Source organism: Phalangium opilio, unplaced genomic scaffold, assembly GCF_054372755.1.
Source record: "Phalangium opilio isolate 3A_F unplaced genomic scaffold, DU_Popi_V2 ptg000105l_1, whole genome shotgun sequence".
NCBI lineage: Eukaryota > Metazoa > Arthropoda > Arachnida > Opiliones > Phalangiidae > Phalangium > Phalangium opilio.
In genome coordinates, this window is record NW_028324207.1 from 9,994,572 (window position 1) to 10,066,660 (window position 72,089).

The 72,089-nt window shown below is 37.4% G+C and overlaps 1 long non-coding RNA gene and 1 other non-coding gene across 2 annotated transcripts; one reads left to right on the top strand and one right to left on the bottom strand.

Annotated features, from left to right (window-relative positions):
• Window positions 1–3,401: 3,401 nt before the first annotated feature.
• Window positions 3,402–3,474, bottom strand: TRNAV-CAC (transfer RNA valine (anticodon CAC)). The gene has a single exon. It is a non-coding gene; the product is annotated as a tRNA-Val (tRNA).
• Window positions 3,475–28,904: 25,430 nt separating this feature from the next.
• LOC149629902 (uncharacterized) lies at window positions 28,905–34,532 on the top strand. The gene is made up of 4 exons (XR_016374380.1): window positions 28,905–29,680; window positions 29,747–29,787; window positions 31,780–31,865; window positions 32,062–34,532. It is a non-coding gene; the product is annotated as an uncharacterized LOC149629902 (long non-coding RNA).
• The last annotated feature ends 37,557 nt before the right edge of the window (window positions 34,533–72,089 follow it).

Sequence of the window (72,089 nt, forward strand, 5' to 3'; positions counted from 1 at the left end):
GCTATAAAGCTCTGTTTCATCTTAATATTCCAAGAACATCTTTAGATATTAACATTTCAAATTTGGTGTTTACTTTTTAATTCAGCTTTACTACATTTATATATAGTGTAATCGCATTTTTTTACATTCGTTAGATAATATGGATGTTAATTCTTCATCTATCCAAAAGTGTTGAAACGATTGGGTCTGTGAAATAAGATACCCGAGATTTAAACTAGAATTGACCTTGTTTCGCCTCCTCTTATAGGAGGTGTTAACGGTTCAGAGTGAGCCGAAAGTTAAATACACCCTTCAGTGATACAATTTAGGTCCTCATTAGAATTATTGAGGATACAAAGGAAATTGTTAAACGCTTAAGCCTTTGCTAAAGAGCTTGGCAATATTTCGCCAATTTGAACTATGTATTTCCGGTTTTTCTCATTGGCTGGTGGACCTGTGTTTAGAAAGTAAATTCGTCTCGGCTCGGAGAGGTTCATTTTGGTTTCCCAACTTGTTTTATTTTAACACGGATAGTGTTAGGACTAACTGAAGTTGCCAATGTGGGGACAAAATTTGTTGTTGGTTTCTATGATTACTAGGCTTAGTGTGTGTTTAAGAACGACTGACTGACTGTGAAATTCAAATTCAAATTTTGCCCGTTCAACAAATATTAATATTTATTTGCGTGACGTGTTATTTTATGCATGCATAATGGAACACTTTTTTTTCAGTGGCGACATCTAACCATAAGTTTATAAGTGATATGTTCCTTCCATAAGTATGACCAAGAAGTGATATCTAGTGTTATTAGGGAGAAGGTATGGGATGCCTAAGTATTCGCCGGGCGCCATAGTCCCAGTCCCCGTTTCAAAATACAAGGGGGGACGTAAAAGGAGGCCCAGGGCTATTTCGTCGCCTCTCCTTAGTCGGACAAATATGACTGTAATTTTCGTACTCATTCGCGTCGCGCTGACGTGAGTTTCCAAGAACCAATGAGATGATGCTGGTTGTAATTTAGAGGCGGGGATTAACTCCGGACCTACGTTTGGACTGGAGATAAAGAGTTGGAAATGTGGAGGCGAATTTATACCTTCTCCCTAATAAACTAGATATCACCTCTTCGTATGACACAACGTTTACTTCGTAATGCTATAGCATAGAGACTTACAGCTCGAGATAACTAGTTCGAGAACGACTGAAGCGAGTCCTAACTACACTCGGTGGTGGTTAATTAATTTTGCAGCTAGGACCAAGTTCCATCTAGGTCCTCCTATTTAGTCCGTGCATTACTAATTAGGCTTTTGCCAGCAGCGCCTGACCAGGCCTCCCTCGCTTTACCTCCTCGAATCTATGACCTACCCCACTCACTCACTTCGAAATGACAAGCTCCAGTTTCTAAGTTACCAGAGATTAACAAACTTATCGTATGAACTTATGATCTAACTAAACCAACCGATACCTTTTACAGTGTGCGTGTTTTTGGATGACTGACTGTGATGAAATTTTATCTATGAAATATTAATGTTTGTTTACAGAAGGTATTTTGTTTGAATATAAAGTATTAATAAAAGGCGCTTCTCAGGTATAATGGAACGAGTTCCATAGTGAAAATTGTTATACATGAAGAAATGCTAATTTTTATTTGAACGTCGTCTTAATTTGAATATTTTGAATATGAAGCATTTCTAAAATTTACATAAAGATAGGTTTTGGCTGTATTTGAAATTTAAAAACAGCAAATACTTACTCGAAATTAAGGTAATTAAGAGCAGAAAATAATAATTATAGTTGCAACTACGTATTGCAATTTTACTTATCTTAATTCATTTGTTTTTAACCAATATGCAAATGAAGATTAAGTGATTAAGACAGTATTTTTAATCATCCAAATATCTCTCCGTTTATATGTGGGTTTTCAATTAAACCTTTAAGTAAGACTATTTTAATTAAATTTTAATTTTAAAGAATCTGTATAGCCATTTTTGCCCCCAAATGCTTTTGCCTAGTTTCAGCTGCAATTTTCTTAGCTGCATCGATGCATTTATTAATTTGAACCGTGATGAGGGTCCTGGGTTCGAATCCGGCTGGTGTAACCGGTTGAAAAAACCCATGAACCAATCATTCCATTCTGCTGGTTAGAGTTTGCAAAAGTTCGGCTTAGATTAACGGTAATAGTTAGTGATAGGACTTTGTCAGTCAGCTGTGGCATAGAGTTAAGTCACCAACCCTCTATGCATTGTAAAAGGACCCATGGTGGGCTTCGTAAATATAACCAACATTATCCGTTGAGTTTTTATTAGTAATAGCTTTGCGTTGATGTTTAAACGATAAATGTTTCAAGTCAAACCATAAAATATAAAAACGTCTTGGTTTGGACCAAGGCCGAAAAAACAAACGATATGTGTGAGGTTTATCAATTGACTGAAGTTCCAGATATTGAAATTTTTTTCTAGTTATTTTTATCCACTCAATCCTTAATCAATATTTAATCCAATCAACTGATTTTACTGTTAATCGATCTAGTCCCTCTAAATTAATTGAAAAAATTACATATCTACGCTTTTTCAAGAACAATTACATTTTCCGAAAACATTTTATCATGAAATTAATTGTTCTTGAAAAAACGTAGATATGTAATTTTTTCAATTAATTTAGAGGGACTAGATCGATTAACAGTAAAATCAGTTGATTGAATTAAATATTGATTAAGGATTGAGTGGATAAAAATAACTAGAAAAAAATTTCAATATCTGAAACTTCAGTCAATTGATAAACCTCACACATATCGTTTGTTTTTTCGGCCTTGGTCCAAACCAAGACGTTTTTATATAATATCTGTCACTTCAGTCTTAATGTAATTAAATTTTGAATAATTATGTTTGCTTTACCGTCATACATTTGCACTCTAAAATATAATGGTGCATTCAAACACCATATATATGCTGTTTTTTCCAGTGCCAAAAAAAGACATCATTTAGGGTGTACTTTAACCCCATTTCTATGATCAATTCACGCCATTTACTAATATTATTTGGAAGTATTAAGGAAGAATTTAAGCACCATTTACAGTGGCTTTTAACATCTTTTTTTGACAATCTGTTGAACTTCTAATATTACTTAGTTTAATGGTTTTAAAAGTAGGGAAAAAGTATGCTACCTATGTCACATTATTAAACCAAGTGAAGTGAAATAATTGTTAAATATTTATTATAACCACTACACCACAGACACGTGGTAAGTCTAAGTTTTCCAAGAGATCTAACTAATTATTATGTCCAATCACGATGGTTAAAACATGTATCTACCTGGGACTTTCCGTGTGTGAAGCGGACGTGATAACCACTACACCATAGATACGTGGTAGCACTGAGTTTTCCAAGAGATCTAGCTAATTCTTATGTCCAATCACGATGGTCAAAACATGTATCTACCAGGGCTTGAACCTGGGACCTTCCGCGTGTGAAGCGGACGTGATAACCACTGCATCATAGATGCGTGGTAGCACTGAGTTTTCCAAGAGATCTAGCTAATTCTTATGTCCAATCACGATGGTCAAAGCCGTACTTCTGTAATTAACTAAAATTAACATACTTAGACTTAATTGTTTGGATCAAACTGGCTGATAGCACACCCTGAATACTTAATTGTTAATTTAAGATAATTCCGAAAAGTATCTTCGCTGTAGTTTTTAAGTTATCAGTGGGGAAAAATCACGAAAAACCCATGTTAATCTCCATAGGAAATAAGCAAAAGCGGGTGAATATTACTTTAACGTTACAAAACGGTATCAAGTCATATCTACAAGGGCCTACCGGCCCTGTAGAATATTGTACATCAGATTTCAAATGAATTCATGATTCATTGAACATGCAATTAAGGTTATGAACTCGGCTAAGATAAGATCATATGACGGTTAATGAGAGCTTGTCATGAAGTGAGTGAAGTAGGTCATAGATTCAGGGTAAAGCGACATACGCCTGGTGAGGCGCTGCTGTCAAAGGCTTAGTAATGCAGAGTGACTAAATAGTAAGATGGACTAAAAAACCGTATGCAGTCTATTCTTCTCTAACTAGCTCTAAGTAAATCTCTAGCATTACGAAGTACAGTTAGTGTCATACCTATGAAACATATTTTATTTCAAACTTTCACATAAAAATCACTTTCGAAGCGTGCTTATACAGATAGGTTTCTAACAATAACATTATTTGAAATGCACCTATGCCTATAATGTAAAATGGCGCGAACAAACTTTGCTACAAAATTTCCCGCCGTGTTCATACAAAACATCCTGCATGCGAAGAGGTAGCCGGGAAATAAACCGTGCATATCGAAGCAAGCAAATGTAGTTCTCGCGTTACCAATGATCGTAAAAATAGAAAAGAATGTGACGTCATTGTATTAGTTTAAAAGTAAAATATCATCCTTGATGGTTTTAGGACGTTAACTAAATTAATACGTTGTTACACTCCTCGCGCATTCTTTCGTCTCCCACCAATCACCGACGAGCACGGAACAAAATACAAATCCATTAAGACGTACGCTGAAACTTGTGTCTTGTGTGTTGATAGAGCCCGTACGATAAGAGTGTTCAGATTAACGCCGAAGTTTTCAGATGATTTAACGTAACTTCGACCAAGAATGCATTTTATCCAAATTCGCAGTCTTTTCTGTATTTGTTCTTGCCTACCTTTACGACGAGACAAAGCTAATCTAACAAGTTAATTTTTTAACATATACATATATATATATTATACAATATATAATCTATAATCTATAATATATAATATATTATTATAGATATTTGTGAAAAAATGAATTACCGCTTTGTCAGTAATATTTGGTAATTAGGTTTTGAGCGCCAAAAGCGCAAGAATCCTTCAACAAAATTAGGGTTCATTTATCACATGTAAATTACCCGCCTGATAAAATTACGGTATGTTATAGATCAGTAACTTACAGTCGTATATCTTAAATTACCGGGTAATTTATGGGAAATACACAAATAATATACCTATTTTCTTTTATTCGTAATTACTGTTATACATATTATAGATTTTCGTATGATGAATATTTGTGGTTTTCTCGTGAATTTAAAATATGCCAAATTTAATAATATCATTTGATAAACAACTATTTGATTAATTTTGTGCAATTAGGTACATTATGTTAAAATACTAGGCCTACAAATGATTATTTTGAAAAAAATAATTAGCAACAAAAAATCCTGGTGGGTTTTTCTATACGGATAAATTAGGATATTAAACATGAGTGTAAAAATTTTAAAATATGCAAAGCGAAGTTTTTCGTTGACCTTGTAGAATATTTTTCACTTTATTTGTCAAAAAATTAATTAAATTTAAAGTTGCTCTAAAAAATATATACGAAAAACTTAAATTTATGATTATCAATTTATGATATTTTTTAAAAGAAAAAAATTAGTTTTTTCTCTCAAATTTATACTAACGGTTGGTTAAAAAACATAGTGATAGAAAATAGTTCACTCTCGAATTTTATGCGGACCCAAATGATCACAAGTTTTTAGTTCTCTACAAATTAGAGTATATGCAACTTAGATAGCTCCAATAGTGCCAAGTATAGGCTACAAATTAGCCAATAATTTGTCTTAAACCAGACTTAAAATCGTAGTCTTTATTTAATTTCAACTGTAATTAGGGAATTTTTCAGCCGTTCTCAACGCTAGCTCTCCCAATGTGCACGACGGGCTTTACGAGATAAATAGTAACTCACCACACACACCTAGAAAATCAGAGTAGAAGGCGGACCGAAATGGTGATGAGCTGAGATGGTCCAAAAACTGGAGGTAAGAAAATTAAAATTCCGATTAAGAGAGTATTTCCGTTGTGATTCATTAGATTTATATCCTCTCATATTTTCTAATCACTGCTTAAAAACAGTGACTGATAATTTCTCGCTAGATATTTAGACGTTTTGAGAGGTTCAAAATGATGCATATCAATAACCACGAGAAACCTGAAATTAAGGACCTCGGAACTCAATCTGCGCATATGCATATCCCATTTTATGATGGGAATTGTTCAGTAGCGTTGCTAGGGTTTGAAATTTGGGGGAGGGGCTTAATCTGGGCAAACTATTTTAAAGTTGTTATAAGAAATTAATAACTAAATTTTGCATAATTGGCCCCCCAAAAAGGCCTAACGATGCCACTGGAATTGTTTTTAAGCAAATTGTGCGATCTCATATTTGAGACGTAAGACCGCCCTTATGAGATCTGTTCTGTTCCCTCTGCTATGATAACTTCAAGTTACTCTACTCGTGAATTGGTAGTAGTTGTGTGGACTAAAAATAAAGAACAATGAGTAATTTGGTAGATACATAAGGGATATATAATAATAATAATGTACATGCATAATAGTATACGGAGTACCGCCCACTGAGGTTTAATCGAGAGGGATGGTCATCAACGTTTCCGGTTTACCCAAGCCCTGCGCTGCGCTGCTGCATCTCGCTCGCACTCAAGCAACTGCATGCTAATAAATATTAGATTTACAAGGGGCTCCCCAACACTGTTTTATTTGTCTTGCTTTGTGGCTTCTGCATGGTGAATTAATTCCTTCAGAAGTCTATAATGAACTCACTTATGGGGGAAGTTTATTGTTAAATTTCTCAAACGTTTTGTTATCAGCACATGTAATGAAGACGAGACTCTAGTATCGTCTTGTACCTAAAAGGAAAGTTCAGTTCTGTTCACTAAACGCTGGGTTTCTATACAATCAGTTGGAGTTAATCAGTCGGTACATTAGGAAGGAAAAGTTAAAATGGCGCACCAAAAACCCTTTCAATATCAAGGTAGTTTTCACGTGAGTGATATAAGAAATAAGTATGTGAAAAACCACAGTTACCACCAAAGTTTCAAGCAATTGTGCTAATTCTTACCATTTATTGTGAATACCCTAAATTTCCAAAAATTGTTAAAGAGGCGTACGCTTGAATTCAAAGGTCAACAATAGCTATGTTTAAAATGATTTAGGAATAACGTTTCTGAAAACGACTTAACTAGAATTAATGCAAATTACTGACGATAAAAATAATTAATATCAATTATATTTATTTAATTATTTAAGAAAAACCTCTTTATTGGGTAGATAGCCATCGTCTCGAGTCGGAGAGGCCTTGATTTTGCTTTCCCAACTTGTTAAGCATGTTGGGTGGGAACTTCCTCTTGAAGGTAGTTTATCATAGACTTCAGATCGTACATGTATATTGTAATAAGTAACTAGCCGGTCGTTTAAATCATGGTTTATTGACTCGTCATAAGAATATCCCAACAAGAAGTGATAAGAGTTTTGTTGTCGTCGCGGTTATATACTTTACATAATGTTTTTTAATTTAACATGTATTGCTTTTTATTAGATATGTTTTACGCTTATCTATATCTAATCTAACATCTTCCTTTTTCCGGCTTTTGGAACTGTTCACCATTCGTTCGGATATCTTGCCGGTGGTTTTATGTTCCTTCTTGAGCGTGTCGTTTGGGTTGGTATTCCGTATACTGTCACGTTCGGATGGGTATTGGCTGGACGTGACTTGGGAGGGTTTGCGCTGGGGGTCCTTTGTTCTATTCCGTCTGGAGACTCCTCGGTTGCTTTTAGACTTCCGCTGTCTTCTCTGTTCGAATATGTGCTGGTTGGACGTACATTTGGTGGGTTTGAGTCGGCCGTGTTTTCCTCCCTTCCGCCTTGTACCTCCTCTGTTGCTTGTCGATCTGCTGCTCTTCGACTCCCGCTAGCTTCTCTGCCTTGCCTGCCTCTGAAGATTCTGGTTTTGTGCCGATGTGTTATCGCTGCCGGCAAGGTTTCTTTGTGTCGGTTGCTAGGGAGGTTTTCCATGTGGATTTGTTCCGGCGGAGTTTTGGCGCGTGATTGTTTATTGAAGTTTATCCTGAGGTGTCGCCTGTTCCGTCGTAGTACTTGTCCTTGTTCCGTCCTTATGTGATAAGAGTGTGGTGTTTGGTCAAGTGCTATTATCGTGGCTCTCTCCCATTGTCGAGGGCCCCTTTCGTGCCAGACTTCTGTACCGGTCTCGAGTATCGGTTGCTTCATCATCCTGGTGTGTCTCTGCCTTTGTATCATCGTTTCCTGTCTTTTCTGTAGCGATGTTTTTATCTCTTGCGTCGGAAAGGTTGGATTCAGGGTCTTTGTGGATGTTGTTAGTGGTGTTCGTATCCGCCGACCCATCAGCATCTCCGTGGGTGAGGGTAGTTCACCGATCGGCGTTGTCCGGTATTCCATCAATACGCGTTGTAGGTCCACTCCTTCTGCCTGCGCCTTGATTAGCATGTTTTTGATCGTTTGAATCGTGCGCTCAGCCATTCCATTCGATTGGGGGTGGTACGGACTCGACGTTACGTGATTAGTTCCCCACTGAATCAAGAATTTCCTGAATTCTGTTGAATTGTAAGGTGGACCGTTGTCCGATACCAGCTTTGTTGGGGCTCCATGTCGGGCAAAGTGTGGGTGCATGAACCTTGTAACGGCTTCCGCATTGGTTGTCTGCAGTTCCGCGGCTTCCACGAATTTTGAAAAGTAGTCGACAAGGATGATCATTGTTTTATTGCCGACGTGGAAGATGTCCGTTCCAACGACTTCCCATGGCCGTTGTGGTATCTGATGCGGATGCAGCGGCATAGATGTGTTTGCTCTTGCCCTTTGTTGGCATGTATCGCACTTCCTCACGTACTCCGTGATGTCACCGGTCATTTGTGGCCAATATACGTGAATTTTAGCCCTTGCAATGCATGCAGAGATCCCTTGATGCGCTACGTGTATTTGTTGAAGGATTTCTCTTCGTAATGTTGGCGGGACGTAAAGGCGTTCCCCCCGGTATATTAGGTCTTCCTTCATATGGAGTTCCTCTTGGACCGGCCAGAAGGGTTTCAATGCCGCGTGCACTTTGTTGATAGCTGTTGGCCATCCTTCTGTTATATAGCGTCGGAGCATTTGACTTGTTTCGTCCTGCCGTGTATGAGTCTTGAAGATATCGTATTTTTCTGCTGGTAGTGCTGTCGTTGCATGTATCACCATGGACTTGCCTTCCAGTTCCCTTGTGTCGATGTCCTGTGCTTGTTGCGGTGCCCTTGACAGGGTATCGGCTACGTATAGTTTCGCTCCTGGCACGTAGACCACCTTCAGGTCATATCTGGTCAGTTTCAGTACCAAACGTTGGAGCCTGGGTGATAACATGTGGAGTGGTTTGCGGACTATGCTGATTAGTGGTCGATGGTCGGTTTCTACTGTGAAGGTTGTCCCTGTCACGTAGTACTGGAAATGGTCGCAGGCGTATACGATTCCCAGGAGCTCTCGTTCTATTGGAGCGTAGTTCCTTTGAGTTGGTGTAAATGAAGTGGATGCATATTCGACGGGGTGACCTTCTTGCATGAGTACTGCGCCCACTCCATTGGCGCTGCTGTCTACTGAGATTGTGGAGGCACGTTGCGGGTCAAAGAATGTGAGAACTGGAGCTGTCGTTATTAATCGTTTCAGGTCGAGGAATGTGCGCTCGGTGTTGGCGTCCCAGCTGAATGTGGCGTCTTTTTTTAATAGTGCTCGGAGGGGTGCGGCTTCTGTGGAGTGTTTTGGGAGGAATTTCGCCACAAAATTAACCATACCCAGAAAGCGTTGTAATGCTGCCCGATCCCTCGGTGCTGGAATTGCTTGAATTGCCGTTGCTCGTGCTGGGTCAATCTCTATTCCCCTTGGTGTAATGATTGTTCCCAGGTACGTGATTCTCTCGACTGCAAGTTGCATTTTTTTCGTGCTGAATGTGAGCCCCGTTTGTCGTGCCCGCTCGAGTACTGCTACAAGCCTCCTGTTGTGGGATTGTTTGGTGGTCGAGATGAGAAAATCGTCCGTAGATATCTTCGTATACGGGAATTCCTCTGGCGGGTATATTTGATGCATCGTTCGTTGGAAGACTGCTGATGATGTACAGATTCCTAGTGCCAGACGTAGGAATCTGAATCGCCCGTACGGTGTCGCAAAGGTACAGAGGTATGAGCTTGGTTCGTCCAACTCTACCTGCCAAAATGCGCTCTGCGCGTCGAGTACCGTAAATACTTCGGCTCCATGTAGGCTTGAAAAGATCTCCTGAGCCGTCGGTGTCGGATAAGGTTCCCTTTTAATCGCTTTGTTTAGGTTTCTTGGGTCCAAGCATATTCTAGTGCCGCCCTCTGCTGCGTTGTCTTCTTTCGCTACCGCCACCATTGGGTGGACCCAGTCGGTTGGTTCTGTTACTGGTGTGATTATTCCCAGGTCTTGTAGCCTTTTCAATTCTTTGATGACGCCTGCTTGTAGAGCCTGAGGTATTTGCCGTGGTGCTGAGATTGTTGGTGTCGCGTTTGGCTTGAGTTTGATCGAGTATTTTCCCGGTAATTTGCCGATTCGGTTAAAGACATCACTATATCGGTGGATGATGTCTGCCGGTGTCATCCTATCGATCTCGTCTAGTGTCGGCCGGTGTCGGTCGTGCTGGGCAACTGGCTGTCGTCTCGCATCTGGCGCTCTTTGCTGTGTGTGGCTTACGGTATCTTCCTGGCCGCCCCTGCTTAGCATGTGTATATCCCGATCTCGTCGTCTATTCATCAGTTGTCTTGGAAGGTGTCGTGTTATGAGGCCTAATTCGACGGATGCCCTTGCTCCCAGTATCGGCATTGTGTTCCGTGGAGTGATGTAGAAATTTTGCACTGTTGATGCGGCGAATGAAGCGCAGACGATCTCAGCCGTGCCAATAATGTCAATGGGGTGACCGGAGTATGCTCGGACCGTGAATGGTGGTCGGTGTATTGTTGGCTTCGCTGGTAGCATGTCAAATATGTCCTGCGAGATGATATTTACTTGTGATCCCGTGTCCAGTTTCATTGTAATCGGGAAGTTGGCAAAGTAAATTGTTTCCAGCCATTCGTCATCTTCCCTGGTCAGTGGCGCTCGCATATCGTGGCAGTGCAGGGTTATTTGATTGCAGTATAGATAACCGTAATCGTGTGCTTGTCCATCATCTTCGTACGTATAACTTGGATCCCGGCCTCTTTGCTCCGAGAGATGTGGGGAAGGCCATTGGTCGCCTCTCTGCTCCCACGTCAGTGCGTGCGTTTGCCTTGATCGGCAACACGCTATCCAGTGGCCGGACCTCTGGCATCCATGGCATGTATCATTTCTGGCGGGGCATTGGCCTTGGATTTTATGATGGGTACCGCAATTACTGCATCTTGGCTGCTGACCTTGATCTCGTGCCCTGCCATCGTTCTGATACCGGTGATTGTGGAACCTAACTGGTGCCCGCACCGGTTGTCTCTGTCTCGGCTGTCTCGTGTGTTCATATGACGAGCGGCGGTCTCTCTTCCGTATCGCGTCTAAATTGACTGTGTTTGCGTCCTCTTTATCCGTTGTCGTGGCAATAGCGTTTGCGTGATTGCTGGAAGATTCATCGGCTTGACATTTGGCAATGGCGTTGTCCAGGGTGAGGTTGCGGATGGACAGAAGTTCTTTTCGCAGCGAGTCTTTCCGGGTTCCGCAAACTATTTGTGTGCAGATGAGCGAAGAGTTGAGTTGACCAAATTCGCAATTACGGGCCTTCGTCTTCAAGTCTGTGATGAATTCGTCGAACGGTTGGTGTGCGCCTTGGTGCGTTGTGAAGAAGGTGTAGCGGAATGCAACGAGGTTTTTGTGCGGCTCATAGTATTGGTCGAAAGCGCTGTAGACCATATCAAGCGTAAGCGTATCTTCGGCAGGGACGTCGATGGTGAATGTGTTGTATATTCTTCTAGCGGCGGGTCCAATAATATGTAGAAAGGTGGCGATTTGAACGGCTGGTGTTTCGTCCGAAAGTTTGGCTGCCAGTGCGTAAATCTTAAAGCTGTCCCGGTATTCCGCCCACAAGGCCGCAGGGTTGTTGCTCCCTGGGTGGAATGGGTCCGGACTCTTGAAGGAGGTTGACGTCATCGTGGATCGAGCTAGGACGACGTTGGGTACGTAATGGAGGTCCGCAGGTTCCGATGTTCTGACACCATGTAATAAGTAACTAGCCGGTCGTTTAAATCATGGTTTATTGACTCGTCATAAGAATATCCCAACAAGAAGTGATAAGAGTTTTGTTGTCGTCGCGGTTATATACTTTACATAATGTTTTTTAATTTAACATGTATTGCTTTTTATTAGATATGTTTTACATATATTTTAAGAGTTCTTTGAATGTTTCCTTGGATTTGTATTCATATGATTTAATTATACATCATATACACATTTCTTAAAAATGTAGGATTAAGTATGAAACAGAAAACAGAGCTAGAATGTTTACAAATCCCCAGAATAAACGCAAACACTGTAAACATAATCTTTAGTCGGAAATTTATAGTCAAATATTTAGTCAGATCAATGAATACGAATTTAAACGGTTTAACGAAAAGCCGTTTGTGAGTGAAACGAATGTCAAACGTTCCCACGTCGTGGGCGAATCTATATAGCTTATTTTTACACGAGAAAAATAAAAGAAATCCAATAAGCATACAGCTTGTCTGTTTGCAAACTTTGCTGAAATATTGCTGTCAAAACTCGACAATTACAAAGCTGCATGGTAAGAAAAACCAAGAAAGGATATATAAGTACAAAGGAAAGTAACGTGGCTACGATAAGTCTGAAAGGTACCAAATGAGTTAAGTTATCGAAGATGCGTTTACCACGCTTAAACTATAATGGAAAAGGACAGTTAAAGCCTTTTCAGACGATTAAACTTTTGACTAAACTAGCTTGGCCAAAAAATTGAGTCAGTGATCAATTTTTAATTAGGTGACTCTGATTCTACTTGTCCAACTTCTGTTCACACACGACCCAACTAGTTTACTCAACTCAAGATGACTCATATAAATGAGTCAAAAAGTTGTATTGTCTCAAAAGGCCTTTGTTAGTTTTAAAAATGTCGACTACTGTGCCACCATGGTTTAGTGGCGTCTGCTAAATCGAACCACTTACCGCTACGAGATTGGTTGAAGTCTCACAGGCTGAGAGAGGCAAGTGACAAGAGATTCGATTTAGCAGACGCCACTAAACCAATGGCGGTACAGTAGGCTCGGTTTTTAAGACTAATTACATGCGAATTAATTTGTAATAAGATATCATTCATTTATTTATTTGTTTAATATTTTTCGTTTATATTTAGAAAAAGGACGTTCTTTTAAGGTGTAATGTTATGTTACCTGAACTTTACCTGCAAACTATTGTGATTTGATTGATTAGACCTATTTTGTATCGTGACTAACATAAGAATAAGAATTTTTATAAGAACTCAATGAGATGCGTTACAGAAAGTGTGTTAGTTTACGAACCGAACTTGTTGTACAATTTTCTTGCCAATGAAAACTGGCAAAAGAACCAATAGGTATAAACACCACACCATAAATGGACAATATTTAATACATTACGGTGTTCACGCAATTGCGGCTTTTCTTGCCATGCCATTTACTGTGAATAAATCGCCTTATATACCCTAAATATTCAAGAATGAAAGAGGCATACGCTGGAATTCAAACGTCAACAATAGCTAAGTTTAAAACGATTTTATTAATAGCATTTCTTAAAACGGCTTAACTAGAATTAAGGTAAATTACTGACGATTAAAATAAATAACATCAATTATATTTATTTAATTATTTAGAAAAAAACCTCTTAATTAAGTAGATAGCCCTCGTCTCTTCTCGACTCGGAGAGGTCTTAATTTTGATATCCCAACATGTTACAGTTGCACCTCAATCCCTATCATGGGATAAAGCCTCAATTTATCAAGAAATTGTATTACATCAATAGGAAGTAAATATCATACTTATGGTTATAACGTTTCTTATTATGGTACAAATGAAAATCGATCGAGCTCCGATACATATATATATATATATATATACATAAATAAAATCGAATGTTAATGGGCGTCCCCATTATGGGAGAAATGCCAACGTGCCACACACTAGACCGACTTCAACAATGAACCCCCGGCGCTAGCAAGGGATAAACCACTATACCCAAATATGTACATTTTCTGAGGATTAGCGACAAATATTTCAATATATTTATATCTAAAAGGCGCAAAACCCTTCAAAAATTGTTATACTTCGATGGATTGTGTTTGCTATGAGAATTATAATCAAGGGGTATGCATATAAGAGGAGACTCCTTCAAAGGGTGAGGTAAAAAAACCCAGGCAGGTACCACATACAGTGGTGCGCATCTACGACGCGCAGGCCGTTGCTAAACATGGATATTCAAAATTATGAACAAGCTCGTGAGGTTAGAGCAAGGAGGCTTGAACAAACGCATGCGCGAGAATGTACGCTCGCTCTCTTGCCTTGAGGGGGGGTAGCGGTAACCATGGTAACCGGGGGACGGCACAGTCCCGTTTTAGGAACGGGGAACTACCTCGTGCATTTGGTCTGACTCGTCTCCGAGTCTCCCCTCTTTTACTTTCTCCTTGGAATTAGCAACCTTCAATGATCTTCTTTTAAAGAACGATATCAGACTAGTACAATTAAATGGGTAGGAGTGTCCGTACTAAGCTAACTACTCTACATGTGTGGCCAATCAATGTTGGTAGCCCATCTCTTCGTAGACCCCAACAATCTCTTACACTTTCCGCTCAGGGAACCCAAAGGAAGCTGTAGCACCCCTAAAATTGCAACAGATGTAACTCTATACTCTGTATAGACTGGTTGTTGGAAATGAATGTTTCCAGTGTTCCACCCTGCATGGAAGCAGTTGACACATACAAGGCTTCTTTCTCCCCCTCGAGGCTTAGTTCTCCAATAATATCAATATTTACCTTTTTAAGGGGGCGACTTAGAAAGAAAGAACGAAAATTCCTGCAAGCCGCTACTCTACTAATAAAAATGAGGGCTTCGACAAATAGGTGTGTTCACGATGGAAATTCTATCCAAAGTAGTCGGTCGGTTTTAACGAAACGTGACAAGCTTACTGACGATAAAACTCGATAAAATTCGATATCGGTTCCGTGTTCGTTCTACAATGTACAAGGAGAATAAACCAAGTGGAGTGGATAGTTAAGCCTTTGTCAATGTGCCTTCCAGCGGATGGTTTCTGGTTAACATTTTATTCGGTACACACAGGGATAGATTTAATTTTAGAAGTAGGAATGGATGACAGAGTAATGTCGGCGTGCGTCAAAGTCCCTGACCCCCTTCCACGGGACGGGACGGAGAGGGGGGGTGTTATGAAAGAAGTTAGGCGGAAGGGTCATAGCAACAGAGGTAAAAAAGGAATGAAGTATTTTTCGCCGTCCCCGTCAGCAACGTCATCAAAACGTAGCTGTTTAAGTGAGCAGCCAATAAGATAATTTAAACTTTTCGTTACGTGTTGCATGGAGGGAGGGGCTCTATACTGGGTGGGGTATAAGTCTGACTGAAGTAAATATTAACCGTTCTCCATTCCTGCTTCTTAAATTAAATGTATCCCTGTTATAATTCAAAGGTCAAGCTGAATATCATAAAGACGTTGCAAATCACTTGATTCCAGCCTGGGAAATAAGGCGGTGGCACAGTGAAAATGACCAGTTTAAAAGTTGCCTGGTCCAGTTTAAAAATTAAATCGGAGACCACCAAGAAAATTTTTCAAATATTTTCTTGATTCTTGAATTTTTGGAACTTGACATTTTGAAGTACGAATTAGTAACCGTATTCCAGATATCAACTTAAAATATTTTAATTATCCACTTATTTAGCTTAGCAGACGACGTGCATTGGTCAATGGTCATGGACCAGTTTATTTATCCAAGCCCGAGGGGTCGCAGTTCAAAAAATTCTTATTTACCCAGCTTTATTAACCGACAGTAACACAGGGAAAATAAATAGCGTTTAATCTGCTACTCCTCATGATAAGTTCTCTTTGGTATTGTGATTGACGTAGGGCATACAACGATCGCTATTGAGCTACAATCGAGAGTAACTATAGCGTGTATTGATTGGGTATACTGTACATACATTGGAAAGCTGCTGGGTTATATTTGTGTGTACTGTTGCAATGGTATGCCTAGGTATATGAACGGGAAACGGTAAAGGAACTCCTATACCAACACTTGTTTCAATGATACGAATATAAACGGGGTTCGTGACCTAGCTGCGATTACATTTTAACTATATATCGTTTCATTTGATTAAAATTGGGCAGCGTTATTAAAATTTAGGCTGAATATTAAAACGTTAATTCAATATGATTCGATTACTAAACCATACTAAGCTTAAATCTATGAAGGGGTGTTGACACTAAGCCAAATGTTTTAAGAAATTTTACTTACTGCAGAAGTAGGATAAGGGACTAGAAGCATTGAGGTAACCAAATTCTTCACTTGGCGAAAGTGAATATTCTTGATAAGACACCAACGGTTGGCCCTCTGGTAGCGGTCTCTGAATTTACCCTCCAAAACGTGAGACGCTCTCGGGTGGCGGTAGACGGGGGCCGAACTAGTTTCAAGCAGCACCCGCTTCGTCTGTGTACACCCCCGGCTAAGGTTGAGGGGAAGGGGGTAGGAAATATTTTTGGAACTCGACCAATTTTTCTCTCTCTAGTGTAGACACTCGCGATTGAAGCGGCGAATAAAATCCTCAAATTTGTTCACTAGTGCCAGGATCTAGTACCAATGCTAGAGCACTTTACTTCTAGTCTCATCTTACTTCTGCCTAAATATAAAACCCATAAAAATAAATAGAAATACAAATAATGTTTCTCAATGAGTTTATTGTACTTTTCGACCTATGAATCCAGATTATCAGGAGTAAAACGTCTAGCTCATTAGCCTGAGACTATAAAAAATATTCCCCATTTGTAGTCCTACCTACATTAGCTCAATTTAACTTACTATAAACTTCTTAATAACCGTTTTTGAAAACTACGCTAATTCTACATCAACGTTTAATTATTTGTTTTCAAGGATACTAATACTAAAAAAATGTAAATATATCATAAGTATTCGCCGCTCGTCAAATAATGGTATCCCCCCTTGTATTTCAAAGCGATTCCCTCGCTGTGATTATTGGCAGTTACTCACAGATTGAGTTATCGATTAACAAGAATACGGAGTACAATAGCGAATGTATTTTGTCGCTTTTGTGTAGTAGATATCTTCTTTGGTAAGGCGTTACGGACGGTGTCCATGAAGAAACCGCAGGAAAACCATTCAATTCTTTCGTTTACAATTGTGTGTTTCATATCTTCCCTTTGCGTATTTCGACAAATTATATTTCATTGCCGAAGACAACAAAATACATCTGAGGACCATTTATAATTTTTACTTAGCTACAAATAACTACATTTATACTATGATGAGTTTGAAATGTAGTTAACATTTTTTTAATCTTAAGTTTTGGGAGAATCTATTCAAAACGCCAGAATTAGTGCGTTTACCTAGCTTTAGATGGACATCTTTTCCATCAACAAATACTAGCATTGGACATGACGTATATTAGATCAAAGGTTTGAATTATACTAGAAAAAGCACTTAAAGCCAAATTTTAATTAACATTTGATATGCAACTATAATTTCAATTCAAAAGTAGCATGCAGCTGCATTGTTTTTATATCAATTTTCCACGCTGATTTCCCATTTCAGCTCTTTTCCCGAATACTCAATATCTATATACAATATCATAAATTAATAATCTACCATTAAGTTTATATGTCTGAAAGAAACTATTCTGTCCCCCTGCATGCAGGCTAAAATCAGTCTCACCCCAATCTGGTATTAAATTGAATGAGACACTAGCGCCGTGAAAGCCTTCCCTTTAGTGCACTTTTAGTGTGGTAAAAAACCTCTTTGATTGCCGGCGAGGTTTTCATTCAGTAATTTTCTCCCCAAAAATTACTACACAAAAGCGTGGTCGTTTAGAAAACCATGGTTAATTTTTGGCTCTAGTTTTCATTTTCTTTTCAAATCGTAAAAACATCAGTGGCGTAAAGGGTGTAAAAGAAACACTTGATTCGTTTGGAGTTAGCTGGAGAAAGAGCCATGAAAAAAAGAGAGACCTTAAACTTAAAATTCCACACAGTAATTCATCCTCGTATATACTTTTCTTAGCCACGAGCGGCACTACCAGGGAAAGAAAATCTCTCTTGTATTTTTGACTGAAGACCTTCCACCGATGTACACTTAAAGAGGATTATTTGCTTATGTCAATATCTAAAGTGCAATAATGAATTATCCCAATGAGATTTTATTTGTCTATTTTCCTGGATAAGAAAAATTGCACGAGTTTCCAGCAATATAGGGGGAGGGAGGGTGGTAGTGATATCACAATGAACAGGAAGCTACGCAAGGCAGAAATAGTCTATAAAAATGTCAGAAGCTAGGCGGAGTAGCCGACCGTGAAGGGGAACCGATCATGTTATAGGAGCGTTAGGAAGGCGGGCTTAATATTAGACTAAAAGTTATCACCATAATGTATCCGTTCAATTCACCCTGTGGTCACGCTTTCGCTGCATGGCCCTCTCACAAATTGCATTACGGACAACCGTGCCCTAATCGTACTCATTCAACAACAGAACGTGCCAGTAATCAAGGTTTCTGATTTCAAATAAGCTTCTGTATGATTTCTGGAAGGTGCAACATGGAGTTTCGTTCATTTCTTTACAAATATTTGGCAATAGTTTAATATTATTGCCATCATAGTACGAGTCAATTTAGGATTTCCAACTCATTTAATAGTATAGTTTTTGGGAGAATTAGACGCAATTGAATGGTAATTTAAATAAAACTTCAACGAAATTTGTTCATAATTTCGAAAACGATCAGTAAATATTTTAATATTTATTTCCAGAAAAATTATAAAAAAATTGCTTCTTAATTTCAAAAACGTTTGAAAGAAACTTTCAAAAAATTGCAGAGAAATTTCACTATACTTATTTCAAATACAGATGTGGGAGCCATCTATTATTAAATCATATTTTAAAACAGCTCCATGAAGTAGTGGTGCTTCAAAATTCTAAACATTTAAATTTAAACGCAAACTTTTGTTGAATTTGTGAAAAAATTACTATTAGACCACTGACTACCCTTTACATACAAATTATCCCTGCATAACTCCTTGACGCCCTTGAACAAGTTCCTAAATTTGTCACCAGAAAAGGACTCCAAAGATGGCAGTGGCCGGTTTGTGAAAATTATTTTAAATACGTCACAGGCACCACGTGACACCTAGACCCAAAGACTCCTCCGTATGCAGTAGTCCTTGTTTTCACGAGATTGCAGCGTTAATTCCTTGAAGTGTTTTTCGAAATGAAACGAACTGCAAGTTTCTTTGAACCACGCCTCTCCTCGGTCACGTGTCTTTTACGTATTTACAATAACTTTAACCTACACGGCGCTCCCTTCTTTGGAGTCAATTTAAGATTTCCACCCTGTACAACTAACAACTGTAGGCATACTTTCATTAATCTACACCACTAAGGGAAAGCGAATAAAAAATCCATAATATATCAGTATCGACCAATTTTCAATTCAGTTCGAGAGCGTGTTATTTGTTTATGGAAAATGGGAAAACCCTAACATGGGCGAAAGAGGGGAGGAGTCTAACATGAATATTTTAACAGCCCTATACCGTACAAGTCTATTTCAGCTACCCTGCACCCTGCAGGTATGGTCATACCTGGGAGTACTTATTATACAGGAGACGTACGTTTTAAGAAAGTTTTGAATTTTCTCTTGGGTTCACGGGTCATACACAAGAACAGTCTACCAGGTTTAACGCGCATGCGCATTGCTTCGTGTGGTGTTTGCCACTGTTCTCATACTCAGGCTAGGGTTGCCTCAACTCTCCAGTACGCAAGGAAATTAGTCACAGCACAGGACAGTGGACATTGTCCATTAAAATTTAATTTAAAAATGTCCCATAACATAACGTTTTTAATATCTATGGGGAGGGGGGGGGGTTACTGGACATTTTGACCAATAAATTTTCAAATAAGTTTTGATATTTTGATTATGGAGATGTGATACTATTTTTGGACACACTCCAATGGACAACGTCCTATAAATTTTCCAGTCAAACCGGGGGTACCACTGGACACATGTCCTATTAGAATTTTATCTTATTTCTGGCCCTGGTCACAGCCAAGGAGGATTTATACCATTTGCACAAGGAGACCACGACGCAACTTAGAGCTTAAAATAGCAGACGATTTTACGCCTGGTCTCCTTATGTTAATGGTAGGAATTCTCCATGCCTGTAAACTATGTGTAGGATTCGAAAAAAACAAAGTTGAAAATGTTAAATTTTCTTTAAAATATTGCTGATAGCTGAAGAGAGTATTTTTGTCCAGTTACACAGCTTTAGTTATAGGTACCCCAAGTTTCGAGAAGAGACCATTTCGATGTAACTAAGAGGGAAGGACACGGGGTCAAAAACGCTGCCTTCTATATCGCTTTATTGGCGCCTGCGCTGTAGTAATTTTTTATCATGAGAATACGCAGAGAAGGCCATGTGTTAGCCCCCTTGTATGTCCCTACCCTCTTTTTTGCTCTGAAAAGGTTTGAGTTCCTTGCGTCTTACATGTGTCAGAGGTCAAGTACAATGGTAACTTCTAACCCTTACCAAGACTAATTCCATTGGCAACTAGCACGGTGCGCCGCCAAGATGCGCAGTAGAGATTTTACTAGTACACCTCAAATTCTTCAATAGGTCCTAAAATTGTTAATCCTCAACATACTGATTGCGACTCCTACTGTAGTTTCTCCCAGGTCATTCTGAGTAGGCATAAACAGTCTTATAGAAACAATGTAAATACAGTATAAAGAAACCGCCGCGTTTGCGTAAGAAGCAACTTTCCAGAAGAGTAGTATTGTGTACAAATGTACTTGATATAATGGGGGAACGCTAAGGCGTAGTAATACACAGTGCTGCAGACACATTAGTAAGAAAGTAGTATACAATTGATGAAGTGTTCTGTTTAGTTTGTAGAAATAAGGCGTGCATATTGAAGCGAAACCCCGTAGTGAGCTCTCTCGAGGTGCTCATAAAATATTAACAACAACCAAATAGAGTATTCTCAATTTGGAATTACTGCATTTTTATGAATTAAAAACAAATTTTTGGGAAAAATAAATTAATGTTTTGTTAATAATAAAATGTTGTTTGCTTTGTTCTGACGAAGGACAGGTCACTATTGCTTAGGGTGCAATATAAATAAAAAGTTATTGAATTAATAGACAATTTAATCCCAATTTAATCAGTTTAAACTAGATTCAAAAATCCAATGAAGTTCTGATTTATTCAGTTTAAATTAGATATAAAAATTTAATAAAGTCAAGATTTAAGATATAAACAGTCAAAACGAGTTTTAATCAATCTAATCGGAATTTTATCAATTTAATTGAGATTTAATCAATTTAATCGAGATTTTAATCATCTATTCAGTATCTAATCGATTTAATCGAGATTTTAATCATCAAAACAGCATCTAATCGATTTAATCGAGATTTATTTATCATCTAAACAGCATCTAATCAATTTAATCGAGATTTCTTTATCATCTAAACAGCATCTAATCAATTTAATCGAGATTTTAATCATCTAAACAGTATCTAATCGATTTAATCGAGATTTTAATCATCTAAACAGCATCTAATCGATTTAATCGAGATTTTAATCATCTAAACAGCATCTAATCGATTTAATCGAGATTTTATTCATCTAAACAGCATCTAATCGATTTAATCGAGATTACAATCATCTAAAGGGCATCTAATCAATTGCAATACAAACAAAACAATCTTAACACTGCAAACAGTCTATCCAAAACTAAAAAATGCAAACAAACAATCTAACCGAAACCAAACCGGCAATTCTAAACTAAGCAAAATTATCAAATTGCCTGAACAAACGTTAACCAATTTTGCAAACATTCTAAACATTCTAAATATTGTAAATAATCTAATCCGGTTAACCGAATCGAAGCAAAATCTGAACTTCTCAAAGGTGATTTAATGCATCTAATCATGATTTATTCAATCATATTTCGATTAAATTAGCTGAGATAATTGAGAAAAATTACCTACCCTACGGGTTCAGTGCTTCAAAAACTAAAATCACTGATCAAAATTATTGATTGGTGATACATAAATTGGTAAATTACTATGGTATTTTTACATTATGCTAATTAATGCGTTAATTACCTCTAGTGCACATCAGAGCAGCTTATCAATTTCCTTTCAATCACAACACCCTGTATACATAATTAATGCAAAGGCATTTAATCCGATTCTCTGATATCGATATTTGAAAGAATAGCTTGTGCACCTGCGCCATCAGGAACTTCATATAAAAATATGAAATTGATACATTAGCACTTGGGGGGTGAGGAAGTAGGAGTGTTTTACAATAACGTCTTAATAAGGCAGTGAATAAATATTAGTGCGCATCGCACTAGGACTAGATCAACACTACTTTCTTTCTTACGAGGTTTAATACTAGGTATCAATACGCCATACATCATTTTTTGATTATAGGCGAGGTTAAGGTAGATATAAAATTACGGAAAAATTAAAAACACCGGTGCTTAGTCGTTGGTTCGCCTTGTCAAATCTTAATTAAGAAATTTTGAGAATTAAAAACATACATTAATCAGTATCACCTGACAATTTATGTATTAAAAATTAACGACCCTGGAATTATTTATTATGTGACATTCTTATTAATTTTTGACACCTTAGATAAAATCTAATTTTTTGTCTTAAGCTAAGGGCCACTTAAAATATTTAATGACTTACTAGATTTAAGGACGCATGAGGCGCAGATAACATATGCGCGGTTGTGTCTTCGCGTATTTTCTCTCTAACACTGCAGTTTTGAATTAGGACATGTGGTGCATGGTTCTATTTGTTTGAATCTACGTGTTTTTGTTCTGACAAATATTTGAGGTCTGAGGATTGTTTCTTATAACTTTAATAGAGATATTCAAAGGAGAATAATTGGCGCTCGGAGAAAAACTTTGTTACTATACATATTGCAGAAGTAAGGTGAGACTAGAAGTAAAGAGCTCTAGCATTGGTAATAGATCCTGCAGGCACTAGTGAACAAATTTGAGGATTTTATTCGCAGCTTCAATCGCGAGTGTCTACACTAGAGAGAGAGAGAGAGAGAAAAATTTGGTCGAGTTCCAAAAACATTTCCTACCCCCTTTCCCTCAACCTAAAGCCGCGGAACACGGACGAAGCGGGTGCTTGGATCTAGTTCGGCCCCCGTCTACCGCCACGAGCGTCTCACGTTTTGGAGAGAGGGAAAATTGAGAAACCGCTACCAGAGAGCCAACCGTTGGCGTCTTATCAAGAATATTTAATCACTTTCGCCAAGTGAAGAATTTGGTTACCTCAATACTTCTAGTCTCATCTTACTTCTGCATATTGTTGTTGCAGAAGGTCAAATTCACATTTATTCCATTCATGTAATTGCTCCTTTATTAAGATATTATACGATATATATTTTTATACTTTAATTTCTATGCTATGAAACAATTAGCTATGTGTGGCTAAAAGAAATATTATTTCAATAATCACGATTGAATTATTAAAAAGATAAACACGGTCTTATCGGCATCTCTGAATCCGAATAATTAAATTGAATTTGAACAATAACAAACTGATGTCTCAACATCGACTAAATTGTGACAACTAACTAATTTGATTTCAAGTTTTAAATTATAGACAGAGTAGGATTTTTTTATTTTAGTTTATTGTCTATTTTATCTGCTAAAACATTATCTAATTTTAATATAATTTTATTCAAAATTAAGTAAAATTTTTAGTTTAGTTTTAATCTATCTTTTAACAGTTATTTAATTTAAGTGTTGTTAGCTAGAAGAAAATTTTCTTCGATAAAACAAGATCATATTTTTATTTCCGATTTTAAATAAAAAATTGTTATTTTATAAATTATCGGTATTTATTTTTAAAATCTTCTATTTTTTTTGACTGAATTTAAATCAAGAGAAAAACTTGACGCTATCACATTTTAATTATCAAGGAGAGATCATATTTCACTTTTTATTTTTAAAATTTTTTGAAAATTTTTTCAATTATTTTCCAATAATTTATCTCTACGCATAAACATGATATGAACGCTTTGCAGACTTCTGTCTTGAACAAAAGCCTTCACATTTCTGACATTTATGTATTAACTGTAATTATTTTTAAAATCTTTTAATGTTTTGACTGAATTTCAACCAAGAAAAACTTGACACTGTCTCAGGTTAATTATCATTGAGAGATCATATTTCACTTTTAAGTTTTTTGAATATTTTTTCGAATAATTTATCTCTACCCACAAACATGATATGAACGCTTCTTAAACAAAAGCCTTCACATCTCTGACGAAGCACTAACACGTTTACTAAGTCTTACACTCCAGTTCAGTTTCAAACTCCGCAATGATTCAGAACTAACCTTATAGCTTTCTTCCTCTGACGATGTAAGGGAAATGGACAAAAGAGAAATAGTAACTTATGCATTATACTTCCTCGAGTCAGATCAGACTTGATAGGTTTCGATTTATTTTTCTTTTCATATTTTAAAGTTGTCGGTGTTTTGAAGAAGCCAGGTGTCGCGGTTAACCGTTCCTTTAAAGTTATTAAGTCTAAAGTTACTTTACAAATTCGTCTTATCAGAAAAAAAAGGTGTATGAAGTTGTGTTTGTTATCTACGTGTGACGTAGATTGTAGGATTGAGATTCGGGTGGCCTTGAAAGTGTCGTTTGTCGTTCGTGGAAAATTTAAAACGCGAAAAACAAGAAGGGTAGTATGGGTAATAAGTGGTTCAGAGAAGGTCGGTTACCAGGTCATATTGCGGAAAACTTCCAACTACCATAGAGGGACCATTTTCACTTTCTTATATAGTGCTACATTATTATCTTAAACGTCTTACACAAGAAGTAACTTAATATTGAATAATTGTTGGACTTCACTGGCTTTAACGATGTAAACCACGTCCAAGTAGGTACAAGTTTTCATCTTTTTGTCTAGCATTTTGTGTACTTGTAATTTGAATAACAATTTCTCAAATCAGTTATGTGGCATTGAAATTCCGTATTTGAGATTTGAACCAACAATTTCCTTGTTATTAGTTTATTTTAGTGAAGGTAGTAAAATAGATGAATCTTCAGTTTAAAACTTGATCGAGTTAAAGAGAGACTTAAATCAACGAACACCATATAGAAAAACCTCACACGTAGATTTTTCGAAAGTATTTTCGTGACTTGTTAAATTTCTATAAAAAAAAATAAATTTCGGTAACGAAACACCAAGATATCTTTTCCTTTCTCGCTTGAAATAATGCCCGGGGCGACAATACGGCCAATCCAATCAAAGCTGTCAGTTAAGATTATACTTGAGGGAATATCGGTTTAATAAAGAACGAACTGCCAACTCTGATTGACCTTCTTAATAAAAAAATAAAAAATGAAAAAAAAAAAATCCGCGACACGCTCTCCGTTTCTATAGAATTCATCGTTTAGTTTTTAAGGCTAGAAAAATACAGATATACTAAACTTAATAATAGTTAAGGTCGATTTTCTGAGCAAATGTTTGCCACAAGAACTCTCCAATAAAGACAGCCGGGGAACTCACACAAGTTTGTTTCTTCACTTCAATCTGCAATATTCCTGTTTTCAAAGGGAGACTAAAATGCAAATAAATACTAAAGTTGACGGGTAATTTCATACTTGCAAAAGGGAATAATAAGTATAAGAAGGAACCATAAGTATAAGAAGGAACCATAAGTTGAGTCCGAGCAACAACCTGAAGAATTACACAAAAAGTAGTCCACTTTAACTTTCAACTTGCTAGAGTGTGAATAGCTTGATTCCATTTAACAACACAAAGATTTATCAAATTTCACTTATTATTTATGTTACAAGCAAGAATAATTGACCACACTCGATTTTGTAGTTCATCTTCCAATTAGTATCTGCATTACTAAGCCTTTGACAGCAGCGCCTCACCAGGCCTCCCTTGCTTTACCTCTCGCCTACGTCACTTCATGACAAGCTCCAGTTTGTAACCAGAGACAATTTTACAGAACATACTTATGAACTTATGCTTTAAGTTACCTTAGTTCAAAATTCTAACCTGTTTTTACTACAAGTTTTATTTTTTAAACACATTTCATTATGGTAAGCATTCAGTGCAACGAAACGTTAAAATTGGACATAAGCAGTTGTAAGCATGGTACCGTTACCAGTTTCGGAATGGTCGAGACATTGTAAAATACAGTCCTATTGATACAAACCATAATTAGAACCTATTTATCCTTACCACCGAAAGACCGTATTAACAAACCACGTGACAATTCCTCTAGACACATGACACAACAGTTAACGCACGAGAAATTCAAAAATTGAAACCAAGGCTTAACGAAAAATTTGTGTGTTCTAAATTCTAAAGAATAAAGACTGTTGCAAACTTACAACGAACTTTTTCTAAGTTAAATCGTAATAGTTCATCTGAAATATGATTGTAAAAAGATTTTCCCGAATTCGTGGTCCCCCTCCAGGCGTTAGGCCTACATATTCATCATCTCAAATACATGTACAAGGCCTCTTCCCTTATATACCCCTCCATTTCCGCAAATTAATGTCATTCGATAGCCGATAGATTTTATCATTAAATATTATTCCATTTCTGCCTCGCCTCTTAGCGTGTTATTTTTCTATGACAATAATGACGTACAAAACCTTTTCTGATTTTTATTATCAATTAATATTTTACGGTTTAAAACTATAATTGCAGTCACATCTGTTTCATTAATAAATCTTTTGCTTATAATGAACCAAAATGAACTCCAATGTAAATGTAAGACAAGGTTTAAAATGTGACGGATCTTTGCGTTTTGTCATGGATTTTATAAACCCCAATCATCCATTCTTTATACAGGGTGTTAAGAAAGTGTGGTAGTGTGATTACAAGGGGAATTTTGAGTAGAAAATGTTTCATGATATATTGGCAATAGAAACACACTAAACAAGTCATGAGAAGATCCCTTCAAATCAAGTTAGAAACTGAACACACAGTTGTAATTTAAATAATGAAAAGTTAAGGTAACGTAACATTATACATTAAAATAACAGTCTTTTTCTAAATATAAAAGAAACTAAATATATAATAAAAATAAATTAACCCTTTGTTACAAAATAATTAGATTTAAATTAGCCTTAAAACCGAGGACTACAGCGCCATCTGCCATTGGTTTAGTTGCGTCTGCTAAACAGAACCTCTTACGCTCGTGAACGTGATGGAGTGGGCTTGCAGTCTGTGAGAATTCAACCAATCTCTTTAGGGCGTTCGATTTAGCAGACGCCACTAAAGCAATGGCGTCTGCTAAATCGAACGTCTTACGCTCGTGATCAAGTGGGCTCTCAGCGTGTGAGAATTCAACCAATCCCATTAGGTGGTTCTATTTAGCAGACGCCACTAAAGCAATGGCGTCTGCTAAATCGAACGTCTTACGCTCCTGACCAAGTAGGCTCTCAGTCTGTGAGAATTCAACCAATCCCTTTAAGTGGTTCGATTTAGCAGACGTCACTAAAGCAATGGCGTCTGCAAAATCGAACTTCTTACGCTCGTGATCGAGTGGGCTCTCAGCCTGTGAGAATTCAATCAATCTCTTTAGGGGGTTAGATTTAGCAGACGCCACTAAAGCAATGGCGGGGCATGCAGTTGTCCTCGGTTTTAAGGCTAATTAAACTCTAATTATATTGCAATAAGAGATCATTGATTTCTTTAAGATGTAGTGTTATGTTAGCTGAACTTTTCCTTCAAAGGTCATCAAAGGTCATCAGTAAAACACACCAATGATTGTAACTTCTGGGGGTGGTTCTTAGTTCAAAATCATAGAGTACATTTTAGGCTCAAAATTCCACTGTATTTTGGTCCTACCAGCTTTTTCGGAACACTCTCTATCGCCACGTATTTCCACTCCTCAATAATTAATCCTCTTTTTATGATAAATACATATTTAACCATCAATCATTGTTTCTAACACTAATTTATTACAACACTCAATCACAACTTGGAAACATATTTTCAAATTGGTTGCTTGAAAATACTTAATTTGATGACGATAACGCGATAGAGTGTGTGGGGCCATCTATCGGCAACTAACAGATCAAACGTTACTAACAGACAGACAAAGGTAGGTATTTTTTTATAAATTTATATCTTAAGTGTATTTTAGAAAGGTGTATGTTTGGTCTTTAGTACATCATATTATATTTTATTTTAATTAAATCTTATAATGTTTAAATTTAAAATTAAATTATGTATTAAAATAATAATAAAACAAAAAATAGGAATTGGAATGAAAATAATTTAAAATACAAATTGAAATAAAGCTTAATTTAAAATACAAATTGAAATAAAGCTTAATTTAAAATACAAATTGAAATAAAGCTTAATTTAAAATACAAATTGAAAAAAAGCTTAATTTAAAATACAAATTGAAATTAAGCTTAATAATTTAAAATAAAAATTGAAATTAAGCTTAATAATTTAAAATATAAATTGAAATAAAGCTTAATAATTTAAAATACAAATTGAAATAAAGCTTAATAATTTAAAATACAAATTGAAATAAAGCTTAATAATTTAAAATACAAATTGAAATAAAGCTTAATAATTTAAAATACAAATTGAAATAAAGCTTAATAATTTAAAATACAAATTGAAATAAAGCTTAATAATTTAAAATACAAATTGAAATAAAGCTTAATAATTTAAAATATAACTATAAATAAAAGTGAAATAACTTAAAATACAAATAAAAATAAAAGCGAAATAATTTAAAATACAAATAAAAGTGAAGTAATTTAAAATACAAATAAAAATAAAAGTGAAATAATTTAAAATACAAATAAAAATAAAAGTGAAATAATTTAAAATACAAATAAAAATAAAAGCGAAATAATTTAAAATACAAATAAAAATAAAAGCGAAAGAGTTTAAAATACAAATAGAAATAAAATAAATAATTTAAATTACGAATTGGAATAAAAATATATATAAAAAAAATTTAAACCGATACAAGAATAATAATAACAAACAAACAGCAATACTATTAGTCCATCTGTCGCCGAACATTTAATTCCCATTAAAGTAATTTTTCACAGGTAATAGCCAAAAATCGTCCCTGGTAAATCTACCAAACTATATATACCGTATTTTACCGTAACGTTACCTTCCCTTTAAATACAAGGGGCATAGAGGTGGGGGGCATTTACAAATGGCGTAAGTGCGATCCCCCTCCTGAAGTTTGTAGATTGGGAAACCAGTCATTAGAGACGGGACGGTTTCGTCGGCAATGAGTAGCTAGCATCGGCTCAAGGTGTAAAAATATACCTACCCCCTTCCACTCCCCCCCAGACGTTTTACCTTAAATCTTTATGAACCCCCCCCCCTCGTCCCCCCTTTGCCGGTTCGGTTTTACCTGGCGGTATATTTTACAGGGATTATAAAAAAAATTATCTCTTATGAAAAAGGTGTTTGAAATGGGGGCCCGAGGTGCCGCCGCCAAATGCTCCTGCATGCCAACGAGAAGATCATGTCGGTACTTTTATTCTTTATGCTGTAAAAGGGGTCGGACAATACACAAATTTCATACCGTCCTTCTTTTCAAAATTTTGCCATTTGATGAAGAAGTAAATGGCTTGAGATATCTATAAGTTTATTATTTTCAATATTTAGCAGGATATTTTTTATATTAGACACAAATGACTGATGCTACACTTTTTCATGGGTATTTCAGGTAAATATTTAGGTTATTTAACTTTTCTGAGTATTTAATGTCTACTTTTAAGATTTATAATTCTTCTCTGGACTTTTATGTCTATTTTTTAAGATTTATAACTCTTTTCTGAACATTTATGTCTACTTTTGAGATTTATAATTATTTTCTGAACTTTTATGTCTACTTTTAAGATTTATAATTATTTTCTGGACTTTTAACGTCTACTTCTAAGATTTATAATTATTTTCTGGACTTTTAACGTCTACTTTTAAGATTTATAACTATTTTCTGAACTTTTATGTCTACTTTTGAGATTTATAATTATTTTCTGAACTTTTATGTCTACTTTTGAGATTTATAATTATTTTCTGAACTTTTATGTCTACTTTTGAGATTTATAATTATTTTCTGAACTTTTATGTCTACTTTTGAGATTTATAATTATTTTCTGAACTTTTATGTCTACTTTTGAGATTTATAACTCTTTTCTGAACTTTTATGTCTACTTTTGAGATTTATAACTCTTTTCTGAACTTTTATGTCTACTTTTGAGATTTATAACTCTTTTCTGAACTTTTATGTCTACTTTTGAGATTTATAACTCTTTTCTGAACTTTTATGTCTACTTTTGAGATTTATAACTCTTTTAACTTTTATGTCTATTTTTAAGATTTCCAACTCTTTTCTGAATCATAAATGTCTACTTTTAAGGTTTATAATTATTTTCTGAACTTTTAACGTCTACTTCTAAAATTTATAACTCTACTCTGAACTTTTAATGCCTATTTTTAAAATTTATAACTGTTTACTGAACTTTTAATGTCTATTTTTAAAATTTATAACTCCTCTCGTCTAATTTTAAGATTTATAACTCCTCTCTGGACTTTTAATGTCTATTTTTAAGATTTATAACTCCTATCGGGACTTTTAAGGTAAATTTTTAAAATTTTTAATTCTTGCCTGGAAATTTAACCTCATTTTAATTAAGATTTACTACTCTCTGTGGACTTTTCAGGTCTATTTAAGTTTTATAGGCTTGAATATTTTATCTTTCCCCGAACGTTTGAGGTATATTCTTAATCTAATTAGTTGTAAAACATTTTCTGCATTTCCTAGGTCTATTTCAGTTCAGGAACTTTTCCCTGCATTTTTAGGGCCCATTTTTTGTTTTTGAATTATATTCTGCAACTTAAAAGGTTATTGTAAACTTTCAAAGTATTCTCTAAGCTGTAGGAGTCTACTACTTAAAAATTTTCCAACCTTCCCCACTTTTTCAAACTATAAAATACTTGAACCTAACCTTTTAGGCATAATGTTATATCTGTTTATGTGTGTTTAATTCAAAATTTCCAAACGTTGTAAATATTTAACTTAATAAGTCTATTAATTATTAAATTTACTGCAGCAATTAACGAATTTATTCGTACTATTTTTTGGACATTTTTTCAAGGTCTACAAATCATTTCACCGGGGATAGATTTAATTTTAGAAGTAAGAATGGAAAACGGTTAGTATTTACTTCAGTTATTCCGACTCATAGACCACCCAGTATGGAGCCCCTCCCTCCAACGCATAACGAAAAGTTTAAATTATCTTATTGGCTCACTTAAACAGCTACGTTTTGATGACGTTGCGGACGGGAACGGCGAGAAATAGTGACGTAATTCCTTTTTACCTCTGTCACTATGACCCTCCCGCCTTTTCTTTCATACCCCCCTCTCCGTCTCGTGGAAGGAAGGTGGTCCGGGACTTTGACGTGCGCCCAGATTACTCTGTTCTCCATTCCTACTTCTAAAATTAAATCTATCCCTGGTTTAAAGGAACTACTCGTGTTATTTTACCCTGAAAAACGTACTGCATTAACACTAACTGCCATTATATTAAAATCGAAATATTTTACAGGCTAATTTAAAATTGAAAGGATCAGATCACGTGATTAGCTTATTACACGGTCTCCATTCCTACTTCTAAAATTAAACATATTCCTGATTTCACCTCTCCCCATTTTAGCCTTCCTCGAGTTAAGACGAACAAATTTCAGTATGCGATCTACCTCTCGCTGTAAGGAACGGAATTTACGGGTACGTATATTAAAGGTAAGTGCGCGACCCCTCTGTATTTTGGCCCGGGGCATAAGTGGGTAGGAAAACCATTATTTGTCTACAGGCGCGAGAAAAATTAGTTCTCCTTTTATATATATGAAACGTCGATTATGAAAATGAAAGGAGCGGAAGATAAATATCCTAAAACAATCTCAAGCAAAATATTTATTTATTTATTCCTCCGCTATAGTTGACCCCGCTAAAGCGGTCAATCTGGGTTATGGCCGCCGTTCACACGTTCGCCCCAACTATGTGGATTTTATACTGACCTAGGCTGCTATTAGGAAAAATACCTAGTTACTTAGCAACTTGGAATAAATAAAAATGCGTTAAAAGAGCTTTTTAGCTCTCCGATCAGTGACGATGATGGCTTGGAGAGGTATTATTTTGGACGTGTCTGTGTGTCTGTTACCGCGTTCGCAGTTGGCAAATCGGAGAAAACTTTCGCCCCAACTCTGTGGATTTTATACTGACCTAGGCTGCTATTAGGAAAAATGCCTAGTTACTTAGCAACTTGGAATAAATTAAAATGCGTTAAAATGGGCTTTTAAGCTCTCCGTGTGACGATGACGTCGTGGAGAGGTATCATTTTGGACGTGTCTGTGTGTCTGTCACCGTGATCGCAGTTCACAGAAAGCAATATTGGCTTCTACTCCGTTATCATCGTTAGGGTTAAGATGTACGCGGCGATCGACTAGGGTTACAATGGCGGGGCTTCCACAAAAGATTCACGCAATTGCACTATTTGTTAAATAGGCATACGCTAGAATTCAAACGTCAATAATAGCTCTGTTTAAAATGATTTTAGAAGTAGCGTTTCTTAAAACAAATTAACTAAAATGAAGGCAAATTACTGACGGTTAAAATAATTAATATCAATTACATATATTTAATTATTTAAGAATTGGGTAAATATTCTCGTCTCGACTCGGAGAGGTTCATTTTGCTTTCCCAACTTGTTTATTTTAATGTAATCTAAATTTTAAAGGTAATCTTGCTTATGAATTTTAATTTTAATCGTTCGTAAGATGACAACAATGAAAATTAATAATATTATGCCAAACATTAATTTAAACTGCTCAAAGGCTATAGAAGCGTAAAAAAATTAGTGCTTTAGTGTGTTGCAAGCCTCTCAAACACTACACTATATAAGGTGGCAATATTTAACCTTGAACTTTTAAAATCATGGGCTGTCAATAGACGTTGTGCTGTGTCTAAGCAACTCAAAGACTATAATGACGTATTTACAACAACAAGTCTATTGTTGATGTGCAATTAAGTAATTAATAATGTAATGAGAAAATGTTCAACTTACGCTCATACAGCTCTGCTTCAATTTGAATGTCATGCCTAACATAGACCTTTTTTTTAAAAAAAAAACTCCCAACATTTTACAACTAAAACTGAGTTTCCACAATTAACCTTAATTAATTAAATGAATTACCATTCGATTTAAACTAATAACATTCTTCTGAAACAAATGAATGAAATTACAAAATAAATAAATAGAAAAATAAATAATTTGAATTTACAATTTACTTGTACAAATATGACTGAAAGTAAAATCCCAACAGCTTAAAAAAAATGAAAAAACATTACACACAAAGTAACGCCTCGCAAATTGCGCGTAACAAATAAATGAGGCATCAGCAATTGCCTAGTTCCAGACTGGCCGCTTAATAACATCTCGCCGCGCCACAAGAAAAACCAGAAGTAAGATAAGGGACTAGAAGTATAGAGGTGACCAAATTCTTCACGTTGGCGAAAGTGAATATTCTTGATAAGACACCAACGGTTGGCCCTCTGGTAGCGGTTTTGCCAATTTTCTCTCTCCAAAACGTGAGACGCTCTCGGGTGGCGGTAGACGGGGGCCGAATTAGATTCAAGCAGCACCCGCTTCGTCCGTGTACACCACCGGCTTTAGCTTCAGGGGAACGGGGGTAGGAAATGTTTTTCTCTCTCTCTAGTGTAGACACTCGCGAAGGAAGCGGTGGCATAAAATCCTCAAATTTGTTTACTAGTGCCAGGATCTATTACCAATGCTAGAGCTCTTTACTTCTAGTCTCATCCTACTTCTGGAAAAACACATAGAAGAGAGAACTTTAATTTTAAACCAGGAAAGAGACGCCAAACGTCTAAAGCTGATTATTTTCCGCAAAGGATCCATGACGATAGAAGTCGTTAGAAACCGAAAGAAGAAAAAATGAATTAAGAATGCTGGGAGGGTAAAAAGAAATGAAAAGCGAAAATTATTCGCCTCCCAACCAACACTATATTTTAGTCAAAACAGGGACTCGTAATTTAAAATAGAAGGAAGGAATTAATTCGCTAGATCGGCGCTGTAGGTAGTAAAGTCACGAGACTAGGACTAGTACTATGACACAGATTATTCCTGTAATTACTTGTTGAGAAAACAACGCGCAGGGGCGGGTAGGTTAAAGTAAATATAAATTTCTTGAAATAACAGAAATATTCTTCAAAATTTTTTCGAAATGAAATATTCTTTAAAATTTTTTCGAAATGAAATATTCTTTAAATTTTTTTCGAAATGAAATATTCTTTAAATTTTTTTCGAAATGAAATATTCTTTAAATTTTTTTCGAAATGAAATATTCTTCAAAATTTTTTCGAAATGAAATATTCTTCAAAATTTTTTCGAAATGAAATATTCTTCAAAATTTTTTCGAAATGAAATATTCTTCAAAATTTTTTCGAAATGAAATATTCTTCAAAATTTTTTCGAAATGAAATATTCTTCAAAATTTTTTCGAAATGAAATATTCTTCAAAATTTTTTCGAAATGAAATATTCTTCAAAATTTTTTCGAAATGAAATATTCTTCAAAAATTTTTCGAAATGAAATATTCTTCAAAAATTTTTCGAAATGAAATATTCTTCAAAATGTTTTCGTAATGAAATATTCTTCAAAATTTTTTCGTAATGAAATATTCTTCAAGATTTTTTCGTAATGAAATATTCTTCAAAATTTTTTCGAAATGAAATATTTTTCAAAATTTTTTCGAAATGAAATATTCTTCAAAATTTTTTCGTAATGAAATATTCTTCAAAATTTTTTCGTAATGAAATATTCTTCAAAATTTTTTCGTAATGAAATATTCTTCAAAATTTTTTCGTAATGAAATATTCTTCAAAATTTTTTCGTAATGAAATATTCTTCATAATGAAAATTCTTCATAATGAAAATTCTTCATAATGAAAATTCTTCAAAGCAAAATATTCTTCCAAATTAAATTTCTTTAAAACAAAATATTCTTCAAAATTAAATTTCCTTAAAACAAAATATTCTTCAAAATTTAAATTTAAGTGAAAACCTTCAAGATAAAAAAATCTTGAAAATACCTTCTTAACAAACGAATATTTAAAATTACTTTAAAAAAAACAATCCATTTTTTTACGGCACTTTATCCCTCAAATTATAATCCTTACCGAAAGAAGGGGTTTAAAGGTAATGAGAGGTGGAGGGTTGGGTAGGCACTGAATATCCGTCAAGAGAATGGTGCTTAGTAAAGGTAATTTTTACATTCTCTCTCTACACGGATAGACTTATAATTTGTACAAGCGCCTCTATAGGCTGATGCCTATCTTAGAATGCGTACATTGTTCCAATGCCTAACTGGTTTTTCAATCGTTACAGGTTCCATGTTCCAAGACAGTACACGCGTATATGAGTGAGTTGTGTTAGAAGTGGAGGAGAAGCAGGAGAGAGTAATGATTGTTCCGCGTGATGTTTGTGTTTAACTGCATGGTAGCTTTAACGACCCCGACGTACGCTAATGACACATTCCTAATAGCGGTCATAGGGTTACGCAAAGTACACCCCTTATATATAACGAACACACGGATCTCGAGAGCTCAAATCGGGAGACGTGTAGAGAGGCGAATCACTCTGTTGGGAGTATTTGGTGAGTAAAGAGTAGTAGACGGTCAGCCCGCGTGGCTAGTGACGGAAGGGTTTTCCGGGACAAATGTTATACAACTTCAAAGAGTAAATGTAGTAATCTTTTGTTGATTACAACGTTGTTGTCTTACAGTGACACCAACGATCGCGAACGGTATTTGGCCATCGTTTATTCGTCCGTCCACTGACCCATATCTTATACAGGGTGTTTTAGCAAAGTCCATCACAAATCAAAAATGTTCCATGGCATTTTGCCACATGCGCCACCGTGACATTGTTTACAGCATACATTCCAGAAAGTTGTTTGTTTGTGCATTCTTTATGCACAAGAACAGTTCAATACATAATTTGACCAATCTGCACGGTTGGTATCACTATCGCCACGGAAATTGAGTTTAATATTGGAAGTGCTTTGTTTGATCGGGACGTAGGTGAACTCCTAGCCATTAAGCCAGTATGAGGAGACCAAATTCTTCGTCAGCCCAACCCGCTCTCCCCTTTTTTAAAACCGGCACAGAGTTGTGGCTCGGTATCTGAGTTCCGCACATGCGCATACGAGGTGAAAAAAATCATTGAAGATTGTTTACGGCCGAGGCTAGAGTTAACTACGCTGATCTCTGGTAAGAGCCTCTAACCGTCTTTCTGTATTTACTCTTTTTAAATTTCCATCTTAATGGATCACGTGGCGTCTGGCTCCTCGGCTGTGCGCCGTGGTAGATGCGCGTGAGAGAGTCAGAGACCTGCACGGGCCGAGTTTTTCAGGCCCGACCCAAGCCCGGCCCGGTTTTAGAATTTTGAATAAGCCCGAAACCCGGCCCGAGTCCGAGTACATAGTTGGTTTTTCGGCCCGGTCCGGCCCGGCACGTTACATGCATTAACCAAGCCCGGCCCGGCCCGGCCCGACACATTGCATGAATTGAACAGGCCCGGCCCGGCCCGTTACACGTAGTTCAGTTGTAATTTTCATATTTTTTACATAAAATCAATGATTTGAATTCATATTTGCTTTAGCGTCGTGTATTTTTCATTTCTATCGATAATTGTTCGTTATATTTGTCCTTGGAAGCTTATACGCATTTAAATTATCTTTCATTTGAACTTTGGATTAAATGATAATCAAGTTCGGCCCGGGACGAATTTTGAAAAATGATCAAAAGCCCGGCCCGGCCCGGCCCGTTAATTTCCAAAATTTTAAAAGCCCGACCCGGCCCGGCCCGATACAATTTTAAAAAGTGGAAAGCCCGGGCCGAACCGGGCTTGAGCCCGGCCCGTGCAGGACTCTGAGAGAGATATCGGTCTGTGCCGTTATAATCACCTTCCCCTTCCCTCTTTGATTCTCCTTCTTATACCTGCACAATGATTTAGCCGGTCAAGAACAAATTATTATAGACCCGAATCATTGTAGCTTTTTTATTAATCCCTAATTAAGCATCGTTTTATTTAAATTAAAAGTTAAAGAACAGTATCACGCAGCGTCTACATAGGCAGGAAACTCTTCCCTTGCTTCCAGTTAATTTCGTAAGCATACCCAGGTCAATGCGTGCGAGTCAAAATGCCTTCGGTAAGTGAATGCCTCCTCGGTTCAGACTGAAAGTTGGAAAGGGTGACCCCACTTGGTAGGTTTGGTTAGAACAATGAAAAGCGGCGGCGTCTTAAGTGTTAAAGAGCGCTTGCTTGGTGACTGAGAAAACGTGTTTCATTTAGGCCTAGTAGCGGTGGGACGCGTTATGTCATTAACAATATCACATCCGATCTGCCTTCCTTCTCCCCTCTCAGAGTTCCCTACGCGAGGGGAAATGTTGTATATCAAAGACTTACAGGATGTAGAAAATAATCAACCTGCTATAATTCTTTATAGACTCTTTCAATGTTTTTAAAATCCAATACGATATTAAAATTTCAGAGTAACTATAGTTTAAATGTAATGATAGATTATTTTATTTATTCTTTATTGTTTTGATGAATAAGGGCGAGTAAATTACTGAGAAACGTTTGTTGAAGCATAGCCCACTCGATCACGCACGAGCAGCGCAGCGTCCGTGGACCGTGAGCGCGGATTGAGTGGGCCATGGTTGAAGCAATGAGTTCACACTAATGACGATTTTAAAAGGAATGGTCGAACTTGAACCATTTCTAAAGGAATGGGTCACTCTTATGCTGTTTCTAAAATAATCATAAAAATTGCGATCAGAAACCATTATATTTTTTCAGACCACGTTTGATCACTGAAACTTCGATTAATTCAACAGTAATGAACCTAATCGTTATTTGAAAATTTATGCTGAATATAACGCTTTAGACAAGGCAATGTTGACAAATATATTTCAGCTTTCCAGAATTTTACAGGTTTTCACTAATAAAATAAAATTCCCTGACTGTTGAAATTCTTAAAATTTCCACACTATTTCTGAAGGTTTTGGCTTATTTTTTATATTTCCTGACTTCTTTAGGACCATTTTCTCACATTTCAAAATTCACTGACTTCTTCCTGACCATTTTGTCCCATTTTTAAATTCCCTGACTTCTTCCTGACCTTTCTTGTCCCAGCTTTAAATTCCCTGACTTCTTTCAGACCATTTTGTCCCATTCCCTGACTTCTTCCTGACCATTTTGTCCCATTTTTTAAATTCCCTGACTTCTTTCAGACCATTTTGTCCCATTCCTTGACTTCTTTCAGACCATTTTGTCCCATTCCTTGACTTCATTCAGATCATTTTGTCCCATTCCCTGACTTCGTTCAGACCATTTTGTCCCATTGTAAAATTCCCTGACTCCTTCCTGACCATTTTGTCCCTTTTTTTAAGTTCCCTGACTTCTTCCTGACCATTTTGTCCCTTTTTTTAAGTTCCCTGACTTCTTCCTGACCATTTTGTCCCATTTTTTTTAAATTCTTTGACTTCTTTCAGGCCATTTTGTCCCATTCCCTGACTTCTTTCAGGCCATTTTGTCCCATTCCCTGACTTCTTTCAGGCCATTTTGTCCCATTCCCTGACTTCTTTCAGGCCATTTTGTCCCATTCCCTGACTTCTTTCAGGCCATTTTGTCCCATTCCCTGACTTCTTTCAAGCCATTTTGTCCCATTCCCTGACTTCTTTCAAGCCATTTTGTCCCATTCCCTGACTTCATTCAGGCCATTTTGTCCCATACCCTGACTTCTTCCTGGCCATTTTGTCCCATTTTTAAATTCCCTGACTTCTTTCAGACCATTTTGTCCCATTCTCTGACTTCTTCCTGACCTTGCTGTCCCATTTTAAATTCTCTGACTTCTTCCTGACCATTTTGTCCCATTTTTAAATTCCCAGACTTCTTCCTGACCTTTTTTTTCACCAATTTTTAAATTTTCTAATCAGTAGCAACTCATGGGTGTTTTTGCTATAAACTATTTCGTAAATTCACGCTCCCTTTAAGCTATAAAAAGAAGCCATTGTTTGAAGCCATTTCGGAAGTGCAGCTTAATAATACGTTTACCGGTCCGGAATCTTGCGCGGTGTTACGTCAGCGTCGAGTGCAAATAAAAGGGTCTCGAGTATTAGCTGGACGCGGTCATTAGCGAAAGCACCCGAGAGAGCCAAATTTTAAGCATTAAAACATTTCCTTTTTCAAGAACACATTTGGTTACAACTATTAAAAGCCAGCTCGGCTAACCCAAAAAGGAAACTAAACATCATCTGCTATTTCAAATAATACAATACCATGCATGATTCCTCGACTTAAAGGCCGACTTCCAGCAGCGAAAAGGGTTCTAGCGAACTGAAACCGAGCATCGAGTCTAACAAGGGACCGTTCCGATTTTCGAATCCCCGCTGGGTCAAAAGTTTGAAGGGTTCTCGATAACTGAAGATGAACAATAGAAATCCTTTTAAATTCATTACCTCTCGAATTTTTGCTTTCCCCTGAAGGAAATTCTCTATTGTGTGTCTTCAGTTCGCTGGGGTGGCGTAGCGGTTAGCGCTTTCGCCTCGCAGCAAGAGCTAGGATCCCGGGTTCGATCCCGGACTGTGGCACCGGGTGAAAATCTGGGAACAAATCCTTCTGCGTAGAGTTTGCAAGTTCTCTCCCCGTGTGCTTGTTAAAAGGAGTTTTCCTCCGCGGTCTATAACCCGGTTGGTTTCTCATAATTTCCATCAAAGCTTGCAGAGGTTAACGGTAATAGTTAGTATAGAGGGCGCTGTAGGTTAGCTGTGGGGGCTAGCCACCTGCACCCCTCTATGCATTGTAAGGGAACCCACCTGCTTAGTGTGGAAATCCCTTCATAGACAAAGCTTAGATTACTATTATTATTATTATTACTAGAACCACATTCGGCACGGCTTTCAGTTAGCTAGAACCCTTCCATCTTTTACCCCAGCGGGGATTCGAAAGTCGGCACGGTCCCTACTCCATTTTTAGACTCGATGCTCGGTTTTCAGTTCCCTAGAACCCTTTTCGCTGCTGGAAGTCGGCCTTAAAGAAGACGGTAGCACTTCATAAAGGATTTATTTAAATGGATGTAAATCTGTTGTACCGTTTCCCCAGAGATTGGGAACTATTTCTCAAGTGCTAATTTCAAGTTACGCATGATGATTTAACTTAATTAGCTGAATATTGACCCGTTGTTGCCCGTTTCCTTTTTTTTGGGGCACCATTTTAAAAAATGGCAGAGGGCAAGTTCAACCCTAAAAGATTTCCATAAAACTCGTCATAGGGTTAAAGATATCAACCAGTATAAGAAATATTGATTATAACGTTATTGCCTAAGTAGAGTTTTATTTACATTTCTGAAACTCTCAATTTTTGATAAGATACCAATACCACCAAGAAGCAATATCTAGTTTACTAGGGAGATGGTATAAGATGCCTAAGTATTGGCATAGTCCCAGTCCCCTTTTCAAAATACACGGGGGGACGTAAAAGGAGGCCGGGCTATTTAGCTACACTCTCCTCAGTAGGACAAATACAAGCAATTTTTGTCCCAATCTAGCATTACGAAGTATAAGAAGTTTAATACTTATGGAACATATCTTATGAACTTATGGTTTGACCCTAAGAACACGCCCTTTATTTTGGGGCGCACTTGTCAGAAACACCCTGTATAATTCATTAATAGTTGGAAGGTTTCTACCCTGTATAGACGGAGGTTGACCCTTAGTATACAAAGAATAATACTCGGTGATTGGATTCTAATATTAAGCAGATCAAATCATCAAAAAGTAAACAGAGGCGATGGATATATCGCGTTTTTCGTGTCTAGCAGCCGTCCCTCCAATTTGGATTAAGAAAAATATCACGATATCAAAAGTTTCACGTTAACACTAGGCTTAGTAGCCTCGCAAAGCACCCTGGGTAACTGACACGCCTTCTTGGTCTCGGTTTGACTCGAATAAAACACTCAGAACGTCATTAGCGCAGTTACAAGAGTCGAAAACCACGGAGAGGTCGTTTATGTAACATTGTACTTACCATAAATTGAAAAATTCAATTTCGTTACTACAAACAAACAGACCTAGGTGCTTCCACGTGTTTTTAATTTGATATATTGACAAGGACATCATATGGTATGGTGCAGTAAAGCGAAATTAAAATTGATACGTCAAACAAAAACTTTAAATCAAACTTAACGTGAATCAAAGCCCAGACTTGTAGCTCAGTTCAACAATTATTTCCACCAGAAGTAGGATAAGTGACTAGAAGTAAAGAGCTCTAGCATTGGTAATAGATCCTGGCACTAGTGAACAAATTTGAGGATTTTACGCCGCTTCAATCGCGCCTACGCTAGAGATAAAAAAATTGGTCGAGTTCCAAAAAAATTTCTTACCCCCTTCCCCTCAACCTGAAGTCGCGGAACACGGACGCGGCTGCTTGAATCTAGTTCGCCACGAGCGTCTCACGTTTTGGAGGGGAAATTCTGAAACCGCCACTAGAGGGCCAACCGTTGGTGTGTTATCAAGAATATTCACTTTCGCCGAGTGAAGAATTTGGTTAGCTCAGTACTTCTAGCCTCAACTCACTTCTGACAAACGTAACGTGAATCAAAACCCAGACTTACAGCTCAGTTCAACAATTAGTTCCACCTACGTGTTGGTAGTTAAGGTAAAGACACGTGAGTAATATTTAACCCGTTTATTACTTAACGTTACACCGAACTCTGGCATAATTATAAAACCTTATCACAATACAAACCTCGTATTTACATTATCAGTGGGGTTAAATTATTCTTTATGCGTTACTGTTACAGTACTCAGCTAACAAGTAGGCCTGGGGTTCATCTGTTTTCATTTCTAGTTACAAAACTAATAACATAGGAGACAGAATATAGTTTTGCAGGGACATTACTCTTAAGTATAGGTAGACACCAAGTAATACTTTTTCAATCGGCGGCCATGTTTAAAAATGGTGGCCACAATCGTAACCTAAACCTTTTTTAAAAAGGAATTTCGTTGACCTACACTTTCAACCGATTTAAATTTAGTATACGGAGTGATCAATCGATACGCTTTAGAGGGGCTTACGACTTTTAATTTTAAACATGGCCCCATATTTTGGAACGTAGTCTTCGCATTAAGCCTTGCTGTTCAATTTTATAAACACTCGAGATGAGTCGTTCGTCCGAGAGAATTTGTACATGCTATAGCATAACCTTAATGTGGCAGGTTGGTCCCTTGGAATTATTATTACCTTGTGCGGCCAGTAGCCATTGCAAATGGGGAAAACAAAACTGCCTAAGCGTGAAATATCATTATCAAGGAATGCAGATAAAAGGGGAGTTCAAATTCGAGCCAAAAATTAGGGGCACAAACATATCGAAGCAATGTACGAATTGACTACGAAATTCTTTCTACAAATAAACAGCGGTGGCAAATATTCAGGTACAAATTCTCATATTGTTATATCTATCAGAGATACATTAGTAGAAGTAAATATTGGTTGCCTATGGCTCATATATTTGAGAAAGTTGCTTGTTTGGATATGCATTCTTTATGCACAGTTACAATTCGTTGCCGAATTTAAGCAATCTCTTTTGTTGATATATATGGGCAACGCAAGGGCAAGTTTCAGTCATGCTAGGTTTTTCAAGAATCTAGAGAGATTATTTACCTTCTCTCTTAGGTTCAACTTCAGTGCAGTGTTGTCAGTCAGGTTCTGACTAGTTTGAACTGAACTAATAGTCTTACCATAAGTTTATATGATATGCTCCATAAGTATGACTCTTCCTATACTTTGTAATGCTAGAGACTTACAGCTCGGGCTAGTTCGAGTTAGAACGACAAGCGAGAATTGCAGACTACACGCTCTTAATTTCGCAGGACTTCCATCTTAATATGTAGTCTGCATTACTAAGCCCCCTTTGACTGCGCCTCACTCACCAACCATGCGTCGCTTTGCCTCGAATCTATGACCTACTTCAATCACTTCATGACAAGCTCCAGTTTGTAACGAGTGACGAACTTAAGAAACACATCTTATGAACATATGGCCGTTCAAAAACAGAATGATCAGCAAAACCGGGATAGTCTTAACAGCATTGCAAGTCCCGTGTTCAATTAAATACATACATAAATCGTTAGGCCTCTTCACAAGACCCCTTGGTTCATGGGGTCAAAGGTCAAGTGTCCAAGGGCTAAGACGGTACTGAGCAAAACACTATTCAGTGATGTTTTCGATTCAATTTCCTTCTAGTAATGGATGTTTGTTATTATGAGTGAATGGCGGTTGGGTCTACACTGTAATTATAGGCCTGGGAAAAGAGCTAGCGATCCGGCTGGAGGAAACACTTTTCTATACGGAGATCGGAGTTGGTTTAACAGCTGGAAAGTGTACGGAAGGAGGGATCAAGACTTAATCATATGCGGGGATGCCTGAAGACGGCGGCGTATCTTCATACCAATGTTGCGTAACCTAAAACCACATACAGTCTTCGCAACACGTACCATACAGACTAGTAAGGTATGTGTGTACTATGCTCAACACAGAGATCATCAATTTAGTTTAGTTGTTGTAGGTAAAATATGATCTCAGCCCTGAAGGTTTGGAAAAGTTACAAAAGTCACGTGTCTTTTTTCAGGTATGGGTTTTGCTATATTTTTATACAGGGTGTTTCAGAATGGTGTGTTAGAAATTAGGGCAGGAGGGGGGGTGCTTTGCACGATTTCACGTCGAAAGTGTTTTACGACACTTTGCTGTCCAGGTTACCGTTTTTACCTCTCCGAGTGACGTATGTCACGGAGAGGTATTACACCGGCCGTGTCTGTCTGTGTGTGTGTGTCTGTCTGTCTGTCTGTCAGACCCCACGTGACCGCGTTCGCAGTTTAAAAATCGGAGCAAACAAATACCCGATTTCCGGAACGCGTTCGCGGTTCACGGAAATTTGGCCATTCATCTACCAACACCAGTCTTTACTTATTGGCTTCTAAGGACCATAATCTGCTAGTCTTTGTCCGTCCCACATGGACACTAGCCTGTACTTGCTTGCTTCTATGCACCACCATCTTCTGTTCTTCGTCAATTTCACCTTGACACCAGCTTCTATGCACCACCATCTTCTGTTCTTCGTCATTTCCACATTGACACCAGCTTCTATGCACCACCATCTTCAGGTCTTTGTCCATTCCACATGGACGCCAGTCAGTCCATTCTGGCTTCTTTTCCTTCGTCATCGTTTGGTTTCAAGATATACGCGGCGATCGGCTAGGGTTACGAGAAACGTCTAGCCTCCCAATGGCAGGGCTTCCACCATCGGTTCACGCGAATGCGTTTTTATCTATTATTGGTTTCAAGATATACGCGGCGATCGGCTAGGGTTACGAGAAACGTCTAGCCTCCCAATGGCAGGGCTTCCACCATCGGTTCACGCGAATGCGTTTTTACCTATTATTATAATGGAAACGAATCGTATATATACCCCAAAATTTGAAGAAAGCGGGCAAGAAGGGTACCCTTCACTTTAAACGTCAATATTAGCAAAGTTTCGAAAGATAATAGGAACAACTTTATTTTAAACGATTTAACTATTTTTAAAGTTATTTACTGGCGATTAAAATAATTAATATCATTTATATTTAATTAATTATTTAAGATAAACTTATTTCTATGTACTGACACAAGTGAGAGTTAATATAGAACGAGTAATGAAGATTGCATCTGAAACGAAACACTACACGCATATCAAAGTTAATATAAAACGAGTAGGATGAAAAGATCTCTTACAAAACGATAACATTTTCTTTTTGCAGAATATTAAATGGAAATACTTAAATATTTTTCGGCATTACGATTCCTTTAGTAGTTGTGTAGCTATAAAGCTCTGTTTCATCTCAATATTCCAAGAACATCTTTTGATATTAACATTTAAAATTTGGTGTTTACTTTTTAATTCATCTTTACTACATTTATATATAGTGTAAACGTAACTTTTAGCTTCATTAAATAATAAGGATGTTAATACTTCATCTCTCCATACGTGTGGAAACGACTGGGTCTATGAGATAAGATAACCTAGATCCTATCCATAATTGACCTTTTTTCATGTCCTCTTATAGGAGGTCTTAACGGTTCAGAGTGAGCCAAAAGTTAAATACACATTTAAGTGATAGATATTAGGTCCTCATTAGAATTATTGAGGATACGCAGGAAATTATTAAACGCTTTAAACTTTACAAATAATCATGGCAATATCTTCCCGATTAGAACTATGTATTTCCGGTTTGTCTCATTGGCTGGTGGACCTGTGTTTGGAAAGTAAATTCGTCTCGGCTTGGAGAGGTTTAATTTGGTTTCCCAACTTGTTGAATTATGATTGGACTGTTTAAAGCATGGCCTCTTAAATTTAACTAAGAAACTGATAAACAATGCTACTTTAACACTTTGCTGTGGAGGCTCGGCCGGACGAAACCGCCCAAAGAACATACCCATTAGTTTTAAGAAAGTGTTTTGAAAAAAGTTGATGCTTTATTTGCGTAGTCTCAATTTGTTAATTTCGCAACTTAACCCAACCGAATGATTAATACTAAACAAACTAAGGTTAATATGAAAAGTAGTTTATCGTCTAGATTTCCTCTTAATGTGAGTCCCAAGCGATTAATCTTATTAAGACGGTCTTATTCTAGACTGTTTCTTTATAATTAACTCCTAATTAGCGTCGATTTATTAAATTTGAAACTTGTTAAAAAGGCTACTTCCTAAAAGATCAACATCATGGAGATATTTCAAAGGGGTATTCCCAAAAATTAGTGTTTATTGTCTCCATGGACGGGAAACCATTCTCGGGCAATGCAAGGAAGCTCAACTGGGATTTTGTAAATAGCGTTTTTTACTGCTCTGAAAACATTTCCTGTTTCTGTAGTTCTTAAAAAAGACTAATACAACATTCACTTAATTTAATAGACTAGGGATTTTGAGTTACCCTTGAACTTAAGGCAACTTTTCCCACCAGGAGTCGGGTTTTTTCAAAATCCAGTTTGTTCTTATTTTAGTTGGCGCCCCAAACAGTACTTCTAGTCTCTAGATTACGAGACGTAAAGTTAATAACGAATTGTTGGAATTTTAATTAAGTTATTTGTTTTGTGTCGCATTGTTGTTATTTAGTACGTCGCCACATCAACCGGTCAACGCATCTGTAAACAACCGCTTTGTCAAGATATAAAAAAAGGATTTCGGTAATTAATGTTTTCATAATGATTTGTATGTTCATTTATTAGCCTAAATAGATTCTAAATATTTATCTGTTAGAGTCGAAATAAATTTGTAACGAATGATGGAAAAATACCTTGTCAATATAAAACAATTATTATCTCCTAAAACACATAAAAAACTGGAAAAACACGTAGATCAGAAACAAGGAACCGACGAGTTCCATCAAATGTATACAAATGGATTTATTCCTAAATCAACCCGTAATTGCCACGGGCTGTGAATCTCCCTTAAGATCTCATGGAGGAAAGACAAGGAGACGAATGCTATAACGAAAACTATAATTTTTCAAGACAGGTTTGCTGGCGTATGGCGGTTATCGCTTTCGCCTCACAGCAAGATGGTTCCGGGTTCGACTCTGGCCCCGTGGCACCGGTTCAAAACCCCAGGAATGAATTAACCCTTTTTTTGGAGTTTGCAAGTTATCTCCCTACTTTTTTATGAGAAGGCAAACGGTTATCGTTAGCATATGGTGCAGACGATGCTAGCACAAATGGAAAGAGGGTCTGACAAAACACATTCTACGTCAGCCCCCCCCCCTTTCAAAACCGGTACCTAGTACTGACTCGTCTCGGTATCAGAGTTCTGCTCATGCTCAAAAAGCCCAACACAGAGAAATTTACTTGCAACTCTAACTCATCCTTGGTTTGCTACTTCAAGGATCACGTGGCTTACTGCTCCTCCGCTTTGCGTCAAGGTGAGTGCGCGTGAGATGGTTGTCCCTTCGTCGATGAAGCTTATTTATTATCATAGCGAGGTGAAATGGCGTCTCCTGTTGATTCCTCCGTGGCCATGAGCAAGCAAGGTGTGTATTTAGCCAGCGGGCGTCATCGCTCCGGTATCTTTTGATCAAATATTCCACCCGCGTTTGTCGGTGCATGCATGGTGTTGGTATTATAAAAGAGCCTGAATTATTTAAGTAAAGACTACTATAAGCCAGAACCTTAGAGAATGATTATTCGGCCAATCCTAGAATTAAATAATTAGCGTTCTTCGCGAAAGAAGTTGCCGATGCCGTTGCCGGCGACGGAGTGAAACAAAAAATGGCCCAACTACCTTGTAATTACGCCATTAAAGAAAACCCCTGCAGACACGGCCGGCGCCCTTTGCATTCTCCCGCTCGCCGCGTAAAGAGATCTCCAAACACAGATAAAGAAAACCTAATATAAAGCCTAAGTTAAATTATGATTGAATAAGTTTCCAACTTTCTATGTCTGAGACGGCAATGGATCGTCTGCTTGATTTGGGGTTTTAAGGGAACATCCGCTACGTGGATCCAAAGACCTTAGATGGGGCTTCAAAGTCACAAGTCCCGCTCGGGCTAAAGAGATCTCCAAACACAGATAACGAAAACCTAATATAAAGCCAAAGTTAAATTATTATTAAATAAGTTTCCAACTTTCTATGTCTGAGACGGCATAGGATCGTCTGCCTGATTTGGGGTTAAGAGGGAACATCCGCTATGTGGATCGAAAGACCTTAGATGGGGCTTCAAAGTCACAAGTCCCACACCAAACTCCAATCTTTTTCAAGACAAATCTTTGGATCCACGTGGAGCATCCGCAACGTGAATCCAAAGACCTTTGATTGGGCCTCATAGTCACCGGTCCTGCACCAAAGCTCTTATCTTTTCAAGGCAAATCTTTGGATCCACATGCCGAATGATTCATTTTTAAGAAAACCAGGGGGTCGAGCACAAAGACTACATTTTACTCCCGACATTTAAAAAAGGTCTATTCCTAGTTTTTACCCTATAGCATATGCGAAATCATTACCAACTAAGTTAGCAACTTTCCATGCCTAACAAACCTCTTAATTCATATTTTTCACTGAAGGAATTCTTGTCTATTCCCATGCAGTGTTGCCATGAGTGATGGATTGCGGAGTTCAGTTCAGTACTTTCGAACTACTAATAATAAGTAATTGAGTAACATAACTGCCCTAATTGTGTTACAGCTTAGAGATTCGAGGAATTGTCCTTAGCCCTTTCAGTGAAAATTAAATATATTGCCCATATTATCATTTCATTAGACGCATTTTCAAATTAACCGCGAGGAATTCTGATCAGTCGAATGACGTATTACTTTCATGTGCAGGCAGTCAACACATGAAGCAAAATTATATTAGGATTACGCGACTGGGATCTGCGCTTGTTGTATCGCTGTATCGCAGGAAGATGAAGAAAGTTTTATGTCGCACGAAGTGTCTGGGAAGATTTCTTAGTGACTTGGACACTATTTTTTACTTATGTTTTAATGGGGTTTTACGCTAAAGATGCATTATCTTTCGTCCTTGGCGAAGGCTGAAGGCATCTGACTTAAAGTTACTATTAAAATCAATGAGTTGACGAGATGTTTGTAGATCTAGACATTTTTTTATTTTTTTATTAAGGGTTTCAATGCAGTTGGGTTCCTGTAAGGGTCCTCGGTCATAATGCGGTTAATCAGGGTAAGAAATGAGGTTTACTTGGGTTGTAACGGATGACTTAGTGGGGTCAAGTCTCATTTGGCACCTATAGGGTAGGATAGCCAACATGTGTCGTGTGTGCCACACTCCCGACCATCGAGGCATCTCTACAGGATCAAAGTAAACACCTTCGTAGGAACAACGCTATCCAAGCTTCCAAGTAGCTTAGTAAATTAGAGTAATTAAGATCTAAATTAGAATTACTTAATTTTTACTCGAACCAGCATTTAAAATAATTAACTAACTTGGAAATTTAATTATTCATCTATAATTTTAAAGAAGGTAACGAGAAAATAAGTTTTCTTACTGGGCTCGTACGCGCTTGACCACCTAATTCTATAGCACCCCAAGAATACGATTAGTTACCGTATGGACTAGAATTGTTGCAATAATGGATCCAAGAAGTGATACATAGTTTATGGGAGAAGGTATAAATTCGCCTCCACATTTCTAGCTCTTTATCTCCTCCAGTCCAAACAAACGTAGCCTGTCCGGACGGAGTTAATTCCCCCGCCTATAAATTACAACAACCAGCCAGCATCTCATTGGTTCTTGAAAACTCCTCACGTCAGCGCGACGCGAAGGACGAAAATTACTTTGTATTGTCCGACTGAGGAGAGTGTAGCGAAATAGCCCGGCACCACCTTTTACGTCCCCCCTTGTGTTTTGAAAGGGGGACTGCAGGACTATGGCGCGCGAATACTTAGGCATCTTATACCTTCTTCCTAATAAACTAGATTTCATTTCTTGGTATAACCACACGTATCTAATGAATAGAAATAAACTTGTGATAACTTTTCTTTCGAAATTTTTTAAACATTTCACAGTCTCTTTAATATATACTATTACATCTTATACATAAATTAGGCGTCAATAGACCGTTAGTCTAATCGTAGAACCAAAAATAAATAAATAAAAATCCCAAAATAGACACCGGGTAAATATTTGCAATTGTAAATACAGCGCGGTTCTTTTCAATCGGGTTTTTATTATTATTTTCACGTATTTCTAATTACCATTAATTATAACTGTGTTTAATTGAGCGGAACCCGGAGAAAGACAATATTTTAACCGATAAAAATAGATCAAATGTGGTGAAACGAAATAGTGTTTGAGCTCTTTATAGTTGCGTAATTTTAACTGAGGATTTAAGCCGCTCAAAGACTATATTCTATAAACATTTCAGTCGCACCATAAGTTAATAAGATATGTTCCTACCATAAGTTTGTCACTGGTAACTTAGAAACTAGAGCTTGTCATGAAGTGAGTGACGTAGGTCATAGATTCAGCGTAAAGCGAGGTAGGCCTGGTGAGGCGCTGTCAAAGGCTCAGTACAGACTAAATAGGATTGGATGGAAGTCCTGCAAAATTAACCACCGAGTGTAAGACTTCAATTTTCGCTTCCGTCGTTCTCGAAATAGCTCGAGCTGAAAGTCTCTCAGTAGCATTACGAAGTATAGCTAGTGTCATACTTATGGAACATACCTTATAATAAACTTATGCTTGCACTAATATTTAACACGATTTTATTTTAAACACGCAGGGCCGTCAGAATTCTTATAATATCATGAAGAAGCACACGCCATCTACCGGCATCTATCGAATTGATTAAGCGGAAAAGTTGCATTTTTGAAAACAAAAGAATGTTTCTTCGATCATCATTTTATGATATATTATTTATCTAAGACATACTATACAGGGTAGAAACCTTCGACGGTGACCAATGAAAGACTTTGGTTCATTCAATTATAGATATTTCTACACTAACGCCTATCAGGGATAGATTTAATTTTAGAAGTAGGAATGGAGAACAGGGTAATCTGGTCGCGCGCGTCAAAGTCCCGGACCACCTTCCTCGGGACGGAGGGGGAGAGGTACGAAAGAAGAGGCGGACCATAGCGGCAGAGGTAAAAATGTATAATTGCGTATTTTTCGCCGCTGTACCCGTCAGCAACGTCATCAAAACGTAGTTTAAGTGAGCCAATAAGATTAATTTAAACTTTTCGTTACGTGTTACATGGAGGGAGGGACTCTATACTGGGTGGGCTATGAGTCGGAATGGCTGAAGTAAATACTAACGGTTCCGTTCTCCATTCTTACTTCTAAAATTAAATCTATCCCTGCGCCTATAAAATCCCCCAAGTTCCAAAATATCCGGGCATAAATTAACCAACGCTTTAAATAGGAGTGAAGTATCTAATCTGGACTGGTCGCCGGGAATTAATGTTCGCACCCTGTACATGTGTTATTTCTGTCAGACGGTTTTAAGGGTTTTGTACGAGAAGTGTAAAAGTTTGAAAAACATAGCGCGGAGTTAGCGGTGTTCGCGCCCTCTCATTTTCTCAGCTCTAGAGCTGTTGGTTTTGACGCCTCTGATAGGTATCAGCTTGCGTCATAATCAGGGGTTTCAAAGTCCCAAAGAGAAAAGCCGGCAGGACGATTAGAAAAATCTTTCTCTCCCGGCCCGGGCTCATTTTATATATACCCAAAAACACTAGAGCCGACTTTCATTTAGTTAAAAGACACTTCAGGGCTATCGTGAGTCGAAACAAGTGGCTCTCGACTGTTCAAACACCCTCCAAAAGAGAAATAATAAATTATTAACTCGCGGCGAAAAAACCCAGCCTTGCTGATCTTCAGGATGCCCTTCATGACGTGTTGAAATTTTAAAATCTGGAAGCAGAGGGCGTGTTCAGTCAATAAAGTCATGATATAGATATCAACCTGATACTAAACGTTATTGAATTCTGTTGAAACCTCGGGTCAACGTAACCTTTCTGCCATTTCTACGTCACAGTAGTGATGCATTCTTAGAAATGTTTCGTTGGTATTTGGTACTTTCAAAAATATAGTGTTCCTTGGTTTGGGTTTGATGTTTATTAATAATCAGTAACATCAGAAGTATATAATACGTCCCCTCGAGAGAAGTGTATACAAGCACAAAGCGGGGTAATTGTAACATGATTCTTCCCAACATCATTTTACATTTGGATTGCACAAGGTTACTAAACCGAATAACATCATACGCGATAAATAGTTCCCCCTCATCATTACTCTATTAGCACTGCTTAACTATTTGCCAACGCGTATGCGCTTGTGGGTTTTTGTGCCACGTCAAGACAATCAAGGTTTGTGGGCCGATTGCTGAGAATTTAGTAAATACCAAACAGTTGTAGTAGAATTCACCCTGCACGGTGCGATGTCCATCTGAAATTCGATGAGCAGGAGAGCAAACAAAATGGCTCCCTCGCCTGGGTTGAATCATGTTACATAACTAAAGTATTACGAGAATTCATAGTGAGATACTTCTTGTATTATCCTCTTCTTTTAATAAATATTTAGATGAAAGTCGAATGTTGTTTCCGAATTCAAGGATGACAAAATATGTATCGGTAATTTGCTGTAATTGCAACTACCTTAAGATCACATCTAGGCACCGAATATCAGGCTTGTAGCAACCTGATTTGATGACAAGAGTAAACCCCAAAACCATATTTTCCTGGAAAGGTTTAAATTTCTTAGGCATCACGAATAGAAGCCGGTCTCTGGAGCTAATTTCGCCTTTTACGCTTTTCCAAACATATTATAAAAGTGGCCGCCATTTCTCGCCTCTTTATTAGCCCGGGGGTGTTTTTGCCCCCTCCCCCCCATACACAGCCGCCCTTAGAATCCTAATAACGCTTTGAAGAGTTCACGAGGTGGCGCGTAGAAAACTTGATAATAACAAGGGATCGGTTAGAAAAATCGACAATCAAGACGTTCCTGTGACGATAATTAAAAAGTCCCTATACAAGCACGTTGTGGTTATAATTAAAGTTTCGGTGTTATCTAGTAACACGTCTCTTTAAATTTCGAAGACACAAGCGTCTTAATTACTCCAATATTATTTTATAACTGAGCTTAGCTACGGATATTAATTTTATTTGAATATGAAAGGTGAAGATACAAGCGAAGAATTGGCTAAGTGGTAGACTACAGCTTTTTAGTACAACAAGCGACATTTTATGTTTATTCCAAAAAGTGATTTGTTTCTATATTTGTTATATAAGTACTGTCAGAAGTAAGATAACTGACTAGAAGTAAAGAGCTCTAGCATTGGTAGTAGATCCTGGAACTAGTGAACAAATTTGAGGATTTTATGCCGCTTCCATCCCTGCGCCTACACTAGAGAGAAAAAAAATTGGTCGAGTTCCAAAAACATTTCCTACCCCCTTCCCCTCAACCTAAAGCCGCGGAACACGGACGCGGGTGCTTGCTAGTTCGGCCCTCTACCGCCCCGAGAGCGTCTCACGTTTTGGAGGGAAAATTGAGAAACCGCTACCAGAGGGCCAACAGTTGGTGTGTTATCAAGAATATTCACTTTCGCCAAGTGAAGAATTTGGTTAGCTCAATATTTCTAGTCCCTTACCTTACTTCTGGTACTGTACATAAGACGCAAGTCGTTAATTCGCCAATTTTATTAGCCAAACCGAATGGTTGATATTAGCCTATTAACAGTAGGGAAATTATGAATAATATTATGAGTGGTTCAGTTGAATTTTTCTCAAAATTGGAAAGGAGGCAAATACCTAAAGTCATTAAGCCTGGTTCAGATTTATATCTCTGTACTCATTTATATCCTACTTTATTAACTTCATTAAATTCTACTTTTAAATAGATACAAAGAATTAACTTTAAACTCAAGGCATACGCAAGGCTTAGCGAAATGATATCAAGCGGCCATTTTACTTGTTTACATTGTACCGTCTTTCTTCAAGACCTTATCGTCTGCTAGCTTTTTTTTTCATTATTATTTTGGGACACTTTAAAAATAAAACTTTAAACTGGGATCCGCCATTAAGATTCTGGTCCCTTATAGGGTTTGAAAATTACGGTAATTTTTGGAAAATGGTATGACTTAATTACTCATGAGAAGAAATAAGTGTGCATACGCGGGTAGAGAAAAACATGGAGCTTTTCCAAAAGAAAGAAATGAGAATTCGATGGTAAATTACCTCGGTAATGACCAGGGTAATTACCTTTTTCGTAATTTACCGGAGAAAATCGTAAATTACAATTACCCAGGTAAATTACCGTATAAATTACCATGGTAATTTACCGATTTAGAACCCTAGTTCCTTATATAGAAGGTACGCGGTCACAGTTTTTAAAAAACCGTAATGGCGCCTCGTATCTTTTCATTTTCAATTTAGTTTTAAATTCATAATTAACTAAAATCAATTCAGGAACACAAACTACTATAGCAATTTCCAGACCCTCATATCAAACACGGTCTTTGATTTAAAATTGAACATTTAAAAGTGGTGATCCTTGCGTTTTAACAACTTTTAACAATACGCATCTTCATAAAAAACCAAAATCCCAAGATTAGGCCTAACGTTCTGTTGATTGTTTTGCGTGTTTATCGCGTCGGTGACTCGCTGTACAGTTGTAGACAGAGCGGGGGAGTGAAGACGTATTAATATCCGAGGATGAAAGCTAGGGAAGACATGCAATGGAGCATCCGAAAACACGCAGGCTGCATGGCGATGGTAGGTGGATCGTGGAGATAGGCCTAATTGTTTTCCGCAAGAATGCCCAGATGGCCACGACCACCACGGCACCGCCTGCACCAACCATCCAGATGTTGCCTCCCCTAGCCTCAAAACACTCATATTGTTATTGTGACCCTATAGGCTGGAGTCTTTTCTCCTTACAAGTTTACAAATAAGGAGATGTGTAAACATAAACATCTAATGCGTGCACGAGCGTAAATAATGAAGTTAAAGTCTTTGATGTTGTTTATTGTAAACAATAATTTACATAATAGTATTATAGCTGGATCTCTTTTAGTTTCTTTACCAATTATCTATTGTCGAAAAGAAATTTACAATACTTTTTGCCTCTAAGGGTGACGATGACGTTACGGAGAGGTATTAAACTGGACGTATCTGTGTGTGTATCTGTTACCGCGTTCGTAGTTGGCAAACATAATAGTATTACTGGTGGATCTCTTAGTTCCTGTACCAATTACCTATAGTCGAAAAGAAATTTAGCAATTTACAATACTTTTTGCCTCTAAGAGTGACGATGACGCCACGGAGAGGTATTACACTGGACGTGTCTGTGTGTGTGTCTGTTACCGTGTTCGCAGTTGGAAAATCGGAGCAAACGTATTCGTAGAAAACAATTTTTGGCTTCTACTCCATTATCATCGTTAGGGTTAAGATGTACGCGACGATCGGCTAGGGTTACGAGACACGACAAGCCTCCCAATGGCAGTGCTTCCACTAGAGGTTCGCGCAATTGCCTTATATACTCTAAATTTACAAAAATTGTGAAAAAAGTGTTCGCTAGAAGTCAAACTTTAACAATAGTTATGTTTAAAGTGATTTTAAGAATAACGTTTCTTAAAACGACCTAACTAGAATTAAGCTAAATTACTGACGATTAAAATAATTAACATCAATTATATTTATTTTTTTATTTAATAATTTAAGAAATACCTCTTAATTGTGTAGATAGCTCTTGTCTGACTCGGAGAGGTTTATGTTGGTTTCCCAACTTGTTATCAATTAAGTTCAGCAGGTTTTAAATTTTTTTTTTTTTTTGCAAATTGCAGCAATTTTCCAGTTTGATTTACTGATATCATTAACCTTTTGAAATATTTATTTTACCTGAGAAGCAAATGGCAAATATTTAATGCTTAAAATTCCCTCTTAAAAGAACCCGCAAAAAAGCAAACCTAACTTTCAAAATTCGCTAAATTAAATCAGTTTTTTTGACCAAAAAGATCCCCTAAAATAACATAAAAAAAGAATGTTTAACCCTTAAAATTCCGCCATATAAATAAATAAATAAATATCTCAAAATAGGAAATTTACTACGCACGGGAGGCTAACCAACTCGCACTGCCTCTAGCGGTGTTTCTTGGCGCCAAACAAATAACCCAATATGGCGGCCAACCCCCTGTAGTGTTTACTCCTCTTCTGAAAATTATGGAATGTTATATAACTGCAAAATATTCTACTGATTCATTTGCTCCGGTACAACCATTATTTTGCAATATATCTTGATCTTTTTAAAACGAACAAAAATTTTGTATTTATTTCGAATAATCCTACAGCCTTGAAAATTTTTTGAAAAACAAAATAATGGATAGTGTAGTACTAGTGTGGTATCTTTGCTACCATCCCATAGTGTCTAATAGAGTCAAGGGCTAGGCAATGCTGTTACAATCCTCCAACCGTTTTTCCTCAAACTAAGTAACAATTCAAACATGTTTTTTAAATCAAGGGAACATTTTTATAGCTACAAATTATATCCTTGTATTTACATTAATAAATTAAAATAAATAATGACCGATTGTTGTGTTGTGTTGTGTTCTTTCCCGTGTAACCATTTATTCTTAAGGGTTCTTGTTTGTATAACATTTATACTCACACTCCACACTTAATCATCCTTAGTTTTAACGTAATTTTATTGCTTACTTAATCATCTATCATTGTTTCTAGTCTCTGAATTTTAAAACTCGTTGCAGCATTCAACAATGTTTCAAAAGTTCTCAATTTATCACACCATATTTCCACTCTATACACGTAACTTTATACACTCCACACTTAATCATCCTTAGTTTTAAAGTAATTTTATTGCTTACTTAATCATCTATCATTGTTTCTAGACTATTAGTTTTAAAACTCGCTCTAGCATTCAACAAATGCTTCAAACGTTCATATTTTACCACACCATATTTCCACTCCATACACGTAACTTTATACACTCCACACTTAATCATCCTTAGTTTTAAAGTAATTTTATTGCTTACTTAATCATCAATCATTGTTTCTAGACTCTTAATTTTAAAACTTGTTGCAGCATTCAACAATGCTTCAAATTTTCACAATTTATCACACCATATTCCCACTCTATTCACGTAAATTTAAACATCCTTGGTTTTAAACAAGTTTATTACATATTTAATAACATATCCTTGTTTCTATTTGTTACAAATCCACTTCAATATTAAATATTCCTTGAAAACCAACTTTATTTTGTATCACAGCATATTAGCACTCCATACACAATCATCTTTCATTTCACATAACTTCATACCATAAATCTTTATTTCTGTACATTTTAATACTGTGGGATTTTGGGTGGAAAATGTTCTATAACAATTTGCACTATGATTGGAGTATTTTACGGATATCTCATTAAATAAATTAGCAATGTCTTTCAATTTCTTAGTAACATTTACAGGATTATGCTCAAAACACTCCAAACATATGTCAAAATTGGTCATAGAACATTTTCCACTCAAATCCTCCATCCAACTGTAATTCGCTAGCACCACAATTTTTAGAACAAACTGTCTTCAACCATGAGTGAATAATATGTTAGCTCCCTATAAGTTACTCAGGCAATTCATTTTTGTACTCCAGCGTTTTCTCCCGCGCCGCCGGCTTCCCAATTATATGCGACGCTATGCGGCCGCCACGTGAACGAAAATCTTATTTACTCTTCTTTCCGGTTTTTCCCCGGAAGCGCGTGTAGTGGAAGCTAGCCAATGATATCGGAGCTGTTTAAGCAGCCGAATATTTCGCTCAGTAGCCTCGGTTAAGAAAACAGTTAAGTGGATTGGATTTAGTTCAGTTGTATAATTTTCTCGTTTCAAATCACAATAACAATTCTTATCTTTAGCATTATTTATCAATATCGGTAAATTGCATCGAGTTCCTACATTTTTTTGTCTCAGTACTGACACAAACCCCATGATTTAATGTTAAATTGTTAAAACATAAACACTCACGACTAAACACTTCATTGGTGAAAATGCAGCCGACGACTCAAGGTCGAGGAGCCGTACGAGCGGGATTTTTTGTTTCGACAAGAGAGAGCGCAACATTCGGATTTTTTCCCGCGCGGGCGAAATGAGAAGAAATCGCTGGATACATTACGCCTATGGAGCCTGAGTAACTTATAGGGAGCTAACATATTATTCACTCATGCTTCAACTTAATCTTCAACTCTGCTTGTTTGGACATACTTAGACTGTGTTAGACGGCGATTGAGGATACCTAAATAGGCGCCATCTGTCGGCAACTTTACATCTGCAGCGTTACAAACATCCAGACAAACTTACAAACAAACAACGCCAGTTGGGTGTTTGTTATTCAATTATTAACATAAGGACCATTAAAGTATTTAAACAATGATAAAGAGAGATAATAATTCATGTTAATAGTCGACATTATAAAAACACCGAATTTAAGATATGCATTATTCATGAAATGTACCTTAAAAGACTTCAACATGTTAAATGATCTGTCGTACAAAACGTGAAGGAAACCATGGACATTGTCATTACGAAGAGGACTTGCACTTCTTTTAAGGGATAATATTTCCTGAACATTCTCTTTAAAATTGACAAATAATATTCATGTATAAGACCCTAAAAAACATCCTTATAAATTAAAAAAAAATAACCCATTCATACGAACTCTTATTTTTTACCCCGTGAAATGATAATTTTCAAAACTTCAGTCAGTTGTAACGCGTTATTCAGCCGAAGATGTTAGTGATTCTGTGAGTCCACTAGTTGTTACTCAGAACTTTGGAATTTTGAATACTTTTATTGAAGACATTGTTATATTTGTATTAACTAAAGTCGATTTTCGTTTCTAAGTTGCTAATTTCAAGTTTGCGCGTATCAAACCATTACTGATTGACTTTCGGACTTTGAGTGTTATAAAGGTCAAGAGTATCTGAACTTTTGAGCAAACACGCTTTGGAAGGAAAAATCATGGGTAAGTCAGACCGGTGCTGAAAAGTACACTATTTGATCGAAGTTTTGATGAAGCGAAATTATTGATTCCATTTTATCAAATGATTGCTGATCGAATTTTTTCGTATTCGCATTTTAGTTTATGAGACACGAAAACGTAAATTTACTTTTATCATGGTTTGACCATAATTGACCCTTAAAAGAAAGGAAATAGCCACACACGTTAGTAAGACATATAAGCCTTCAATCAAAGAACTATATCGAACTTATAACATAAGTTTATGTTCCATAAGTATGACACTACCAATTCAAGTTCGTAATGCTACTGAGAGACTTACAGCTCGAGCTAGTTCGAGAACGACGGAAGCGAGAATTGCAGACTACACTCGGTGGTTAATTATGCAGCGAGGACTTTCATCTAGTTCCTATTTGGTCTGCATTACTAAGCCCAAATTTGACAGCGCCCCAGTCACCAGGCCTCCCTCGCTTTACCTCCTCGAATCTATGACCTACCTCACTCACTCACTTCAAAATTACAAGCTCCAGTTTCTAAGTTACCAGAGATTAATTAAACAAACTTATGGAATGAACATATCTCATGAACTTATGCCTTCATGTATCAGAAGAGTACAATTAAATGCGTGCTTTTGCTGATAAATTTAAGCTAATTACTCGGGACTATAGGGTCCAGTTCAAGTAAATGTTGTAGGTAGTCCTTATCATCTTTGACCCTTTACACTGAATTTGACCTCTAATTTATGCCATACTTTCACAAACACTATATACCTAGGCTCTGTCACCTTATAGAGGGCAGAGTCTCGCTTTAAAACTATTTCCGAAGCTAAACTCTAAACTGTTAGACAAACAAGGCGAGAGAATTATTTATATGAAAGACAAACGCGTGCATTCTACGTCGTTATAGTCAAAAACGAGAAGAGAAATTTGCATAAAAAAACAAGTATGGCTGATTTATTAGAGGCTTCCTGTGGACGACGTGATCTCTCACCTACAGAGAGCGAGAGGCAGAAATAAATTAGAATATATACCTTGGGTTTCATGATATAAACTAATATTTAAGTACAGGGCGGAACATGTTGGTTTTCATATCATTTTTCTTTCTAAGAAGACCAAATCTTTTTAACTGTCAACCGGCAACCGAAATTAATACAATTATTCCAAGAATATTCAAATGAGAGATTCTGAGATTACAGAATAAAAAATATCTATCCAAACAATTCAAGGGAGGGTGAAAAGTAAAATCAAGAAGTTATATCTAGTATCTCAGAGAGAAGATATAAATTCGCCAGATTTCCAGCTTTATCTCCAGTCCAAACGTAGGTCCGGAGTCAATCCCCGTCTCTAAATTACAACCAGCATCTCATTGGTTCTTGAAAACTCACGTCAGCGCGACGACGCGAGTGACGAAAATTACAGTCATATTTTCCGACTGAGGAGAGGCGAAATAGCCCGGCGCCTCCTTTTACGTCCCCCCTTGTATTTTGAAAGGGGGACTGGGACTATGGCGCCCGGCGAATACAAAGGCATCTTATACCTTCTCTCTGAGATACTGATATAACTTCTTGGTAAAATCAATTAATTTTTATCGATTTTCTACTAGTTATATGACCTACTAGCTGTTACCTACTCGCGTGTAATAAGAACTTCCATCAAAATGATATAAAGAATGGCTAGAATTTACTGATTCGATTAATATACTTCTTGTAGCACCCTAGGACCGAATTAAGGCACTCGGCGTTGCCCGTCAGCCCCTAGGGTTGGATTTTTTGATTACTTTTCACGCGGGCATTATTCCATAAAGAAGGGTTTTTAAATTTCTGGCCGCCATTTAAAAAGATGGCGACAAATCTAACCCGAAAGACCATTCAGCCCGTCTATAGCTTAAAGTGTACTAAATATTTGCGAAATCGGTTGTAACGCGCGGACTTTGTTGCATAGAGAAGATTTTTTACATTTCTGGTCGCCATTTTTTAAGATGGTGGCGAATTGGGGGAAATCTTTCCTAGTACGCGCCTACTACTTATGAGTAACGTTCCTGCAAATTTTCAGCCTTCTATAGGAAAATCGGTTTGGGCTGGGCGTTCATTATCAGTCAGGCAGTCAATCAGGACTTTGATTTATATAGATATAGATTTTCGCAGTGAAATATCCACAGGCAATAACACAGTATGATTTTAAAATTCAAATTAAATTGAGCTTTCATAGATAATTTCAAACTTGCACCTCCAACCAATCGCGTAACGCCCTGCCTTCATGTTAAAGGAAAAATCAGCTAACATAACATTATAGGGCCTTTCACAAAATATAAAAGCAAAAAATAATTAAACCAACAAATTATGTCTTATTACAAAATTATTAAGATTTAATCAGTCTTAAATGCGAATACTACTGCGCCACCTGCCGTTAGTTTAGTGGCGTCTGCTAAATCGAACCACGTACCTCTACGGGATTGGTTGAATTTTCACAGGCTGATATTTTGACTAATTGTTTAGGGGTGTGAGGGTAGTGATTTTTGGATATGGAATCAGGTTCAGGTAATCAAAAATTTAGGGGGGGGGGGGGAAGAACGGGTACCCCTAGTGAAATTCGTTAATTATTTTTATGTTTATTCTTTATCAATGTTAATCTGCCCATTTCATTCTCTCTTTAGGCCTAACTAAATCAAGGAAACTTCAGTATTATCGCGGCAGAAAAATAGTTTAATTAGGGTTCACTTAAATTCCAAAAATCTATATATTACAATCTGAATTAATTAGCCATAATTTTAAACTTATTGCCGATCCATCAATATTCACACGATACCTTATTAGATTCGGCATTCATGCATACGAAAGACTATTAAAACCGTCAAGGCTGTTGGTTTGTACGAAACCGAGGGGCTATTCACTCCGTGCAATATGGGTGTACGAGGATGTACTCCTTGACTGTACTAAAAAGATTGAGCGTAAGGTGTAAAAGCCCTGCCCTTTGACATTGATAAATAATCGATTCAAATTTCAAAATCGGTGTACTGTAGGGTTAGAAAAAAACCGGTTTTTATTTTAGAACTATCCAGCCCACCAGCTTTTTTTGAGTTGTTCTGGGTTTTATTGGGATTTTAATCTTTTAACAGTTGCGAGCATTGTATAAATTGTGCTTCAAAAGCCACTATTAATTTAAAAATAGCCATAAAATGTTTGATAAAAAATAATAAATATTATTAAATCATACTTTTTAAACTATCTTTAAACTAAAATTATTCTAGCATTCAAATTTCTCAAAAATGTCGATCTTGGTGATGAGTTTTATTAATTGGCTTTTATGTGGAGTTATTATGGTAGGTAAAACCAGGGATATATTTAATTTTAGAAGTAGGAATGGAGAACAGATCTAGTAATCAAAATTACGGCCGGACCCCCTTCTTCTTCGGGACCGAGAGGGGGGTTAAGAAAGCGAGGCGGGAGGGGGGTCATAGCGACGGAGGTAAAAAGGAATTACGTCACTATTTTTCGCCACCGTCCCCGTCAGCAACGTCATCAAAACGTGGCTGTTTGAGTGAGCCAACAAGATAATTTAAACTTTTCGTTATTACGTGTTGGAGGGATAGGGAGGGGCTCTATACTGCGCGGTCTATGGGTCGAAATAACTGAAGTAAATATACTAACTGTTCCGTTCTCCATTCCTACTTCTAAAATTAAATCTATCCCTGGTAAAACCCAATAAAAACCAGTAGTTATTTTTTTAAATTGAACAATGGTGTACTGGATCTCTGGTAGTGACTAACCCCTCGTAAAAAACACGACAGATAACGAAATTTCTTCATCTTTATTATTATAATTGCATGGGACAATTTTTTTATCTATTTTTTATAAAAATTTCGTTTGAAGATGAATTTGTTTTTTTATAAGGCAACTGACTCATCTATCAAAATTATCCAACCGTTAGAATCATTTAGATATCTTCAATATTATCTACAGCATAATGCCAGCTTAAATCGATCTTCAAACTAATATTTAAAAGGGCCGGTAGTACTTAAATAAATTAAACACCTGACTATAATTGAGACGTCAATTTCATGTTGAATTAATAAGGATTTTGTATCCTTCCGCCATAATATCTTATATAACTAATTTGAAATTGAAATTTATTTGATTTAAAATTAAGATTTTTTGGCTTTTGTAGTAGCCATATGGTGTATAATAAGAACAAGTTGGGAATCCAAAATTAATAACCTCTCCCAATCGAGACAAAGGGCTATCTACCCAATAAAGAGGTTTTTCTTAAATAATTAAATAAATAAATATAATTGATATTAATTATTTTAATCGACAGTAATTTACCTTAATTATAGTTAAGTCGTTTTAAGAAACGTTATTCCTAAAATCATTTTAAGCATAGCTATTTTTGACGTTTGAATTCTAGCGTATGCCTCTTTAATTCTTGGATATTTAGGGTATATAAGGCAATTTATTCACAGTAAATAATAAGAAAATTGCGCGAACCTTTGGTGGAGGCCTTGCCATTGGGAAGATTAAAGTTTCTCGTAACCCTAACCGTTCGCCTCATTGATCTTAACCCTAGCGATGATAATGGAGTTGAGGCCAATATTGCTTTCTGTGAACTGCTAACGCGGTCTGAATAGTGCGAACACGTTTTCTCCCATATGCCAATTGCTAACACGGTGACAGACACACAGACATGTCCAATGTAATATCCCTCCGTCACTTGGATGGGTAACAAGTTTCAGTATGGTTTTCTTTACTTTCACTTTACTGTCGAGCGACGAGCATTGACAATGCGTTCATTCGCGAATAGCCAATTCCGCCTATTCGGGATTTGACAAATATTGACTCGGGTCTCAACGAATACTAAATGCTTTGTTTTTAAATTCCTATGATTTTTAATAAATCAAAACGTAAATTTCCAATTGCGATAATAAAGTGAGATAAAAGGTGAACGGTTCGTAACATAAACGCGTTCGAAAAGAGGCATCACCAAAGATTCTATGAAGTAAATGCCATTGAGAATTATAACGGGAGGAGTGGAAGCGTGCCTTGGTCTTAAGGTCTTGTTCATGTTTCTTGGGCAACAAGTTCAGCTACTAGCTGCTACCCGCGGCGTCGCTCGCGTGTAATAAGAACTTCCATCAAAATTATATAAAAAATGTATTGATTTTACTGATGACTAATATTTTTGTAGCACTCTAGAAGCGAAGGCACTCGGCGTTGCCCGTCAGCTCCAATACTTTTCATGCGGACATAATTCCTTAAAGAAGGGTTTTTAAGTTTTTGGCCGCCATTTAAAAAGATGGCGACAAATCGAACCCGAAAGACCATTCAGCCCGTCTATAGGTTAAAGTGCACTAAATATTTGTGAAATCGGTTGAAACGCGCGGACTTTGTTGCATCGAGAAGACTTTTTACATTTCTGGGCGCCATTTATTAAGATGGCGGCGGATTGGGGAGAAATCTTTCTTAGTACGCGCCTACTACTTATGAGTAACGTTCCTGCAAATTTTCAGTCTTCTAGGGCAAGCGGTTGGCTGGGCGTTGATTATCAGTCGGTCTGTCAGTCAGTCAGTCAGGACTTTGATTTATATAGATATAGATTTTCCTGAAATATAATTAACATTTTAAACGTGTTTACTAATAATTTCCTTGAAATTTAATTAGCATTTTAAACGTGTTTTATATTTCTTTAAAATTTCCTTAACATTTTGAACTGTTTTTATTTTCCTGACTGCAGATACATGACAATTTTAACTGTTTTTATATTTTTCTGTTTTATTTTTATAGATATAGATAAGGACACAGTGAGCCAATAATTATTACCCACTAATATATTATGCCAAAGTTAGTAGTTGATCTGAAAAATCTCGAAACGGAGATATCTATTGGGCTTAGATGGGTCCAACAAACATAGAGCCTTTGCGTGGCCCCATGATGCATATACCTATTTCAATACTGCAATGCCTGGGGAAGCCTGTAACGCTGTTAAGACGCCACTGGACAGAGCGTTTGGGAAAAACTAGTCTGATCAAACGCACTTTATATCTACTCCTCTTGTTGTAATTCCCACTGTTGGCGGCGAACATTGGATAATGAGAAATTTGAAGGGAGTAGTCTCCCTCCATGGCCCGCGCACGAAATTGGCCCGGGGCAGTTTTCGCGCCGAAAAGGGTTTAAAAGGAGCCGACTTTGGTGGGTCCTTCCCCTACCTACCCCTCTCTCTCTCTTTCTGAATCGTGCTTAGAGTCGACATTCCATTCTTTCCACTCGCCATCGTCATGCGCAGTCCCCCTTCATTAAACTAACAATTATTTATACAAACGCTCCTGCTTTGGAAATTCATCAAGAAATGTTTATACAGGGACATTCGTTCAAGGGAGTATGCAACGCGAAAATTGTTTTCAAATTCATCCCCGTAAATACACGCTAATTCATCCCCGTAAATACACGCTAGTTCCCAAGTACTTAGTGTTGAGTCAAGAAGCGATATCTAGTTTATTAGGGAGTAGGTTTAAATTCGCCTCCACATTTCCAGCTCTTTATCTCCAGCAGTCCAAACAAACGTAACCTGTCCGGACGGAGTTAATCCCCGCTGCCTCTAAATTACAACCAGCAGCATCTCATTGGTTCTTGAAAACTCACGTCAGCATGGCGACGCCAATGATGACGAAAATTACTTGCATTTTCCGACTGAGGAGAGTGTAGCGAAATAGCTCGGCCTCCTTTTACGTGCCCCCCCTTGTATTTTGAAGGGGGGGCTGGGACTATGGCGCGAATACTTTGGCGTCTTATACCTTCTCCCTAATAAACAATATATCCCTTCTTGGTTGAGTTTTATGTTTAACAACTGACTTATGAGCCTATAGCAGCAACACAGCGTCACACATCAACCGCGGCAAGACAAAACAGTCGGACTTCATTGAGCTCAGCGTCAAGTTCGATCGTTCAAAGTTGTTGCGAAATTACTTTCGGTTAAATCTAGAGGTAACGCGTGTTGGCTAGCCTCCCTCAAGAAGTTATGTGGACTCTGGCTCCATCTGACGTTGGTTCTTAACCAGTTGGAAGAGACCCCAACCATCCCTATACCAGTAATTTCAGGAAAGGTTTATAACCCATGTAAATAAATAGTATGTTTGTTAGAAAGGGATAACGTAGAGCTACCACATACTTAAATCCAGAGTTACGACCCACAAAGTGGAATTTAAACAGTCCAATGTTAATTACCTGAAGATAAACATCCTTAACTATTTTGTTTTATTACTACAGCAATGGTTAATTGTTATAACCCTAATTATTTAGTATCTCTTTACGGCTATCACATATCCAAAGGATTTAACTGTATTTCTTATAACACCAGAATTACGGTTGTAGTTTCATCTTGCCTTAAAAACCGATAAATGTTTTTTCTATAGATAGTTTTAACACATGGAGGATTCATATCATTTACACCAGGAGGCCGGGCTACCTGGAGGACAGAAATCCGTCTGCTTTTTGTCCTCCAGGTAGCCCGGTCTCCTGGTGTAAATGGTATGAATCCTCCATGTGTGAAAACCATCTATTACACAAAAATTGCAATAAAACTTCTAACAATTCTTGATCGAACTGGATCGTTTCACCTTTTCAAGAACGGGGCGTGGATTCTCGAGATCAATAGAATATAAATTGTGTTCGTAAACGCGAACCAACAAGTGCGCATGCCCATTGAAAAGAACAGGAAGAATTGTGTGGTTTTTGCGCGTGCAGGTGCGAGTTCAATAAATCTTCCGTTGACTCTCAGTGATTTCGGATTTTTCCTTTTATCGCTTCGAGATCCTTTTGTGAATCACTGCAGAGGTCAAATACAACGTGACCTTTTTCCCGCCATTTCCCGACACCTTCGCGAGCCAGACGAACAATGAAATCGACTCCGTAATAAATAACAAATATATAACAAAAACTTCTATTCATTCCTTGAAGGTTAACATCGCGAAAAGACAAGAAACCGTACTGGGTCTACATTCCGAGGGGCGAATCACTTCTGCGTGAATATATAAAATCTGGACTTTTTGCAAACAAATATCAGTTGGCAATATGGATTGGCTGAAGTGACAGATATTAAAATTTTCAGATTTAAAGATATGATTATAAAGCATTGATTAATCGTTTAATCAAAAGTTGGACTTAATTTCGAAAGTAAATCGTTTCTAGCATTAATTAAAAGAAACTGTCTTTATTGATAAAGACTTGAAAAAGAATAAGTGTACAAAATTAATTGGCTGAAGTGGCAGATGTTATAATTTTCAGATTTAAAGATTTCGACGGGAAAAGGGGGGGGGGGTAGGCAACCCTTAGTATCGGGAGATACAAGGGGGTTGCTCCAGTGCCGTGTTTGCGCACTCTCAGATCCAAAACGCCTACAGCGCAGGCGCTAAAAAGCAAGATGGAAGGCAGAGTTTTACCCCCGCGCTTTTCCCTCTTAGACTCGTCGCAAGGGTGTATTGATTACTCCTTTAATCAAAGTAGGACTTAATTTCTTAAGCAAATCGCTTCTAGCGTTAATTAAAAGAAACTTGGAAATAAGTGTACAAAATGAATTGGCTGAAGTGGCGGATATAAAAAAAACTCCAGTGTTAAAGACATTAATATAAAACATAATTTGAAAAATTCCGTTTTTTAAACAAAATCCCATTTGCGGAAAATACCTTATGGTCTAGGAATCTAAATATTTTAATTTTGAGTCTAGATACGTCTTCTCAAGAAGTGACATCTAGTTTATTAGGGAAAAGGTATAAATTCGCCTCCACATTTCTAGCTCTTTGTCTGCAGTCCAAACGTAGCCTGTCCGTTCATTGGTTCTTGAAAACTCACGTCAGCACGACGCGAATGAGGAAAATTATGTATTTAATTCCGACTGAGGAGAGTGTAGCGAAATTATCCCGGGGCCTCTTTTTACGTCCCCCCTTGTATTTTGAATGGGGAAGTTCAGGGACTATGGCGCCCGGTGAATACTTTGGCAACTTATACCTTCTCCCTAATAAACTAGATATCACTTCTTGGTCTTCTGTAATAATTAGTAGCAATAAATTTATTTGAAGAAATCAAAAACATTACTATGGAAAACACGCGGACGTATGAATATGAAAAGTACTCGGGCGATCTGATTTACAGTTTTACCAATCAAATTTACATTACAATACCTATGATATTCTCCCAAGAACCAGAAATAGATTAGTGGCTCCAAACCCGAATTGACCATTTTTTGGCCGTCTTTTGGAGATAATAAAAAATATAAAAGTAATGTTAAAGTAGATAGCTAATTGGTCTTTAGACAAATAAGAAATCTTGAAACTTGAGTCGTAATCATCATTATGCCTACTACTCAAGGCTTTCATTAACTACCCATTGCTAAATTAATTCACTTCCTATTATTCCTATATGCCTTTGTTATAAATGTATGAACGAAGTAACAGTAATTTTTCGGAGTATGTTTTTTGCAAACAGTCAAATACGATACTCGCAAAACGAGCTGTCATCTTGACTTCAGGTAAGAAGAAGAAAGAAGACCGCCTTTCGATCTCATCTCTCCCCCCATTCCTCCCCCCACATTGAAGCGTCTTCCATTCCAAACTCGTTTAAAACTATCCACAAACAATCCAGCAAAGTAGTCGTCCAACACGCAAAAAGTACCCATGCAAGCTGGCCCCGTTGCCTTGAGAAACTATGGTTTACTAAAGCTCCAGTTGTGTTACAGTGAAGAGTGTTATCAAACAGATAAGCGTGCAGAAGGTCCTTGCTTATTTGTTTTCCAATAGGGAGCTAACAGTTCTGACCCTGAAACGTCACACCCTGTTCTATCTCTTACTGGAGTTTAATCCCCTTTCCTAACGGTTGGAGACAGTTTTCTACGCGCAAATATGCCAACCAGAGAGAGGTGTACTGCGTGACGTCAGACTATCTCTTCCCCCAAGCCAGTTGTTAGCTCTCAGTTTCGATGCTTTTAAAATTATAAGTTACCCAATAAGGTTCAGACCATTGGTCAAAAGAAGAGATGGGCTAGGCACCATCTATGCATTACCAATGGTACACACGTATTAATAAGCCATAGGCTTAGTGTGGACATCCTTTCTTATGTCATTATTATTGTCAACTAGTGAACTATATGCATTAGAAAAATTGGTTAACCCGTCTGAAGATGCGGCTACAAACTGAATAATCAAACTTAGTGTATCCATTTACTTATGAATCACCCCTCAGAAAATTATCAGCTTTCCAAGTAAAGCGGCCATCAGCATAAGTTTATAAGATATGTTCCATAAGCGTGACACTACCTATACTTAGTAATGCTACTGAGAGACTTACAACTCGAGCTAGTTCGAGAACGACGGAAGCGAGTCAGTTGAAGTCCTACACTTGGTGGTCAATTTTGCAGGACTTCCCTCTAGGTCCTATTTAGTCTGCATTACTAAGCCTTTGATAGCAGCGTCACACCAGGCCTCCCTCGCTTTACCTCGAATCTATGACCTACCTCATTCACTTCATGACAAGCTCCAGTTTCTAAGTTACCAGTGACAAACTTATGGCCAACATATCTTATAAACTTATGTTATCAGTCAAGTCTATAGGTTTTACTTAAAATGAAATTCTTTATTTTAGAATTGCGTGTGTCCTTTAGAGTAGGATATAAAAGTTACAAAACGCTGGTGTATAGGTCTTGAAGATTGTAAGCTAGAGAACCTGCCAAAAGTGTCGGCGTATTTATCCATTGAGCGACGCCCTTCGATCTATTTTCAAGTTAAAAAGGACCCCGTTCTTCAACGCCTTTCCGAGACACTTATATTATAGTGGTTGCTGTATAAATATTTTTACATGGCTTCTCTCCACCCCAACTCCCATCCCTTCACTGCCTGAGTCCTGACTCGACTGATTTCACTCAATTCTGGCGTTCAGAAAGAGGGATCGTTTTGCGCCAATATCAAGATCTAGAGGTGTCGGATACCCTCTAACTCGCTACCAGTTTAAGTTGACGTCTGAAGTGCCTGGTCAGTTTATTATGTCTGAGAAAGTGTAGAGTGCAGTTTAAAGCGCGGTCAGTTCAAAAGGAGATAAGATAGGATCGCATCAAGGTAAGGAGAGGAAAAAATTACCTTTTCTTCTCTCAAGGGTAGAGATCAAGCTAGGATGAAGCATCATTTGGTACCCTGGAAAGGAATTCGAAGTGGATTAAGTGCGTTTATGAATATACTAGCTGTTACCAGCGACGTCGCTCGCGTGTAATACGAACTTCCATCAAAATTATATGAAGAATGGGTAGATTTTACTGATGACTAACATTTTTGTAGCACCCTAAAAGCGAAGGCACTCGGCGTTGCCCGTCAGCCCCTAGGGATGCATTTTTTATTACTTTTCACGCGGACATGATTCCATAAAGAAGGGTTTTTAAGTTTTTGGCCGCCATTTAAAAACCCAGAAGACCATTCAACCCGTCTATAGGTTAAAGGAAACCAGTGTACTAAATATTTGCGAAATCGGTTGAAAGGCGCGGACATTATTGCATAGAGGAGATTTTTTACAATTTCTTTGGGCGCCATTTTTTAAGATGGCGGCGGATTGGGGAGAAATCTTTCTTAGTACGCGCTTACTACTTATGAGTAACGTTCCTACAAATTTTCAGCCTTCTAGTGCAAGCGGTTTGGGCTGGGCGTTCATTATCAGTCAGTCAGGACTATGATTTATATAGAAATAGATTAAGGTGGTAAATGAATGCCTTAAGCGTGGTAATTTACTATTGCGAATTTTCTAAGCCTATTATCAAACAAGTGCAGTGTCGAAGAACGGTTGAATCCGTACCCCGAACTGCGTATTTTATTGGGTTTAGGTACTTTGTTAATTATAGCAGTTGCCACAATGTCGCACGCTGTGACAATTGTGTGTTTGACAGTATTTTATCAAGAAAGCCAAACTTTGGAGTAACGCCACTTTGATTGGGTCAGGTACTTTCATCAGGTTCAGGTACTTCGTAAATATGTGCTAAAAATAACGAAGAAACGATGCAAGGACAGTAATTGCACTGCTCAGCTCAAATTGCGCCTTTTATCACAAATTAAGATTGTACAACTAATTCCATAGTTTCAGTTTCGAAATTCATGGATCATAGTTGGGTTGTAGCTTAGAGCACCGACTCCAGGGAAGGTTGAGCTCCTTGGTTAGTTTAAGAGGGTCTTAGGGGCACCCCACCATGTATGTATGTATGAGCTAGCTCATGAGTTACGGCTTTAGTTGGTGGATGTGTATAAAAAGGCATCTCCCCAATTTAACAAAGAAGATAGGTGTCTGTACATGGAGCGGCGGCTTTCACAAAAGTTACGGATGGGGAGGAAATAACTTTTAGCCCGAGGGTGCGCATTCCAGAGTAGCCGGGGCCACGCAGTCTGCCCAGATACTTCGCGCCTTTTTACCCCAGTCAAGATAGACCTAGCTCGTTGGGGGACTTCCTACGAAAACAAGAACCCATAGCTGACGAAAAACGCCGCGTCACACTGAAATAAAGAGACTATGAAAAGGTGCGTGAGAGGGGAAAACCAACCACATTCCGTTGGTACCTCGGGTACAAGTGGTAGGACACTTTGCTAGTGGACAATTCTTTGAAAAGCTTTCAGAGTTCTTCGTTTATCAATACTAATTACTAAATGCCACTTAATTAAACAGTAGTTCGAATAAGTATGGTTTAAAAAATAGTCATATTACTTTTGGAACTTTATTAGTCTATCTTGAGCCCCATTACCATCAAGGTCGAGATGACACCACCACCGTCTACGTTATTGCAAACTGATTACCTGATATTTCTGTCCTATTTTTAAATTCCACAGCTTTGGCTGTCATTACCCCGACAAACTGTCCGTCATTACCCCGACAAACTGTCCGTCATTACCCCGATAAACTGTCCGTCGTTACCCCGATAAACTGTCCGTCGTTACCCCGATAAACTGTCCGTCGTTACCCCGATAAACTGTCCGTCGTTACCCCGATAAACTGTCCGTCGTTACCCCGATAAACTGTCCGTCATTACCCCGACAAACTGTTAGTCGTTACCCCGACAAACTGTCTGTCAACACTAGGACCAACAACCAAAGTCCCTTCAGAATCCCAACCTCTAGAACGTTACCCAAAGGTACGACCATCTTCTCTACACCTCGGCTTCCGATTTAGACTAACAGGAAAGAACTCGACACAACTTTGTGTGTGGCTATCCGACCTCTCGAAGAGAACGCCAGCTCACTGGCAAAGTATTTGCCGGGCGTAAAAAGGTGTGCAATAAATAGGTTTGGCAGTTAATGTTTTACGAAAAGAATATATAGGAAACGAGCTCGGGAATGTCCTTTCGTACAATATAATACAAGTCGAGAGACAAGCGAATGGCATTG